The sequence below is a fragment of the Clarias gariepinus genome, chromosome 27 (genome assembly GCF_024256425.1).
Source record: "Clarias gariepinus isolate MV-2021 ecotype Netherlands chromosome 27, CGAR_prim_01v2, whole genome shotgun sequence".
In the NCBI taxonomy this organism is placed as follows: domain Eukaryota; kingdom Metazoa; phylum Chordata; class Actinopteri; order Siluriformes; family Clariidae; genus Clarias; species Clarias gariepinus.
In genome coordinates, this window is record NC_071126.1 from 2,569,892 (window position 1) to 2,641,980 (window position 72,089).

Here is a 72,089-nt window from a genome sequence, read left to right on the forward strand (position 1 = left end):
TCCACCTGCTTCTCACTATTTTTGTCTCACAGTTCCTGATATTGCAAAAAAAGAGGTACAACACACTCTGTCAACATTACAGGCTATTTCTGATATTAATAAGGTTGTTATCTTTAACTACCATGCGTGTATTTAGTGAACCAACTTGACTGCTGTCTAACACACAGCCAAACCCGCGGCACAAAAGCTGTTCCTCAAAAATAAAGTCAGCAGAAAACACATTTTGTTAATATTTGTATATATATATCTGACTTTTACAGCCTAGGGATCTGTTGGACTTCAGAGACGGTTCCAAGATAAACGTTAAAGCAATAAATACTGCTGTTGCACACTGATACCCCAGGATTGCCGAATTCAAAAATTAGATTACAGCTTTGTTTTTTTGTTTTTTTAATAACCAAACTGAGGTGCAATTTAGAAGCAAGGCGGCAATCATAGGCACAAATTCATGAGTGCAATATTTTCTCCCATATGTCCCACGCAAGTCCATGGCTGCTGTGGTAACATTAATGAGAGACAAATGAAAAATGGGGAAAAAACAAAAAATAACAGGGTGAATTATTCCAGAGGCAAAACGTAACTCTGCACCACACGGGACTGGATATGATTCCAAAAGAATGATAGCACAATTGCTGTTTCCTTTAATTGTGTTTCCTTTCCAGCATGTTAAAAACCCCTGCTTCTGCGATGATGCCATGAACAGTTCTCATACAACAGACTGTGTAAAAGCACTCGACGGCTGTAAAACTGTCGGTTTGATTTTTAAATGGCTTGACATTTGCCAAAGATAATCAAATTTAAGAAAAAACAATGCTGTTTAAGAGCAGGTTTAAACAGTGTTTGTGGTAAATACAGCCTTACATCATGATCATGCTCTCTGGCATGGTTGTGAAATCTGGTAGCTCTACAGCCCGTAGCAAACCTAACAAGAATGTAAAAGTGTTTGAAGTTACTTTGATATGACTAATAGATCCTAACAAGCTGCGTGACAGCAAAATTAAATGGTTGTGATAGTTATAATACTGCACATGTTATTGAAAACTCTCTGTTTTTTAGGAATTCTAGCTATTCTAATGTGTTCATATTCTGTGTATGTGTAATGTGCGATCTGTTTTGGGTCAAAGACACACATTTTCTCACTTAATGAATAAAAAAAAAAATCCATATAACTGTCATAATATCAGATCAAGATGTTGGCCTACTGTGACATCTGATTACCAGAAGCTCCGGTTTTTCCTCCTTAGAGGAATCTGGAGGCTTTTTAAGTTTATTTATTTATTTATTTATTTATTTATGTATTTTTCTATCCAATATATCTTTTACTTGACATGAAGTGTAAACTATGAGGATAAAGAGAACTACCAGCAGTCTGTAGGACCTCTATTGAAGGCGCATTGGAGATTCGTTGGAAGGTTTAGGAAAAAGAAAAAAGTGAAGCGATCTTTGTTCCGTGTGGAGGATGAGGTAAAACAGATTTTGAGGGGATAACATGAAAAGAGAGCACCTAGTAGCCAAAACATACTGATTCATCCCTTCTGATCTTTATCCTGCCTAGATGGTGGAAAAACAAGTGTGAAAACAAATGAAGGTTGAGAAACATCATGAGTCTGCCTGTGAAACTGTAAAGTGCTAAATCTGATCGGTGCTTGGCAGAGGATGATGATTTTGGGAGCCAACGCTGTGTGTAACAGAGCTCCCTTGCCTCTTTTCAGTAGGAAGGTGGGTTAAAAGTCTTTTTCTCTAGTACAACTTAGATTTTTTTGGTTGTATGTGTTTATATCCTCCAATCAAAGTTCCTTCATGGTAGAATCTTGATGTAACATTCAGCAGATACTGTTTATGGGTTTCCATATAACGAGATAGCAGACCAGGTACAGTATGAATTCAGGAATGTTTTTAATGATCTACTACAAGCCTGCAACAATAAAACCTAGCTCACATTTGGTTGTGTAACCCATGGGTTTTGTATACTCCTCTTGCAGAACAAAAATGTTGAGCATACTTCTACAGATCTTGCTTTGTTCTGGATGGAATGGTGGTGAAGGTCGTACCATTGCCACCTCACACCCTTAGGGTCCTGGGTTAAATCCTAAACTTTCTGTAAGGACTTTTGTTCATTCCGACATAATTACATGTGGAACAGAATGATGATGAACACATTTAAGTATTTAACACAAACCTGCAATTCTTAAGTCAATAAAGGATCTATTTAAAAGATGAAAGATTATTATTTGACAGATGATTACTCTTTCATTGTAGTTAATTAGTAGTATGAAGCTGTTTATGTGAAGACAGAATCTCTCTCTCTCTCTCTCTCTCTCTCTCTCTCTCTCTCACACACACACACACACACACAAACACACAGACGCACACACAAAGCTACATCCTTTTCCCGCTTGCTCTCAAGGAGCAGACGAGCATCTTCAGGCTATAGCTGGAATTTGTGCTCACATGATATTCACACACATCCACCCACACACAGAAACACACACACGCACACACACACAGAGCACCCCTGTGGGAAGGGCACTGGTAGTAGTAGTGGTGGCTGTGGCGGCGGTGGTGGTGATGGTGGGGGTGGAAGAGATTTTTTTAGAGTGAAGTAAACTGTAGTAGTACCTAATCTAAAAGAGATAGATCAGAAGGCTAGAATAAATGTTAACACGGATGCTCAACTAAAAGATTGTTTTACTGAGCAACTGATGATTCCCTGGCATTCATAATATCTTGTTAAAGTCACATGACTTAACTGACATAACTTTCATTATTGCATTATTGCAGTCGTTACTAACCTTGTTGTGCATTCTAATGTGAGTGCAGTTGCCACCTTTTCCATATTTTCACTGGAAAGATATTACAGGAAAATACAAAACCTTTACTGCAAACATTTTTGTTTTCTTATTTGCTTTACACAACCTGCTAGATAAGGCATGGTTGGGAGGCAGGAGCAGAACAGAATAAACCGTAAGCAGGCAGTAAAAGGAGGAATACCTATAGAGGGGGATCAGCACAACAAAAGTCCAACAAAAAGAATTAAGGCTGATTAAGATTGTCTGAATTGAAAATTAAGAATTTTTGCTGTACAACCACCCTTCCTACCATTTATCCATCCATCTATCTATCTATCTATCTATCTATCTATCTATCTATCTATCTATCTATCTATCTATCTACACACACGAGATGCAAACCACAACCCCGAGGTGCAGGGTGACGGTGCTAACCTCTAAACCACCACACCACCTGCACTCAACCAGTTTTACTCAATGATTTCTGTTTGCAATATCAGTGATATGAAACTGGAGGTTATTGATGTAGTGTGGTTTAAAACACCATAGCATGTGCTACAGATGATCAGATGACGACCATAACCTCAGGGTCAACTAGAGAGAGGCTAAAGGTCTACATCCCTACAGGCAACTATTTAAACTTTCAACTTCTTTGTTTAGAGTTATATCTGATCATCCATCAATAGCCCGAATAGCAGAATAACCGTACCCGTTGTACCTGTAAAGCAGCTTAATTCCAGGTTAATGTGCTCCCAACTAAATTCAGCTCACTTTCCACCAGTGCTCTGAGGAAATGTAAAAGAGTGTTCTGTTTGAAGACATAGCAGAAAATGGTAAATAAGCCGAAATAGGTGAAGCTTTGCAAAAGAAAAAGATAAACGTATCTCCCATAATGATAAAAAGTGTAAAATATTTAGATAATGGATTGTGGGAAATGGTACAACATCACAATTTACAGTTATATATGTTTTGATGGTGTTAAATCATGAGCATTTGTCATATTACAAGTGAGAAATAAATGATTTAGAAATGTAAACCCATGCAAGATTATGAAAATTAATACTTTAATGTTTAAATAAAAACAAATTTAAGCCACTTCAATAGCAGTGCCCTGCATAACCTGTAAAAACAATGCCGGAAATAATTTTCTATTAACCGATAAATTACCCTATTTTTAAAAATTCATGTCAGTTATGTGATTACATTATTGCTTTATTCAATTCAATTTTATTTGTATAGCGCTTTTATGAATCAAAATGGTCAGTTTGTCTCTGGTGAGCAAGCCGCGGCAAGGAAAAACTCCCTGAGATGGTAATAGGAAGAAACCTTGAGAGGAACCAGACTCAACAGGGAACCCATCCTCATTTGGGTGAAACAGAAAGCAGTAAATGATCTGCATTTATACAGTGTGTAGGGTGGGAGGCAGTTCAGCTATAATAGCTGATGTTAATTGATGTTAATATGGAGTCCAGGTAGTTATTGAAGACCCAGGTAGACTTGTAAGAAGTTCCAGTCATGAACTATCGAACTGTCAAGTCCCCAGAGAAACAGTTGCCAACACCAGTCGAGGCCAGAACCATTTTCTAGGTAGAGAGAATCATCCCCAGACACCAGACGCATCCCAGAGAGACACACGGGGCATCCATGTGACGAGATCTTCAGCCAGAAGCGGGGCACCAGGATGGGTCAGACAGGTCCGGGGGGCAGAGGGAGTCTGGATCACTGGCAGCTCAGGAACGACATGTGTAGCTCGACAGAGAGAGAGAAAGAGTGAAAGGGGGAGACAGGGGGAGAGAGGAAAAAGAAAGAGGGGGGGAAAGAGAAGAAGAGGAGAGATGGCAGAGGAAAGATTATGCATACTTTAATTCAGCTTTTTTCTCTTTAGAAGCAGTTTAAACCAGGTTGTTGTCCTAACCCCAAAGCTATTCGTTCTGATTTTATCTGACTCCAAAACGTTAGCATCAGATCCTTTAAGTCTTTTGGGTTGTAAGGTGGAGACTCCATGAATTGGATTTGTTTGTCCAACACATGATCCTTGAGTAGATTTAAGTATGTGAAAATTGGAGGCCGAGTCATTACATTAAACTCTTTAATGTGTTGTTTAAACCATTTTTGCAGTGTGACAGGAAAGATGCCCCTGATATTAGATGAACATCCACACGAATGGCAGGACCCAGGGTTTCCCAGCAGAACATGGCTCAGAGCATCACACTGCCTCTGCCAGCTTGCCATCACTTCCCCAGGTAAGTGACACACACATGCATCACACTCTACATGATGTTCAAAGAAAACCTGATTCAGACCTTCTTCCATTGCTCTGCGGTCCAGTTTTGCTGTTCATTGTAGGTGCTTTTGGTGGTGGGCACCCTGTCAGGTCTGCAGCCATGAACCTTTCTCTGTCTCACCAATTGTCCTTCCTTCAAACACTTTGCTAGGTACTAAGCACTACATACTAAAACACCTCCCATTTTGGAAAAACTCTCCATTTTCAATGGAGTCATGAACTGTGCCTTCTGAAAGACATCTTTATGCTGATTGAAACTATTTTGAGAAGAACAACTCTGTCATTCTAGGCAATATGTTGCTCTTAAAGTCACCAATGTATTAATAATGACTTCTTACATTCCTGTGTGTGCAATTATCCAATCAGTTAGTCATGTGGCAGTTCCACATGTCATAAAATGAAAGACCTATAATAAACTGATGAAATCTTAAGTTATTGCTCAGGTCAAAAATCAGACTGGGGAAAATGTCTGTGCTGTACAGTTTATACAGAATGCATGAAACCAAAAAGATTTATTTGGCTGAAAAAATGGACATGGAGGTCTAAAGAAAATAGCTGGACTGATTTGAGGTAACAGTTAGCAGAAAAGTAGATAAGTAATAGAAAAACATCTTAGAACATATTGAACCTGTTGAAGATTGGGAAATGTCTACGCAATACATTTTTACATCTTAACTTGACTTTTACTCTTAGTTTTAGGACTAACAGGATATACATGACTTGTCCACTGTACCTAGCTATACTGTTTCTGTTTTTTTGCCTCTTGGCCAAAGAAACATTATTATAAGAAAACTCATTATAAGAAAGACTGTGTTGCTCTTGTAGACTGTGTCTACTTTTTTCTCTCATCATCTTCAAAGAGGTTTCAAGTCAGATTTTGGATGATTTGAGTTATGCATATGTACAAATTCCTGATTCAATATGCTCCATTATGACGTTTATTACTGTATCAGGTCCTGTTCCTGAGACATGACCATTGCAAATTTGTTCATGTGGAGTGTATTAGACAAAAAATCCTACTTTTAGAATATTAAATAAAGATTTTTAAAAATACAAAGAAGAAAGAGGGAACCCTCAGCCTCATTTTGACGCCAGGATTTCCTTGCTCCCCCTTAAAATAACTTCACTAGCAGTGCAGGTTCATAGTAAAAAAAAAAAGAATGCAAGTATTATTGTCAAAACTGGAATAACGAGCTTAAAGTGCTTAAAAACAATGTTTAGAATTTAAACTTTATCAGTTCTGTTGGTGGATCAGGAAGATTTTTTAACCGATTTTTGCAGAAAATAAACATTTGATACAGCTATTGGCAATAGCGAAAAAAAATAACCTTAGTACCTGACTTGATATGATAGACCACATTTATTTATTTATTTTTTGTAAAACTTGCTGTATTGGATGTGTCTTACAAAAGTCTTCTTACCCCTTGAACTGTTCCACATTTTGTCACATTAGAACCACAAATATAAATGTATTTTATTTGGGTTTTATGTGATAGACCAACACAAAAGGGCACATAAATGTAAAGTATTAGGCAAATAATAAATGGTTTTAAATTTCTTTCAATAAACAACTACTTGTCATGACAAATCTAGTCTTTATGAAGGAGTGTCAAGAAGAAAGTTAAAAGAAAGCCCTAAAAAGTCCCGCAGTTGAAAGTGCTCTGGTCAGTTGGCCTACTGTAAATGGAAAATTATATACTCATCAGCCTTAATAGCCTTAATAAAATTTTCCTCGCACTTCACAAATATGAGACATGTTGCATTGGTCACATAAAATCCCAATAAAATACATGTGGTATAAATACTATAAATACAATGGGTATTAAAGACATAGTAGATCCAGAGAACACGGTACAGTGCCTCGCACTTAAAGGATGTCTTTAAACATAGGCCTTGAAACAAGTGCCACGATAGGTTTACTCAGGCAAGTCTGAGTGTTATTGAGTACCGGAGGATTTAATGTATCTGCAGTTGAGACTGCAGCAAAATCAATGTCGAGAAAAGAGTGGTTTGTCCTGGCACAACGACGCATAGTGTTTTTCGATATGTAGTGGCGGCGGCTTTTTTGTCCAAGTGATAAATCAATTGCAGGTATCGCTTACAACTCAGGAGTGTTAATCTGGCCTCGAGACTCTGCAGAAACAACATGAGTCCACGTGGGTAATTAGAGCCAGGCTGCTAGCAGAGTGCAGAAGCCTACCATGCTTAAACTCTCACAGTAACACTGGCCCCTCTGAGTAGAGAGAGAGAGAGACTCCATGGAGTCGAGTTACACCTGAAAGAGAGAATTTCATATCGAGCATGGCTGAGAGGTAACTAATCTGATTAGGCCCCATTATGCTTCTGCAATCCAAATGCATCATAAATGGGATTTGATCTCCTTGTTAGCGCCAATAAAACAAAATAATCTGTGGTTGGGTTTCACTTCATCGCTCTCCAGGGACTTGGGTGATCTGCATGGGTTACTGTTGAAAGACATCAGAGGCAAACTTTTTGTTAACACATCAATATCTTAGCCATTGTATCATCCTCATACACAGTAATGCCTAGAAGCCCAACAATCTCAACACACATGTATAATACTGTATATCCCTTATTTTACAGGCTTACTGGTAACAACCTATGCGTTAGCACTTGCTAGCCAGTAAAGGTGTCATTTGACCACATGCTGATGTGTGCACAGCTGCTTTATGTTCAAAAGGTCATACTATAGGCATGGGCTTAAGAGATTGGGCTCTGAGCATGCCAACTAAGCATAACTCCTCCCTTTTCCACCTTATTACAGAAAGTGCTTTAAGTAAGTTTACACTGTCACTAAATTATAAATTAATGATGCTCACCGACAACACATCTGTTTCAGGGGTCTCAGGACTCCTTAGACATGTTTTAAATGGTGCCTGAAGCCCTGCAGTCTTTGGCACTTTGTTGACATCATCAATGACATCAGAGGTGAACTTTTTCTTAACACATCAATATCTTAGCCATTGCATCATCCTCATATATACCTAGAAACCCAACAATATCAACCCACATGTATAATACTGTATATCCCTTATCTTACGGGCTAACGGGTAACAACCCATGCTTTAGTACTTGCTAGCCAGTAAAGGTGCCATTTGACCACATGCTATGGTACGCAAGCATTTAAAACAGTCATTGGCACCTTAACAAAATGATAAGTTAAATTGATATCAAACACACACTTTTGAACTTTTTGATTAACTGCTTTGAAGTGATTGGTCTGCAACAATAATCCCAATTGCTTGTGGGTAAGAGACTCCTCCTGACTCTCTTACATATAGATAAAGGGCATGTGTTAGCTCTGACTTGAAGACCCGACTGTCCACCTTTATCCCTACAAAGCTACAGGGCAAATAGGCCATTGGAGACATGGCCTGCCTGGTCATGTGATAGAGTCCACGCTCCCCACCGAGCATGCTCAACAATGCCATTTAGCTTTCATCTCATCTGCAGGCTTTATCTAGCACTGCATGTTCTCGTGATACTTTCACAATTACAGAACCATTATTTCTGGCCTTATTGTGTCAATAAATAAACATTTAAATGGTAATGTTTACAAAGGGAGTGTTGTGTTGACATATATTGGTAGAGTAATGTTTTGAGCAGTGACGCTAATAGGGAAAAAAGTCTGTTAGAACCCAATTAATCTGCCGATAAGCTGCAATGTGTGTGCACACATAATGAGTGACTTAATCATGTGCACTTGTTTGGATGGTTCCTTTTTATTGTATGATTTTACAGCACTTCTGCAGCTCTGCTTTCTCATTATAAGCACACAGTGACCGAAAATATTATGAACATAGGCAAATATTTCTTAATTAGATGTAATTATAAATAAATCAGATGATTATTTCGTTTTTTAGTAAATATTTCATAAATATGATTATACTCATTATACTAAGTGATTATGTTATTTCTCATATAAATCATATGAGTACTTTGTTTTTGTTCGTTTGCTTGGTTGGACCTCAGGGCGCGAAGAGTTCAGTGACAATTTGAGTAACAGATCAGACAGTGGGGGAAATGATGGAACACAGTTCTGCCACAATGAAGGATCACAAAAAGAGTTCAATATTAACTGCAGAATTTGTAGACGTAGTTTAATATCACACACAGACAGGAAAACTACATCACATCAAACATTTACAGTTTATTAGCTATATTTGCATTTAGTTATTTATCAACCTGTCTCATCTCATCAACCTGTCTCATCAGCAGCTCACAGATGTCAGCCAAATGGGGGGAAAAAAACTGAAAAGCTTGAAAAGGAACTTCCTGGATGATTAAAAAAAGGAGCTACACTGTGCATAGTTCCATTTTTGTTTACTGCAAGGATACAGTATATGTGTAAGTCATGTGTAAAATTAATACTTCTTCTTTAAATTCCATGTGTTTCTGAATACTTAATGCTTGATCTCCAGATCAATGTTTCACTCACTCACTCACTCACTCACTCATCTTCTATACCGCTTTATCCTGTATTGCACATATGCATGCACATATAAATTATATTTTTATCAGACAAAAAAAAAAACACATTTGCTACATACATTTTTATGCCTTTTTATGTAGCGTAACTTTTCTGAATTCAAATCTTATTCTTTCAATGATCTTAATTGTCATTCAGAGGAAACTTGGCCAATTTAAATTCTAAATGAAAATAGATAAACCTGAAAAGTGTATTATTCTAAAATGCAAAATTTTTAAGATATTGCAACATGGATTCGACATGGTTACGGACACAACTGATTTTTTTTTTTTTAGCATTAACACAAAAAAACACTTACGCAAAACATAGAGATAACCCTGATATTTTATTGGTATATGTGTTAACAATAATCATTGGGCAATTTTAATTGGATAAATTATAGTAATTTATGTTTTATGGACAGATAACATAGGGTGTGTGTCTAATTTGGAGCATTTAAACAAAACAGTAACAGTGAACATGCTCAGTGCTATATGCTCTGAGATGTAACTTTTGGGTTCATTGTATTTCTCTGAGCATTGGATGGTCTGACCTTGGCGTGGTACGTTAACTCCTGGAAAAATTAACAACTGTCTCGAATGATTTGCGCTTGTGGAACTCTAAATTGTTTGGAATTGGGTTTATAACCCCCAATAATTGCTTCTCTAAGACCATTGCGTATGTCTTTCTCTCTTGGCATTGTGAATGGTCCGGACCAGCAAAGTGCCTTTTGTAGAGGGCTGCACACCTGCTGACGATCAATTAAACAATGGCTGGTAATTACCAGCACCTGGCTGCATTTACCTCCAGGTTCTGGGTCGATTCCCACCCTGGGGTCCGTGTACGTACTGTAGAGTTTGCATGTTTTCCATGTGCTTGGTGGGTTTCTTCTGGGTACTCTGGTTTCCTCCAACTGATTTTCTCCAACTAACCCTCTTAAATCCAGTAGAAACAGTAAGAGCATACTCACTATTGACCATATTTCTTTTGTTTAAATAAATAAAAAGTTAAAAAAAAGCATTGTTGTTTGTCTGAGGTTGTATTATACTGAGACCTGCTGCGTTCAGAGGATTTTATGATATTTGTAAACAAAAACACATAGACTTAAAAGAGGGTACAATAACTTTTACACATGACTGTATCTTTGATTATTTTGAATTTTCACTTGTCGCACAGGTACATATCCATAAACCTGAGACTTTTACTCAAACTTTTGCACACTTGTGCATGTCTTTACATGATTCTGTCTTGCACTCAGCTCAGCTACTTGTCATGAGTTGCACTTTAGCTGTTTGTCATTTCCATGAAGGGCTGACAGATGCCTCAGTGCCTTGACTCCAGTTCGGTGCTTTGCATACCCATACATACACACCCTATCACCCGAACACACACACACGCACACACACACACACACACACACACACACACACACACACACACACACACACACACACACACACACACAGTCTCTTTTACATGCACAACATTTGCATAAACACTTTATCAGTAACATGTTTTTCAGGCAATACCATATATAAAGAAAGAAGGCAAAAAAGTTTTTAAAAATAGATAGATAGATAGATTTTAAAGGCTCTAGGTATTGCATTTACATTAGGTATTACAATACATGCATTAAAAATAATTGAAATGGTTTTGCTGGATCAGTCATAACTCTATAAACTCATAATTGATTAACAGAAGTTATTGAAGGTTTTCAGAATCTCTATAATCTATATAACTACTCTGATTTTTTTTTAGCATTTCTTATTTGTCTTAAATCCTATTTTGTGAGCAGTTTACAAGACACCTGGGACAAATCTAAATATATATTTCAATATATTTCTTATAATAAAGCACAGTATCTAAGGAAACAAAACTCTGGCCATATTATAAACACATTAGAAACAACAGACTAACAAGATCAACCCTTGGTGTGGTATTCCCTCTAGTGGTAAAGTAACTATATTATAACCTAAATCTACTTATATGGGATGTATCACCATCTAGTGGTGCAGTGCGTATACTACAACCTAAATCTACTGAAAGGACGTGTAACACCCTCTAGTGGTGCAGTAAATATATTACAACGTATTTTAATATCTACTGGGTGGACAAAAACCAGCATAAACATGCCAGTGATTTTTTTCCCCCTCTTCTTCTTCGTATTATTATCATTTACAAGTTAATTTGATTTGATTTGAGAATAATAATAATATTTTATCATATTTATATATACACATATATATCATAATTTGCCTTCGAAAATTCATAATAATAATAATAATAATAATTATTATTATTATTATTATTATTATTATTATTATTATTATTATATATCCTTAAGGCACTAACCTTTTGTATTTACATATGCACAGCTTGATTAAAAAAATCATTACATCATGATCAAAAGGCGTGAGTATGATATGCAGTGAAATTCTTACAGGACTGTTTGTGACCTAAAAAAGGAATTAAGAGAGGCAAATGCCAATAAAACAAAATGTAAAAATTTATAAATTTGTAGAAAAATATGTAAAAATAAAAAAAATAAAAATAAAGTATCAAATAGAAATACATAAAAATGTAAAAAGTATAAACTTTATAAATAAACTATAGAGTATAAAGTATATGGAATATGCAATGTATGCAAATGTGCAAACAGCAGCAGTATGGTGGCCATGGAGGGTGCAATAAAAGGATAAGCAGCAGTGGTAGTGTCCATAAAGTCTTTAAAGTGCAATAGTTAGTCCTCATTTACGTGTAAATAGAGCCAGAAATTAACCTGCGGGAAGGAGCTTCTTCTCAGTCTTTCTGTGTTGGCCTTGAATCGCTTTCCTGAATCGGTATAACTGTTAACTGTTGTAATATATGTGTGGCATTATCATCATGTGCCCACATATCCATTACAGGGTAGACATTTTTTGCCAAAGCTAACTTTTCATGTGCACATGGTGGAGTATCAGGTACAATAAGGTTACTGTGTACTGTGTATAATTTCTTTTTTTGCATATTTCACTTCGACACAGTGGACATAATATATGACAAAGATCCAATTCACTGACTGCACACCATGTCTCCTTACAAACAACAGAATACCAAATTACATTATTAAATCTCATTTATTGAAATATAAATCATCTGAATTGACATTGACATAACGAATAACAAAACAACAGGATAACATCTCGTACTGGGATTAACTACCTATTATTACACATACTGTACCATGGAGTATAATTCATACCGTTTTTTTTTCTATTTATCATCTTTTCCTGTACATATTCAGGCTGCAGTCTACAGAAACTGGAAACATTTTAAAGCCAAATAAAACTCATGAAATGTATTTGCTCATCATATAAACTCTTTAAACATACATACAATGACAGATAAAAGCAACAATAAAGAAGGGTCTAAAAAGTGCAACAGGTTTTTTTTCCTTCTTCTTCTTCTTCTTCTTCTTTGTGCCCATCGAGTAGATCACAGTGGATATACACTCAGAGGGAGGCAGTGGATCGCTGGTTTATAAACTATACATTGAAAACCCATTTAATCTGTGTAGTGATGTATAACATCAAACTAGCTACACAACCATGCTTCAGGACGACTGTACACGATACAGGCGGGGATGGATATCAGCTTGGATTTAGATGTTATAAGCAACGAGGCTGGACATTTAGTGGAGAATATGTGTTTGGGTTAAGAAAGCAAAATTCGGGAATAGCAGGTCATTACTGTCCAGCATCAGAGCTGAAACAGAACAGAAGGTAGATATTGTGTTTTGCATAGCAGTAATATTATAGGAATGCCACAAACCCTCTCAATGAAAAAAAAAATCAGCAAGTGATAACAAATATAGGATTATTAAACCTATTGTTATTTAAAGCATTTACATATGTCTTGCAAAAGGGATTTTTTGGTGGAATAATTGCTAGCATAAGGCAATTTCACCACCATGGCCTGGGTTTAATTCAACCATCCCAATTGCTGTGAGTTGCACAGGTGGACTCTCAGGGCCGGTCCTCGGGCTGCGTAAATTGCGAGCATTATGTCTGGACGACTCCTTTTTGAAGTGGTCGGAAGAGGAACAGCCACAACAAGCAAGGGTGTAAGCATGCATTTAACATTGGGGGGTTGGTGGGGTAGAGGAATGAGACCCCACCCATGTAGAGGGTGTCTGAGGACATGCCTCCTTGCAATTTTTTGGGGGGTAATTAGGCTGTTTAACATACATTTTAAGGGGATAAGATATACTGCAGCAAAACAACATGCAGTTGAATAGCACAAAATCATTCACTTTGTATAAAATTGTAATGTATCACTTTGTTATTCCAGTATTAGCTAAATGGATATTTATCGAAACTGCATTAACTGCATTAACTTAATTGCTTACAGCAGAAGTTACCAGGTCTCACCTGGGAACTCTATTCTCTGTTTAGCAATCACACTGAATCGAGAGGAGCCAACCTCTTTATTATGTTTTTATAACACTTAGCAATTGTAAATCTGTATTTTTGGGTTAATTGTAATATCATATTTGGGGGAAGGTGTACTGGCCAGTTTTGTAAATTATGCCTATGGCAACAATAATGCATGTCAAGCAAGAAGCAAAATTATTTTCCACCTTAAAACTGATGGCAAAAATAGGTTTATCCGTATTTGCGTTATTTTAATCTTTAAAACTACTGTATCTGTTCCTTTACTAAAAAGTGTTCCGCCTCGCTCTACAATATTACCAAGGTTACTGTGCTAAAGGTCTAAAGCTTTACAAAAGAAAGCTTAAGAATATGAAAGGACACCTTCGGGTACAACATCTAAACCATCCAAAATAATAATGTCACCAGGTTCAGATTATTCAAATAGTAAAATAGATGAATATGTTACATTATTTTATACACAGCATCAAAACATTCCAGCTTATTGTCAATATTTGACCTTGAAAGGCCAGTTAAGCTACCACAAGGTTTATTCTCTCAGTTAAGTGATTGATTGGTTCACCTTCACAGGGTAAAAACAGAGTCCCTGTGTATTATAACACTGTTAGAAGCGCAGGTCTTGAGATAATGCTTGTGCTTGACACATTGATCGGAAATGTTTAGTCTTTGGTCTCTTTGATGTAATGTGTCAGAATTGCAAATGTCCGTGTGTGTGTGTGTGTGTGTGTGTGTGTGTGTGTGTGTGTGTGTGTGTGTGTGTGTGTGTGTGAGACAAATCAGTTTTCTTCATTTAGGACCATAAAAAAAAAAAAATTTCCTCTCCCTCCCACAAAATATTCTCAAAATATTACACATTTATATTCAGCAACATGTAAAAAAATAAAATCAGATTCAAACTGCTGCACTTACTGCATCATGGAATATCATGTATATACTGTAATATCAGTTACAGTATCAGCTATCTTTTTAGTCCAAACTTTGTGCTTTTTAATGCCATAATTGTGGAATGTGAAAGGAAATAAACTGCGTTGGGTCAGTTTAGTCCGGGTGTAGTGGTCACTGAAAGCTCAGACTGACTAATTCCTAAATGAGCTTGTTATGGAGTATACAATAGTACGCTCAGGTCTTGATACATTCTTTTGTAATCTCTCTGTTCTGAATGGCCATCAAAACAAAGATTTGATACAAAACGTTAATATTCCGTATTACTTCATTACTTCTCAAAGTTTAAACACTACACATGCAGTCTTTTAGCAGACTGTCCTCAGACCAGGGAGCAAGAGTTCAGAAGACAGGTGGGGGACAGAAAAGGAAGAGGTGTTCTTGTACTGATGCTAACATTTCAGGCCTTTTTTCCTCCTTTTTCTTTTTTTTTTTTTAGATGAATTGCTAAACAAGGTCTCTCTCTCCCCCATCCTCTCATTTTCCCTTTTAATCATTTTGTAGCATTCTCACAGAAAGCTGTCTTCCACCAGATCCCCCGAGTCCAGGCACATCTCGTCCAGCAGCGTAATGTCCTCCAGAGTTTCTCCTTCCCGCTTGGGCAGTGTGGAGCTGCTTGAGCCTGTCTCAATAGCGCTCTCCTCAGATGTCTGAGAGCTAAAAAAAAATCATTGCATAAAAAAAACAGATATTCAATTATTTTACTTATTCACATATGTAATAATAATAATAATAATAATAATAATTAGCCTTAACACAATTAAATACTGTTGAATTCTTGAATTTGATTGGTCAGAAGGTGTTGATTAGTTTTGAATGCTAGTTATAAAAATCACAGCTTTTTATTATTCTCATATTACCTGTTCATTTCAACAGGTACTAGCTTGTTTCATGCAACATTAACTGTAAGCATAAGCCCATGAACATGTTTGAGTCTTCCGAAGAAGACATGTGTCACTTGCCCACTGAAGAAGCTACGTTTAAAATTGAAATAGCTGGTGCACATCACACAGTCCGTTATTTTAAATGTTTATTCAAATATCAGATCATTTAATTTTAAATTTAAATATCAGATCATTTAAAACTTAAATAACAGTATGATAACTTCCCATCTATAACTTTTTTATCATTCTATTTATTACAGCTGGAAATGGGATGCCTACCTGTGACGGTTCCTTTTGGTGTATTCTTCATCCGAAAGGGGGTCAAGGTCAGGCAGAGGGATGATGTAGCCGCTGTCTGAGCTCAGTCTCTGCTCTTCAAAGCCGCTCTCACGCTCCCTCATTTTGCACTGGTTCTTATAGGACACACCCAAATAGGTCTCATCACTTTGTACACACTGCACACGTGTCACCGCCGGGTGGTCGCTCTTCAGAAAGTTGTTATTTACACGCTCGTAGCTCTGAACAGACAGAAACACTTGCTATTAGACGAATTACCAATGTTGACCCATGCATATTTTTGTCCAGTCTAATATTTAGAAGCTGAAAGGGAGATACGTGTAATAATGTAATGCAAAACTCCAGTGATGTACTACTGTGAGTGTTGAGAAGCACAGCATGTCACAGCTAAGTGAAGCAAAGTCGATGCTTTGTTGATGGTCATAAAATCCCAATTATCTCACTTTTTAAGGATATCCTGATGAACTGTATTTTATAACAGTATATTTTGATGACAGTTACGTCCAAACTTTACATGCGTGTGCTAAAACTTCCAAATTAAACTGCTAGCTTGATTAGCTCAATTTAAAACTTTACTCAACCTGAAGCTGAAATTGCGTCAGTACTGAAGCTCAGGAGTGAGTTTTGTTTCAACTGTTTAACTGGCGAGGCTAAAGTAATGGTACCTTGTACTGCACACCGAAGCATGATAAAACTTCAGGTTAGTGCATAAGAAAGTTCCCAGGGATTTAACACTTTGAGTTCTTTTGACTTATATGAACACTGAGAGTGATAAAATAATATGTTTCAGTAGCAAACGGTCTGTTGTGTTTATTTGTGACAACATCCCCAATTTTACCCTGTTTAGTTACATAAAAGTTTAAACCTGACTGACTGGAGCTTAATATCACAGCCTGTCTGTGCTAAAAGAAACCTCAAGCTGTTCCATTTTGTTAACTCTTTTAAAAGGGAATATAATATGTCACCTTTAAACTGCACACATTTTTTTTTAAATGCTTTAAGAAAATAGGGAAAGAAATTCATTATTATTTAGTAGTTCTCTACATACTCCATTATACTGTATACCCTTAAACACTGCTTTAAACATGGCTCATTTAAAGTGCCTGTTCCATTTGCACACCCGCTCTGTGAGTCTATGAGGATTTGGAAAAAGCGTATAAAAAAAGCGCATTTCCCACCGCACTCCTTCCCAAGGTGTTATTACCCATGGCTATGTGACTCTGGGAAACTGGTGTTTTTGAAGTGCCATGTGTGGTGCATGTTTAGGAAAGTCATTATGGCTAACAGATGAATGCCTACTGTGGGTGGATCTGGTCCTGTTGGGTGTTAGTCAGTTAAAGCATTAGCATAATAAATGTTGTTATAAAGAGTCACACCTTGTCCATGTGCTCAGGCTGAGAAAATGCACAACACCACAAGAAGCACAAAGCGGGGTTAGGCAGAGCTAGGGTAGTGTGGCATGATCACTGATGCACAAGAGTATAAGGGGGACCAAATAAATGGGTTCAGAATTGGGGACAGAAGTTTTTTGATTACTCTGCATGGCTTAAATTTCCCCATGGGGATAAATAAAGTTTTTTTTTTTTTATTGAATTGAATTGAATTATAAGAACAAAAGCAAAAATGAAGTTTAGTAAAAATTCGCCAACTAGATCCTCGATCTTACCCTCTTGTATCCGCATGGCAGCAAGGTGGCAACACTCTCACTCAAATTGTGGAACGAGGGTCTCTTCTCCGGCTCATTGTTCCAGCACTTTACCATCAGCTCATAACTACATCAACACAAGCACACTGATCAGACAAGCAGGCTTGCAATACTCAGAAATAACAATGTGTTGTGACGTGCTGAACCTACATATCGCTGGAGGCGTGTTCAGGTTTGGCCATCCTGTAGCCACTCTTGATCTTGTTATAGAAGCTGGAGTCCACAACCATACCAGGATAAGGGGTTCCGCCTGCAAGAAATAAATAAATAAATAAAATTATATATGATTAGATATTTAAGGCAGACATTAAACATAAAAGATAACCTTAGAATAGAATAATTCATTCTTTTTGTTATTATTTTTTGCCTACAAACATGTATATAAAAGACATTAATAATTTTTAAAAAATCCAGGTAAAGGCTGGTGATATACCCAGAGAGAAGATTTCCCACAGTAAAATGCCGTAAGACCAGACATCGCTCAGAGTGGTGTACAAGTTATCAAAGATGCTCTCAGGGGCCATCCATTTTACTGGCAGGAAGGTCTATGTGTGTGTAGAAAGAGAGAGAGAGTGAGAGAAAACGTACATTAACAACAGCCCATGAAATGCATTAATACCTGACACAACACCAGCGTATCCTTAATGTGGGAAACATTCAACACAGAAAAGCAGAGGAGAAGAAGGAGCCACACTTACACTTCCTTTGGATACGTAGTTGTTGTCATGCATGATGTCCCTGGCTAGCCCGAAGTCACAGATCTTCACAATCTTCCCCTGAGACAACAGCACGTTTCGAGCTGCCAAATCTCTGTGAACACACTGTGTATAAAGAGAAAAACATTAAATCCAGTCGTGGAAATGTTCCATCTTTCCATCTGTAGATTCTTTAACAGATACAGTATTTCACCTGTCACGCCGTGTGTACCGTGCCTAAACCTGCCTCTTATATTGTTTCATGCTTTATCTACTCCTTATCTGTCATTGATGTTAAAAGTCTCTCCCTCTGAAAGCGTTTAAATAGCCACAAAACTAAATTCATACCTGATGTGTGGCCCTTTAATAGCATGCTTCAGTAATATGGAATAGCATAGTTTAATAACATGTCATAACGTACAGAAACACACTCTTATGTTCTATTCTGAGTCTTCGGTCTTTTCTCGAGCCACCCCAACCCCACAATTTAAACAGGTCAGTTGTGAGTTTTGCAAACGCTGGCTTGAGAAACAGTTGCACCCTTGAAGATTGGAGTATATACAGGGTGGCCCAAAAATCTGAACCCATAGTCATTTTTACTTATATGAACTGTGATTCTTTCCTTTTTATTACAGACCCAGCATAGCTTAGAAGCTAACAAAAGAGAATTTAACCAGACCTTTAAGGTTTATCAGAATCCTCTCAGAACAAACTAAAGAACTAAAAAACTAAACGAGGTAATAACCTCTGTATGGATCAGGTTCAGATACACTAAGGCTACTGTAGGTTCACACTACCAGTCTGAAATGACTCAAAAAAAATTTTTTACCCAAATGTGCTGTCTGAACACAGAAATCTGATTTCAAGTTCGTAATCTAACGAGTAGATTGAATTTTTCCACTAAAACATTTTTTTGAATGCCAGTCTTACAAGTATCTTTATTAAAAATCATTAGATTTTGTAAGATTAATACATTAACCATAGGTTATGGCTTTAGACTCACATTTTTGGATGCCAGGAAGTCCATCCCTCTGGCCACTTGATAGGTGAAGCTAATAAGATCCATTGTGGTCAAGCGCTCGGAGTCATCAGAAAGAAGCTTTTCCACCTCACTTTCTGTTGGGCACAAACACAGACACACTCAGTCACACATGCTGGCTTCCCACCTATTTCTTTTTAATATGTGTACATATTTGCACGTGTGGACAACACGCCTCGGTCGGTTGTACATGAGCTACGAGTAGGTTTTTTAAAGTGCATTGGTTCCTGTAATGCCTGGGTGAAGCATGCAGCAAACCCCTTGGACTACAATTATCTCAAGTAAATGCAGGGTGCACAGCCTGCAATGCATCACATCCCCAGGAACGAGGGTGGACGCCTTTACGATCGCCGCCAAAATACCAGTGTGTATGTGGATGTGCACGTGGGTGTGTTGGTTTAAAAAGTTATTGCCAAGTCAAACCAGATGCACTCAGGCCCAACTGAACAGGAACACAGCAAGAGGAAAAAACGAGTACAGACTCCAAAACAAATAATATGCTTAGAGAAAGAAAAACATCTCACTGCTATAAAGTTTTTTGATGTGTTAAATCCATGTGCATGAAAGAATAAGTTTCGCTCCTGTTTTTGGGGGGTTGCTTATAAGAACGGGTTTGCTGAGTGTGTGTTTTACCGTTGATGTGTTTGTGAGAGGGAGGGCGATCATAGTCGTCTGACTGAAGGTCAAAGTATTTGGAGGTGTTGCTCCTCTCCAACATGGGGACATACTGCATTGTGTCTGCCTGCTTCATGTCCATGTAGTCTCCTTTTTCCTCAAACGACAGGATCACGTAGCTGAGCGCGCACACATACACACACACACACACACACACACGGTAAGATGACTTTCTCATGACGGGTTAAAAACCTTGCACATGGTTTTCGTGTGCGCATCTTTGTGCTGACCTCCGGCTGCTCTCATCAGCTGGATTGATGCCAAAAATGTCCAATTCCTTCTTGCTCTTTTCAGTCTGTCGGGTCAGGAAGCTGTCTCTGTTCTTATGCAGGTAGTTCACCAGGTCTCCATAAAAGCAGTACTCGGTAATGATATAGATAGGACCTGAGAGAGAGAGAGAGAGAGAGAGAGAGAGAGAGAGAGCGGTTAAAATGTGTCTCATACAATCACTCTAAATTCAATCTTACAAAATGTCTTCATACACAAAGATGACAGATGGATGATGAATCAGTGTTGTGCATACAGGTTTTGTTTACCTATTTTGTGCATTTTCTGTACCTGATTTGGTGCATGCACCCAGCAGGTTGACAATGTTAAGGTGAGGGCCCAAGTGAGTCATAATCTTCAGCTCCGACATTAGTGCCTGTTTCTCACTGGAGCGAGCTGTTGCTGAAGAACCAATAAAAAAAAGCAATCAAGTAATCACCCAATCATGTACAAGATCTGCCAGATTATTTACAGCGTGTTTAGCAAATATAGCTAGAACATTTGATGAGGCATATTTCTTTGCCCTATTAACTTACGTTTCAGCATCTTAACTGCCACCTTCATCACCGGCCCAGAGCGACTGAGTCCATACGCAGTGCCTTCCACCACCTTCCCAAATGCCCCCGAGCCCAGAATACGGCCTGCGACAGACATTCACACGGGGAATCATATGATTGTTAGCATATGCAAAGTTTCACACCTTCCACCGATATGGTCAGTGCATTGGGTGATAGTTAGCCGAGGCTGTTTTGAAACTCAAAACATACACAAATGTAATCCCTCCCTACAGTATTTCCTTCAGAGCCACACCCTGAAAAACATGCAACTCCTGAATTCTCGTGCAACCAGGACCATGTAAATCATAGTGACTGTCGTGAATCCCTCGAGGCTGGTAATCCACAGGATTTGCGCTGTTCCCTATTTAGGGAGCGATTTTGAAGCCGTTATTTTAGTGACGGCTTCTGGAATGTGACGGGACCATACCAAACAATGCCGAATGACTCTTGAGACACAATCCATTGATTCCACCTTGTATTTGATGTGTACTGGCTGGTTTTAGATACCAAACCAGTCACTGGTATGTAAATTCCATCTGAAGCAGAATGTGTATGTGTGTTGTTCTACACTCATATCAGATTTGAGTTTGAGCAACATTCCTATGTTCATGGGTTGGGAATTTTTGGGAGAATGCAGCATTTCAAGGAACCAAAAAACAGCTTATTAGGTTTTCTTTCAAGTGTAAGCGAAAGCATCACTAAGTAACATTCGTTACCAAGTAACAAGTCTTTTAATCACAACACACTGCTTTCTATTCACATTTTCTGTGTTGGTAAAGTTCACATACATTATTCCCTTATTTAAAATCCCTGCTTCTTTTCCTTTTTAAATAAGTTTCTTTTAACCATCAGAAAACCTTCTACATTCAGATAAAATGCCTTTTAAGGCTGTCTGGTGTCTCCAAAGGTTCGGATTTACACATGTCTAGCCAAAATGACATCTGTGATTGCTCAACTACACCACTATGGCTAAAGGAAAACCAGCTTTCATTTCAGCCGCTGTGAACCCACCAAGCAACCGCTGAGCAGACACGCACACCACATCTTTACGATGCTGGTGTCACAAGGCAGCACCCGCAGCAGGCTAAAACAAGCCACCTGACCTGACCTGACCACAATCCAATAGATTACATCCCAACAAGTCGAACAGCCAGAGAGGACGAGGGCAGAACGTGGCTGTGTGTTTGTGACTCACCAAGGACAAGGCCTTCACGTGGGAACTCCCAGCGTGTGTCGTAGGGCAGCTGCATGGGATCCACGTAGATGTACTCGTGCCCGTCCGGACTGACTGACTCAATGACGCGCCACCTGATCTCATAACGTGGTTTCTGAAATGCATATGCAAACAAGATTGTTAAGTTCAATGTCATATAATATAAGATGAGTGAAAACGTCCACACGTGAGAAAAATGCAGAGTACTAAAATTAATTAAATGTGATCAGGCACTAGGATGAATGCACAATGATAGTGTTGTGATGGTGTGATTGAGAGAGTGAGTGAGATAAATGAGCGAATAAATGAGAAAATGAATGTATGACTGTGGAAGTGTGTACCTGCTTCCAGATAATGACCAGCACAATGAGTGAGATGATGACAATAACCAACAGCACCAGAACAGCCGCCGCCACAGTGAGCTCTGAGTGCGGACCTGAACACATCATCACCACTGTTGTAAGAGCAAGCTCGAATTTCATACTATAATGTAGTCTTTTAAACTATGGAATTAAAAGAAGTGATTTGGCTAACCTAAGAATGTCTTTGGATATAGAGGATGAGTCTGAACAAATAAAATCTAAATTTCTTTATTACTCCACCCATTGAAATTAAAGATCTTGAAGCGATATACTGAATTTGGTTAAACGATTTACAGGGTAACTCAGCTATTAAAAAAGGGCCCACAGACACACAGAATGGAGAAACCAAACGGGCATATGGCATATGGATTTCTCTTTTACAAGTGCCACGTGACGGGAGACCTATCAGGAATTCACTACACGTGGAGCCTGAGAGAATGATGCTAACAGATGTAAGGGTTATCTGCAATGAGGAACACACACACACACACTAGGTGGAGATATGACAATGACAATGGCATAAATAAATATGAACTGACTCATAAACAATGAGGAAAGTGATGATTTGGTGCGCTGACATTTTACATTTGAGATGAGTAAAGTACCAGGTCTACTGAAACACTAAACTTAGTTGTTTAGGCCAGTGGTTCTCAATTTTGTTTTACCAAACAACCCCTTTTTTCCATTTATCTATACCACTTATACTGTTTACAGTCACAGAGGGCCTGAAGCCTGTCCCAATCCCAAGTTGGGGTACCCACTGGATGTACCCACTGGATGATTGCCAACCCATCACAAAAGGACACATTCAAACACAACAGGCACTTTTGAAACATTCATCAGACTATAATAAATGTCTTTGAACTGTGGGAGGAAACCCACAAAGCATGGAGAGAACATGCAAACTCCAGGCAGAGACTCAATGCAAACTCCATGTGAGATTTAAAGCCTGGAGACATTGGGCTAACCGCTAAGCCATTGTGCCACCTACTGAGCTTGGAGTTCAGTTTACATTCAGTTGGAGTTTGACCCCTCAATTGGACCCCTAAATATGATAGCTTTGCTCATGTCACTTGAGATTTTTGTTCTTTCACCGACTTCTGGTGGTCCTTAAAGCCCACTTTGAGAACCAGTGGTCAAGGTTGGTTTATGTTTATAATGTGGCTAATTTTATGATCTGGAACTAATTGATTTTAATTGATTTTGTGCAATATTTTCTAAAGTAGGTTTTATGAGTCATAATTAATTCAGTTTCATTATGTCCTTGAAAAAAAAAATGCAATCAGGCAATGAGAGTGATAACACAATAAAGAATATTACCATTGGCCACCAGTTTGATCTCACGGGACACAGCGGCCATCTCGTTCCGTGCCAGGCAGCGCACGGCCAGCGTGTTCTCCAGATGTCCAAAAATCACCTGACTCTCCAACTGGCTGTCATGCTCTATGTGTGTATCAATGGTGATGCCAGTGGAGTTTGTCTGAAGAGGTGACCACTCGGATGAATCATTGGAACACCTAAGAAATAGAGGAAAAGGGGGTGAATGGGATGAGTATGCAGGTAAGCACAAGGAACAGATCATTACTAAACTGTTGCATTACAGCTAGAGGAGCAAGTCTCAGTCATACTTACTGTTTAATGTTTTTACAGATGTACCACTCCACCTCAGGGACAGGAGATCCTCCAGCAACACACACCACAGCCTGGCCGGTTTCTGATCCATGGTGCAGATCCAGCAGGTCCACAATTACAGCGGGAACTATGGAACACACACACACACACACACACACACATACAGGAAAGCAGTGCTGTTAGAGAGATGCAGATGTTGCAGATACTGTATATGCACCTACTGTACATCGGTCAGGATGTATACAGTATGTTAAGAAATCATATATAACAAAAACATCCAGAACTATTAAAACAACTCGAGAGAAAGGTAATCTAAAATTCTAACATATATAAAAACGCAGGCAAAACCGAAACAGATTGGAGAAAGAAAGAATGCATGAAGAGTCGATAGAAGAAAACACATGCAAATGCAGGAAAATAAAGTTGCGACTAAAACACCTTAGAGCTCAGAAGAAGTGAAGACAAAGACACTGGGGAAATGATGAGGCTTTCCTGGATTTTACCTTTGACCTGAAGGCTGAACGAGTGGCTGGCACTCCGGTTGCCTATCTCAGCTCGTACCGTGTAATTGCCACTGTCCTCAGTCTTAGCTCGAATCAGAGTCAGAGTGCTCTGGTACCTATATGCATACACACATATACACACACGGGTTACGCGTATGCTGGTACATTACAATTCTTAGTAAAACTGAATGATCACATTCTATACAAAAGCCCTTGGTAACATGAATGTGAATATGAATACATGAACTGGATGTTCCTAAACTAAGTCACATTAAGGGTTAAATCTCTTTTGCAATGAGTTATTGAGCCTCACTCAAAAGCATGTGTTACATTAAATTGTGTGGCCTAACCTTGTCTCGCTGATCATCCGAAGGGAGGTAGTGAACTCTGCAGCGGTATCACGCAGAACAATGCCATCCTTTAGCCATGTGATTTTGGGCGCAGGAAGAGCCTCAATGTCTACCTGGAACTCGCGAACATCATTGAGTTCGGCTGTCTCCACGGGCCGGAGCATTGGAGTTAAAGACACAAACCCCGTCTCTGAAGCGTTCGGGATAGAAGAGTAAAGGATAGATCAGCCAACAGGAACAGTATGTTCGGTTCATAATTATAAGAACAAAGCAAAAATAAATGCATTCCTCGCCTCAACTGATTTTTTTAATAAGTTGGCTATAAAGACAAAGAGAAAGCTACATTGTGTTTCACACACAAATGCTTCTCTCTTTACACATACCAATTACTTCATTAGATTACTTACTGAACAAGGCATTCAGCTTAAATTTTACCTTAAAGCATCAAAGTTAATTTGTTAAAATAGAAAAACTGCTTTCTTTTTAAATGTGCAAGTTCTTCCAGATGTTTCCAAATGGCACTCTACGTCACATGACTAGGGCTCATTATAATATTCATGATGGAACAGATTCTGCAAAGAAGAGACATGGAGTGGCACCGAACACTTTTTAGTCAAAGTAGAGTTCACATACAGTACAGTAGGATGGCAGTTTGTAAAAGGGCCATTATGTAATTTTTACGCACTCTGCATACATTTGCATAAATCAATCTTTACCAATACTTTTAGTTTTTGTGCAAATGCAGCAAGTCGTCCATGTTACATGAATAATACCGTAACTTTTATATCTTTTTTTATCATACATCAAGTCCCTTGTTTTGTGTATACGCAAAAATCTTTGAGAGTCAAAAAATTGCTATGACTGTGTGGTGACCTACGGTGTTAGGACAAGATATTCCATGTCTGCCATTTTGACAACCAGATCAAGCAGGTTTTGAAACATAAAGAACTTCAAACTAAATACTGATTGGTTTATCGCAACTTTATTTTTATAAAAGAACTAATTATTCTCACATCATCTATATCGCGTTACGCAGGATTCGCAGGGGGCCTGGAGCCTATTCTAGTAAACTTAGTGCACAGCAGGGTACCCCCTGGTCAGAGTGCAAATACATCGCAGTCACACACACACACACACACACACACACACACACATGCATGCTCATTCACACACTACAGGCAATTTGGGAACACCCATTAGTCTAATCTGCCTGTTTTTGGACTATGGGAGGAAACCCACCAAGCACTTGGACAACATACAAACTCCATGCACACAGACCCCTAGGTGGGAATTGAACCCGGACCCTGAAGGTGCAAGGTGACAGTGCTAACCACTAAGTCACCATGGAAATACGGATGTGCCATGGAAATACATAAGAAATACGGATGTGAGTTGTCCAAGTGTAAGCCTATGTCTTTGTACCTGTACTGCAATGATAAAAACGATGTTCTTCTAAAACATATTCCCTCAACTACTGTTTTCCAGACCCTTGTATTGCACTGAGTGTGACTGTGAAGCCTATAACAAAATATACATTATTTTAACACACCTTGTGCCTATAATTGAAGGCATTGCCATGAGAGCATGCACTTCAGATAAAGATGCCTTCGTACTTTGTATCAATTTGCAAAAATAGTTCTCTTTAATAAGACAAATGGAGGGAAACATTACCACCAAAATAAACCCTGTGTCAGCTGTTTTGCCCTTTATCAATTTTCTGTACAGTATACTGTATCCATGCATAAAACTGTGTATTCAAGTTTATAATTGGTACCGTAGACAGTAATGTTGAGCTCTTTGGTTTGGCTCTCGTTGCTCGTGATGTCAGTGATGGAACAGGCATAATGTCCGCTGTCTTTAGTTTTGGCATTAGGTAAGGTCAAGGTGTAGTAGATCTCTACTACATCTTTCTTGATCTCTTTTAGTGTCATCTCAGCACCGCCCACCTGACAGAGACAAACAGAAAGAGACAACTATGGTAAATTCACTGAAAAAAATGTGTTTAACTGCAATATTTGAGACAGCACATATGCAGAATATGCTTACTGTGTTGTCTCTTATTACTTTTCCAGGATACTTCCACTGTTGTTCCAGTAAATCACTACCTCTGGCGATACAGTTTACTGTGAGGGTTTCCCCAACCAGTAGAGCCTTCTTCTCTGCCTTCAACTCCACATGCAACCCTGAGCCCCCTGATCAAAGCACAAAAGAAGGATAAAAAGCAACATGAATGTTATATTTAAACCTTTTCAAGGTGATGCATCCTACTATGTAATATACTATTGTTATACCGGATATGTTTACCTGTCCAACCATGGACGATGTAATTCTCACTCCTATGCGTTTTTCCATTCACATAGCTCTCACACACATACGTCCCAGGTGTGAAGTTGCCTAGAAAACCCCTCTTGCTGTCATAGTGGGCAACCACATCCTTTTCAGTCTCAACATGGAGCAACCTCACACGAGCATTTGGATCAGACACGCGGCAAGGAATCTCCATCTCCTCTAGGCTCTTTAGCACATGGTGCTCATAGGGCAGCAGGGGCAAAAACAGCATGTTGGGATCTGGGAGGTGAAAGAGGGAAAGACAGAAAGAGAAATAGAAAGAGAGAGAAAGAGAGAGAGCAAATAAAAGGTTGCCTTTTTTTTTTTGCAAAACAGGCCGATGCAGCCAAATGGTGCCACATTCTAAACAAGCAAAGCAAAATTCAGTCAAATCTGTAGCAAGAAAACACAAACATAGTCAAATAGCAGTTTACATAACCAATGCAAGATGCAAGTTTACATAATCACAGTCTCCAGTCTCCTCTCTCTGTCTGTCTCTCCATACCTGGCACAAAGATGTAGATGCTGCTCATGTCTGTCAGATTCCCATTCTTGTAGAGACACGTGTATTCTCCTGTGTGTTGCACTGTAGCAGTGTCCACAGTCACAGTGGAGACGAACAGACCTCCCTTGTCATATACCTTCTCATTGTCAAGAAGGACAGGAGTTTCCCAGGCCACTTCTGCTTGGCCCCGGCATGTCAGTCTAAACATGGAGTTCAGGAACACCTCCATAGACTCTCTTCTGGGCCAGATGACAGGAGCCTGCATGGACTGTGCTATCTGGGGCTCATCATCTGGAGATGAAAACACATACAAACACATAAAATCACTAAGCACCTTATCCAGTTTGAATTGAGAGTAAAGTGTCTCCAGCACAAGAAATGGATTTAGAACGTTACCTTTAACAGTGAGTTTGAAGGAGAACTCTGCACTCTGTAAACCAATTGATGCTACAATCTTATATGTTCCACTGTCATCTTCTAGAAGGTGTTGCAGAATCAAAACACTCTCGTACCTTCGTGAAGGAGACAAGGACGTTAAGGGGATGGTGCTTAGCCTTGAAATACAGAATATTGTCTAGACGCTGTCAACTTTCAGTACTAATACATTTCACATAGAATTAATAACATTTAAAATCCTTAACCAGCAGTTAATATCCTGATAAAAGTCCTAAAGCAATGGATGAAGTGATGCGCCAAACATGCATTATGTGTTATGATACATTGTTTCAGTTGCTCACGTCTAGACTCAGCAACATTATGAGGCGAAAAAATCAAAGTCATGTGACATTTCTTGGCTAGGCAGTGTGTGTAGACTGATAACTCTAGAAATGATGACTGATTATCTACTACTACTGGGTAACAATTTATAATTTCCTCATTTCGAACCATAATGTCAGAGCTAGGACTCGCCTGGCTGACCATGTCTCATTTCCATGAACAGTTCAAAATCATATTTGAACAAATTATTGAATTAAAATAATACAAAAATATGTCAACTATAACTGTTTATGTAACATAGTTGACAATTATATATAGTCAGTTATATATAGTCAATTATACTCAATAACAGTCAGCTATTATAAATTTCAAATATTTCACAATAAAAAAAGAGGACACTTATTACAGTGTGTTTAAAACGTAGGCTAAAAAGAAGAATGAGATTAATGAGAGAGAGAGAGACTTTCTTTCTGTTACAGGACTGAGTTCTGTTATTAACCTCTGTGTGCATTAAAACATTTAAATATTTAAATTATTTAAATGAGAAAATCAATTTATAAATATTAGACTTTTGAAATATATTTTAAAATAAAGTTGTTGTTTACTCTTATGGATTTATTTTTTATATTTAAACAATAAACTCTCAACTAAAAAAATGGACATGGTAAAATGCTCAGTTTGTCAACATTATGACAATTTTGAAGCTAAGTGAAGCATGTCATGCACATGATGTTTGTGTGATATTATAACATGCTTTACTCTTAATAAATAAAATGTGATATTTTTGAAGAAAATATTTACTTATCGTTAACAGACATGAAATGTACCTCAAATTAAAGAATGACTCAAAAACACTGTGAACGAAAGTGTGAAAAGTGTGATGTTCTGCATTACTGTGTCTATCCTTACCTGTTGTTTGGTAGAGGAGTCATCGTGGTGGTTATATAATTAGCATTCAATACATGCCCATCTTTGAACCATGTGATCTTGGGAACAGCATCAGAAGTGATGTAAATTCTAATTTCCAATTCCTCTAGAACATAGACGGTTTCTTCCGGTCCAAGCCCAGGGTGATCCAGAATAACAAAAGAACCCGCTGTAACCCAGAGAGACGACAAAAGAATGAAAATGAGATAGTGAACGTGCTACACCAAGCTAACAATTATTTTTTGAATATTATAAAACTGGTCATCAATTACAACCTGATGTGTTTTCGGTATGTCCTACATGTTGTAGTCAAACTCTATTAGCACTGAATTGATGTCTAGTAGAAGAAAAAGTTCTTCATTTGGCTCTGGACACACTATGTAGCTAGAGCTACAAAAACAGTTTGCAGCAAAATGGTACAAAAGAGATGGACCATGAGAGGGTTAAAGGCCTTGGTGGTGCTGGAGATTAAAGCACCAATAAATCTTGGTCAAATTTACTGTTCATACTGATATTAAAAGGTGGTGTACTGTGACGTAGTGGTTTGTAGATTTTAAAAATTGACTTGAAGTTACAGCACATGGTTTGTGCCTTGGATTATCAATACATAATCTGTTACTTTACCCTCATAGTATGACAATTCATGTTATATGGGCACTGATAGTCTGTCTGCAGGTTTTGTGTTGTTTGTTTAGGAAGTAAATGTACAATCAGAGAAACCCTGGTTGTGGCAGGTTCTTTGATGTTAGCCTGGTCTGTCAGTCCCCTGTACACATCTGTTTAACTCATTTCCCCTAGTGCATGAATTATACAGAGGTGCAAGGATAATCGAGCAAGAGGCAGATTGTTACCATGGACAGTGACGATGACTTTGGAGGAGCGTGTTTTGCCGCTGGAGTGCTCTGTGACTGAGCATTCGTAGAAGCCAGTGTCATTTGTTGAGGCATGCGGTATGCTGAGGATGTACAAAACCTTATCAGGGTAGGTCTCCTTCTTCTGGATAGCACCTACAGCCTGGGGATGGGTTAAAGTGAAAGAGAAATACAAACTATTCACTCATACGGTTCTACTGAACAGTCCATATTAAGTTTGCATACACTCTGTCATATTGCTTAGTTATGTAAAAATAAATCCTGTGTAAAAGATCTGCTTTAGTCTTTCTTTCGATTTGGCACTGGCTGCGTTGTGTGAAGCTTGGGAGAGCGTGCATCTGTCAGCAGGAATAAATCTGTCCAGGAGCCTGAAAAAGAGCTGCTATCTCAGCTCTGGCACTTCTTAGGTAGGAGTTTCTCTAGTAATCCATCCCAACAGTCAATGAAAGCAATCACACACACAAAGCTCAGCTGTACATTTAGGCCACCAGTGCACAAAGAATCAGAATTTCCTATAATTACCATTCTGAACACAATATAGAGAGTTCGCTACAGTATGCCTGTTTGGGTGATGCCCCAAACCCCACACTCTGACAAACTCCCTCATAAACACTCGAGCAAATGGTCAGCACTACAAGGCCTTCTTTAATCTTTTACTGACATGCAGCCACATTCTCTCTCTCCCTCTCTCTTTCTCTCTCTCTTGCTCACACACTTACACACACACACACACACGCACACACACAAAAATGCCTGCTTTAAAACATATATCCTTACGAAAGTAAGTACTTTTCAATATGTATCTTCTCTTTAGCAGATTAATAAAGAAAAAACAAGGTGCTACAGGATTCATGAATGCAAGGGTGTGAAAGAAAGGTAAAATCCCTTCACCTCTCTACTGGGATGCAACCACTGCTGGAAATAGTCAGAACCAGGTGGAACCGTGCAGGTCAATTTAAAAGCTTCCCCCTCTTTGATCTCGTCCTGACTGGCTTTCAGCTCCACATCGAAGTCATTCATCCATTCTAAATCTGAAACAGCAGAATCCAACACAGACACACTCACAGTTAGTATACATAATCAAACTCACTCATAAACATTAACTGGAATGTGGACTTACTGTAAGCTTACCTGAACTGTCTGTCACGTTGTACACCCTGCTCCTGACCACCTCACCCTTCACAACTGTCTCACACACGTACTGACCAGGAGAAAAGACACCAATGAATCCAAACTTCGAATCATAGGGAAATGAGAGACTATGTCCAGTTGTCAGACTCCGTAGAATGACAACAGACTGGGGATCTGTAACACGGCAAGGAATGCCATAGCGGAAACCCCCGGTCGAATCATCGGGAACAAATGGAACTTGAGGGTCTGAGGTAAAACATTAGAGGAGGTCAATATTTTGTAAGAAAATACAAAAACTAAATAGCGTCTGAGAAATTTTCATCCATGTTGTCATACGTCTCATCAGAATCAACTAATTTGCCTGGGTTAATTTGTGTAAGGAAAAGAAAAAAACACTACTTTTTATATAATTTCATCAACAGATTAAGAAAACAATTGATAGATTTCTAATTTGTATTACAGATTACATGGGCTATATATAACAGATATGCTACTATTTTTTAAAGAAAAAAACATATATACATTTAAGAAATTTAGACATTGCCTGTTTTATGCATACACAGCAATCAGCAAAATGCCTCCATCTTACTGACTTCAGACGGTTGTTAATACTTGCCTGGGACAAAAATATAGATACTGGCCCCCTCGACATCATCACTGTACGAATCCGTTTCATCTATGTCCTCATAAACACACGTGTACTCTCCTGTGTTATGAGCCTCTGCGCCGTCAATCAGAAGTGTGATCGTGTAATACCCCGGCATCACGTGTGTGTTAAGTGGTAGTGGTTCGACCCACATGACACTTTTCTTCCCTGTACAGCTGATGTTAAACTTGGAGTGCAGCTCTAACACGAACTCGTCTCTATCCGAAACGATAGTCGGAAGAGAAGATTCACACGCCACACCTGGAGAACATATATGCTGGTTAAGCGTTGTTCTGTGTCGGATTTATGGTGTAGGCTAAACAATACTGGTGGTTGTTGCAAACAAGCAGAACTTGACTTACTTTGCAATATTCCAAAGAAGACAACCCCCAGAAGGAGCTGTGTCCTCTGTAGCCACATCGTTGCTTGGGTAGAGTTTAACTGAGAGCAAAAAGAAAGAGTGTGTGTGTGTGAGAGAGAGAGGGAGAGAGAGAGAGAGAGAGATTATAAAAACTTTTAAAAAGCCATTTCTTGGATGATATGAATATCACAACAGATTTTTATAAAATATCTACAGTAATGTTGGGTTGAGATTTTCAAACCACATAAATGGATTTTACTGGGCTTATATTCACTTTGTGGGATTCTGAAAAAAATTGACAAATTGAACCAGACTGTCCTGAATGTGACCAATAACTGCAAAAGATGTGCAATAGATTCACTCTTGTGCTTGACCCAAATCTGATGTTAATACCAGGTCTAAACAAAGCCCTAGATTTGGGTCTTGTTAAGGATTGCATAAAATTATCTACAAAAAATATATATATAAATTTTTAAAGGAATGTCCATGAAGAATCACAGCTCGACCCCAGCCACTCAATAGTGCTGATAAACTCTATGCACTCGCTAGGGGGCGACACAATACAGGGTTTAACAGAGGGGCAAATTAACTGCAGTCATTCCCAGGGACAAAAGAATGGCTTGAATTATCCAATTGAGTCAACCTCTGTTTTTGTCAGCTATTTAAATGTTTTATTTTTTATATTCTAAATATAAAATTTGCAAACATGGACTATAGACAGGCATGCATTGTACTAGATGAGGGGATTGGTGATTACAAATCCTAAATAAAAGCAGTGTTATGAAGTTTTAAACAGTTTTTCCAACCATAAATTTAAGACAGTAATCATTCTGCTTTTGTCCTTCTCAGGGTTTTTTTTTTCTTTCTTTCTCTCTTATCAGAAAAAAGCTTCACTTAAACCAGAGGGGTTGCAGTCGGACATTCCGTGCGTCTCTGGTTTATCTGTTCGGAGGCTCTCGACCCCCTGGATCTCATCAGCGCTTAAGGGACAGAAAAGCTGTGCGATATCTCTGTGAGATAGTCCTAGCTAACATCTCAATCTAACTTAATTATGACTTTTCACAAACAACTGTCTGCCCGTTGTTAAGTACAGCCTGCATGTAACCTCTGGAAAGGCGGTTTGCGTAATTTGGTTATGTCTACATCTAAAAACTGTACAGAATAATTAAAGCATTACACTGATGAGTTGAATTTCTGAACATAGTTTTTTTCCCATCTCCATCCATCCATAGAAATACTTTAAAGTAATTAAAGTATAAAAGTTGTAAAATACCAGGGGGGCAAACAGTGGTGAGCTGCTGGGGTGCCTATATTTTTACTACCCTTAGAGTGAGCACCGTTTGCTTGAACAGTCCTTGGATGGAAGTAATTGTCCTTGGCCAATCCAGCTGCAGTTAATCGAGCTCGCTGTTCTCATGGACGCTTAAGAGACAGATTTGGAGATCCTTATGCGTTTAATAATTCCGCGCACAATATAACGGTCCCGCTCGAACACGAAATAACGGGATAGAGAAGAGTGGTTTAATTTCCCGGGGAAGGAAATGATCAGGGCTCGGACGGACCCTCACACCCCACTCTCCCCCACCTCCACCCGCTCTCCTATCACCCACCGATTGAATTCCTCCTACGCGCAGATGCGCATCTGTTTTGCCCAAAAGCCGCGAATCTGAGCGCCTGACACTCCTGACACTCCGGGGGCAACAGCTGAGAGTGGAATGTTACAATTTACCATCCTCTACGCTTATCTTTGCTGTTTAACATAATCCCATATGCTCCATGAGAAAAGCGAGGAAACTTTTATCCACAGATAGAGAAGTCTGCAGGGCGCAGAAATCGCTTTTATCAAACAGATGGAAGCAGGGGTCGCATACGTGGCCGTGTAGTCCTCTTCAAAGCGGAGCATAAAACCATCTGGGAGAAAACAAATCAGAAATAAACGTCGCATCCAAAGTCGTCCAAAAAAAAAAGAAATTCTTCAAACATCCAAAGCCGAAATTAATCTGTGAATGTGTTTATCCGGAGTCTATATCCTTTCTCAATGGATGCAAGGAATACTTTTGCGCACATTACTCCAGATGCACGATAATCCATTTTCTTTTCTTAGGCGCATTCCTTGTAAATAGGGATCGAGCTGGTGAAGGGTGTGAAATGTGTTTGCCATTAGATGCAGGATGGCACCCCCAGCTGCGCGCTGGAGCCGAGCCGCTTTTCTCTCCCTCAAACCGGACTGGAGACCATATGGGGAACTCTGAAATGCCTGTAAATCCGCCTTGGGCTGTGTGTAGAAGTTTTGGTGAACATCAACCTAGAAGCGGGAACTTGTACGGTACAGTCCGTTCAAACGCAAAAAGATGAATGGATGAAGGTGGGAAAAAAATCTCTGCAAAATGTTTCCCGACAAAACTATTAAGTTAACAGATTAATTCCAATACGCGGGTTTTTGGTGAGAAAATGCAAAAACACTTATCTAATTTATTATAAGGAAATCTCGTCTAATTAATTGGAAAGTTTATCTGCTTCTAAATTAAGAAATAATAAATCATTTAGCCTATTTATTGGAATCAAAGCAGGTAATTTATGCCTTTACAAAAACGCACAATATGCTATTGTTTGTTAGAAAAGGGGGAAAAAACATAAGGAGCCAATTAGTGTAATCGAACCAGTCTACTCACACAATACCCTTTTAAAAATCCTTTTGTGTGTTCCCTCGAAGAAAGAAAGAAAAATAAAAAAAAAGCTGAATGGCAGCACTCCCGAAGAACTCTCCAATGAGCACTGGTAAGGGACCTGCTTACTTCTGGAGCGCTTGTCCTCAGTGCGTATGTATGTAAGTGTGTGTGTGTGTGTGTGTGTGTGTGTGTGAGTAAGTGCTCTCGCGCCCTGAGTGCTCTCTCTCTCTCTCTCTCTCTCTCATGCTCCCGCGCCGCCACTGCCCTCTCTAATTGATTCAGCCTTAGAGTCCATCCTTCCCGGAGTACTAATAATCTGGCTCAAAACTAAATAACTCTTAGAAAGAAAGAAACCCCTTCCCAGTCTTCTTCAGAATAAGAGTCCTAGAGGAGTCGAATTTCTCTGTACGCTGCACTTTAGAAGGGGACCACGAATAAAGAAAGGTTCAGAAAGGAAGAAAAATAATGTCTGTTCAGATTTTTTTTTTTTTGCAAATGCAAGAGGATCATTTCTGTAGCATGTAATAGGAGCTGTTTCTAGTCATGATGGAATGTAAGTGTTAGCAGCCTAGTGGGAAAATGTGTGACCAGTATCTACAGATAAATTAATCAACCAGCACTTTTCTTGCCCGCAGGTATATCAATTATATTAATATTAATAATTATTGTCGCGGTGTCTGGTTGTCAGCTTGGATTTGCATGTTATGTTGCAAGCTCGGGTTTGGGAAAGATGAAGCATGTGGTTTCATTTTGTATTTATTTTAAGTTGGAGGCACATTCTGAAGGCGCGTTAATGAAAAGCAGGTGAAATCGTGCCGCACTGGTGCCCAGGGGAGGCTGTAGTGCGTACAGAGGGCGCTCTAACATCAGAAACAAACTTTGTAGCCTTATCCTCTCCCTCTGTGTTTTTTTTTTTTTTTTACTAACATGTCAGAATTTTAACTTAGTTATCATTTAGTTACAATTTTAAACCTGTGTAATAAATTGACTTAGAAAGAAAAGAAAGAAGTGATTTATACTTTGTCTGTTTCCAAGCCTACAAATAAAAATTTTGAGGTACTTTCGATTCTTATGCGCCGAACCATCAGACTGTCCCCTGTGCCCAAGGCGAAGACTTCGTGTCTCCATTGGTTAAGCTCCAGTGGAGTTGCTTCGCCCTGCGGCGGCCCCTCACCGAGAGACTCACCGCGCACTCCTCTCCTCTCCTCTCCTCTCCGCTCGCGTTTGGGACAATCACTTCCACATGTCCCTGCAGCAGGGGCGCGCAAAGAGAACAGTGGTCCTTGTTTGCCAAAACAAAGGAGTCTAATCTCCGAGTCTTGAACTACAGTCTTTAAAGCGACTTAACATTACCTTGATCGGTGGCGCAGCTTGGAGCAATTTGCGCGCGCCGGAGAGCACTGTGCGCGCGAAGAGACAGGCACGCGTTCTCTCTGCGCTCTTCTGCATGATGTGCACGCGCGCCCCGAGCATGACGATACTATATGCAGTATTTGCGCGTCACTTATATGATTCGCGAGCACTGCAACCACCCAAATACCCTCAGAGTGTGTCTAAGTGTAGGTTTCACAGCTACGCTTTGGTTTCTATCCTCATCGTTAATTAGCACTACTGCTTAATTAGCAGCACTTAATTAGCCAGGAACGCTGCTCCTTATCCACTTTGGCTCAGTTTGCAGCACTCACCTGCTATAATGAACTTTTGCTTTTTCTCCAACACTTCACTTCACATGTCTTTCATGCTCAAGCTTGTGTAATGAGCGCAACTTCTGAAAGGAAAAATGAGAATATCCAGTTCACGATGTTCGGATTAGTTTTAAATAAATCTGATTTAATAATTCTGCATTTTATCGTTTTTATTTGGTTTATAAGAGTTCCTCAGAATTCTGTCGTTAAGTGGAGAGGAATTCCTGCTATGTGACTAATGCACCTTTTCCCTGCGCTTTTTAGATGACAGATTAAATCCCCCATACACACACACACACACACACACACACAGAGGAGTCTTCGGAACTGTGTGTGTGTTTGTGTGTGTTCTATGTCTTATTCACTGCGTAAAGGCTCCCAGGACATTAATTCAAATGTTTACGAGTCCTTCACACAACTGCAGCCCACCACATGGTGGCATATTCGTCCACACTACTACAAGAGAGAGAGAGAGAGAGAGAGAGAGAGGAGAGAAAGAGAGAGAGAGAGAGAGAGAGAGAGAAAGAGAGAGAGAAACTTAAGGGATTTCGCAAGTTATTAAAGTAGACTTGAGATAAGGATAACCAGCGCAGCCTGTACATCTGTAACAGTAAGCTTATTCACATGGTTAAAACAGTCATATTAAAATTGTCTTTTGAAATGTGTTAATTATCAGGTATTTTCTGTTCGACCCATAAACATAGGGTTCAAACCAGAACACAACATTTAGCTTAACAACAACAACAACAACAACAACAGTAATAATAATGATGATAATAATAATAATAATAATAATAATAATAACAATAATAGTAATAACAATAATAATAATAGTAGTAGTAGTAGTAGTAGTAATAATAATAACAATAATAATAATAATAATAATAATAAATTAATTTAATTTATTTACCACTTATCCTGTACAGGGTCATAGGAGGCCTAAAGCCTATCCCAGGCATGAGGTGAGATACACTGTGAAAGGGGTGTCAATTCATTGCAGGGCACACATATACACACACATATACACTCACACGAACATTCACACACTCCGGGTTTTGAAAACACCAATTATCCTAATTTGCTTGTCTTTGGACTGTGGGAAGAAACCAGCCTACCCAGAAAAAAACCCACGAGAAGAAAAAAAAAACTCAGATATAGATAATAGAATTAAAGATAATCAGCATATAGAACGAACACACATGCATGCACACTCACATAGGCACACACAAATTTCTCACTCTTTCTCTTTCTCTATCTCTCTCTCTTTTTCTTTACCATGGATTAAAAAAAGAGTTAACACCATGAAGCCTCATTTCTTTTGTAGTAACAAGTTAATTAATCTATAATGAAATATTGACAGTATTCCAGAAAAACCCTGCCTTATTTCTCATGGCATTTAAATAAGATTTAGACAAATTTATTGAATACTAAACACAGAATCAATGGTAAACTATAGGAGTAGATAAATGATGAGTCAGGGCTTGGCACTGTTGGTCCCCTATAACCCCCCCCCCTCTCTCTCTCTTTCTCTCTCTCTCTCTCGCTGTCCAGAGTGCTGAAACTGAAACAGATAGAGGGATCACTGGCTGCAGAGACAGTTTAAACATACTGGTCAGAACAAAGTGGTGAATAAAACTTGACAGTTAAAGTTTTTTATCTAAGTAAGAACAGACCTACACAATCTTAACAGGATTTAGCAGTGTATGAGGAAACACAGGGAAGGACAAAAGTCACTGATCCAGGAAACCTGTTTCCTTTTCTCGAAACAACCTCTTACTGTATATGACATTATATTCGTCTTATAGGAAGCTCAGGATATCAATGTTGAATCAACACCCATTTAATAAACATTCACTATAGGCCTTTTAGAAAGAGAATGTATTATCTAGGTTTCTAGGTATCTAGCACAGTTCTTGGATAAAGCCAGAACAAAAAGAAAAAAAAAAATAGATTAGATAGAATGTGAGTCAAAGCCTGAAGCAAGTGATAGCTGAGCTCATATCAGAGGCAAGGCGTATCCGTGAGTCATGCCTAGGTACTGGAACAAAAACACACAAGGCACAAGCTTTACTTTAAAATTATTTACTTTCTTAAAATAGTAACACTAACTTTTTATCCAAATGTTCATGTACAGTACTATGCAAAAGACTCCTTTAGCCCCACCCAATTTCTTCATATTTTGCTTCAAGAGAGCCAGACTTTCTTGTATTATTTTAATTTAGTCTTGAGTCTTTTCCTGAAGGACTTTCCTTGGCTCTCAGTTTTGGCAAGTTTTTGGCTCTCATTTTCAACCCAGTCCCTCTACCTGACCAGTTTCAGAGGAATGTTTTTTTGCTTATTAAGCTACACAGTGACATAAATTATTCTAACATTTAAAAAAAAAATCTAACTTAATACATGGTCTAGTATGAAAAAGTTGCAGATGATCATGCTCGTGATTAGTTTAGTAGTGATGCTGAGTGCTGAGTTTTTGGAACAGACAAAAGGGGAAAAGGGGTTGCTGCTGAGGTTGTTATACTGTATAAACAATTACATTTTTAATTGTATCTTTAGGCATTTTTCAGATTGTGACAGTGAAAAATTTGTTCCATTTGTTTAATGTAATACATCATAGATTTTTATTTTAATTTACATCATTTAATTTCAGTTGATATAAAGAAATTGGGGAAGGGAGGGCGGGGGGCAAGACTTTTACACAAAAAAAGACTTTTGCACAAGTAAAATGTATTTTGTGTTTTCATTTATTCTACACACAAGTAAATAATTTATATCATACAAGTACAGATATTTCAATAATTTATATGTATAAACATGATATTTAATTCACACCAAACTTTAACTGAATTTACACTATGTGGCCAAAGTTTATGCATTTTTGGAGATTTCTAAATGCTGACTGCACCCTGGACCTCACAATTGCTCTTGTAGCTCAATAGCTAAATTTATAGTCAGTAAGCCATAATTCTGTTACCAATTTAATGGTATATAATAAAACAATTATTGTTATTAAATTCACCTGGCAGTGGTGTTAGTCTTGTGGCTGATCGGAGTGTAAGTGTGACGGTCAGATGTCCACAACTTTTAACAACTTTAACCATAAAGCTATGTTTGAATGGACAGAAATTAATTCATCCAACATTAAACCATTGAACATATTCTGTGGGAAATTTTGTTGTGTGTTATCTCATTCCAGTTGCTCTGTCTCCATGCCGTTTAGGCTCATTAAAAAACATTACATTGTAATATATTTAAACCTTCTTAAATAAAGGTCAGACCCCGGGTGCTACACTTGAGTTGGGATCTTGTTCATCGAGCTCTTGGTTCCGTGCTCCTCTGTGTTTCTTTGCTTCTTCCTTTTTCCACTTCATGCGTCTGTTCTGAAACCAGATTTTAATGTGGCGCTCAGTGAGGTTCAGGCTAGTGGACAGCTCGTATCTGCGTGGTCTAGAAATGTAGCGGTTAAACAGGAACTCTTTCTCCAGCTCCAGCAGCTGTGATCTACTGTAGGCTGTGCGGCTTCGCTTCTGCTCATCCAGGTCTTCACACAGAAACCCCCCTTCAGGGAGACACAACAGCAAATCAAAGTTTCAGACAACTAATAAACTTTTGAATGAATTAGGCTTTTTGTTAAATAGTTTTTAATGCAGGTGTACATTGGTTTTTGATTGCACTGGTTTAAGGTTAAGGCATTGGATTACGGTTCAGAAGGTCCCAGGTTCCAATCCTGTTGGGCCCTTGATCCTCAACTGCTAAGGTGTATAATGAGATAAAAATGTAAGTCGCTCTGGATAAGGGCATCTGCCAAATGCCTAAATGTAAATATTGCTCAAATAAAGTAAGTTTGTAAATGTACTTAAATCTATTAAATAAATTGAACTAAACATTACATTTTTTTCATTGTTTACCATAATTTATTTTGCTTACATGTTTTACTTGAGTGGAAATTCTGCTCTTAAATTAAATATTTCATGAACAGTCTTAGGGTGAATAAACACAATCCTCAGTGATGAAAGTGCACACCTACGCTTTTTATTTTTTATTATTTACATTTTACTTTTCATGCTATCACGTATTGTTAGCATAATGTCACATGATGTATACTTGAATTCCTTGAGCTCACTTTCATGAGATTCTTTTCCACGTTGGTACTTATGCAGAGAATTTCCTTTCACATTCTCAAGGTGCACTACTGAATCCAGAAGTGGTGACTTGTGGAAGCCACACTGGAACCAACTTGAAACAACTAATGCTTTGTGTCAGTGTGCATGATCAACTATAAGAGTAAATTGTGGCCATAAAGGAAGGCAAATGGCAGCAGCAGGATTGTGTTTTTTAAACAAAGCCCTTTTGGTTTAAACAGGCCCAGTGTGTGCAAAGAAATCCACACCATGACATCACCAGCAGCATGAATTGTTGACACAAGGCTGGTTGGGTCCATGGATTCATGCTGATGCCAAATTCTGACCCTATAATTTGCATGCTACAGCAGAAATCGAGATTCATCAATGCAGGTGACATTATTCAAATTTTTAACTGCCCAGTTTCAGTCAGTTTCGGCCTTGGACCCTGATACTGGTTGACAGGAGTTTGAAACTGGTGGGGTATTCTAGTCTTCTAGAAATGTTTTTGATTCTGGGATCTGTTGCTTTCTAAAATGAAATAAATCTTTTCACAATGTAAAGAGTGGTTATTACTATACTGGTTGTTACCATAGGTTTCTTGTCATTTTGTGGGTGTTCGCGACGGTAGTTTGGAGATCAAGGGCTCTAATATAGACAAGATCACCTGGACTCTGAGAAAGAAACTTATTGGAGGCTTTTGAGCCTACATCGTGCACCATTAGAACAGGAAAAGCCATGACAGCGCATAAGAATTAAATGAACACACAGACTGAGCCCACACGCTATCCAAGTGTGAAATAGGGTTAGATTATGTCCAGTCTAGTTATTTTTCTCTGTCCTCCCCCACTAATAAGATGTTTTTTTTTAATCCACCCGCAGAACTCACTGTTTCACTTACACCCTTTGGTTTTTGTCCCATACTATGTAAACTCTCAGAAGATCATTTATTTCTGAAATACACAAACCAGCCCATCTGGCACCAACAACCATCACTAAGATTGATTTCCCACTGGTCTGAATGTTGCTGACTGAATAATTACATGAATAAACAGGTGTGAAAGTGTTTCTAACGAAGTGGCAAGTAAATACAAATGTGGGCCACTTAACTTGACATTGTTGATTTAGTACCTGTACCTGTTGTAAATGATTTAATTTGTCCAGTAGTTTATGCAGAAATTTATTCACTTTTATGATGTCAAATGTACACATATGCAATGACGCCCCCCAAGTTAAACTCTTATACACTTATAAAGATTTATACTCCATGTGTATTGTAGATGTATGATTCTAAATTCATCCTAAAGTTTGCAATAGTGTTACCTGTCATGGAATTCTGACAGATTTGAGATCTTGAAGCTCTCATCCAAGGAAAAGCCAAGTGTGCCGTTGTCTCATCAGTCCTCGGGTGGTAGGCATCAATCTGTGGGGCTTCCGGCTGGAGATAGCCGGGTGAGGGAGCATGCTGACAGGATGGCAGCTCGTAGGGTGCCAACTCCCTTTCCTGATTCCCAAGTGCCGTGTTATTATGCAACTCTAAATATGGCACCTGCTCCGTGCACCGCGAATACAGACACGCCGGCGGTTCTCTCTCCACTTCATTATTGTTCTGTGGCTCAAAGCTTCCGTTGTAATACACATCCAGCGAGTCCATGTCTCTGCTCAAAGAACAAATGTGATCACCAGGTGTGTGCCGTGGAGTGTGTACACACCTGAGGGCCACAGTCTGAAGTGCAGCCACGTGTTTACCTGCTGGTGGTCACGTACCTGTCATGGATGATGGACGAATTATTAATTATGCCAAGTTGGCTAAAGTGCATTTTATATTTGCACTTGAGGCAAGGCTGTTACTCCACCATGTATTTAAGAGCCCTGCACTTTTTTTTCAAGGATAGTACATAAATTTTGGTTTTAGATGAGAATTATTTATATTTTATTACACTAGAAGCAAGTGTGAAATAGGGCCTGATAAATGAATCTCAGAAGCCTGTCTATCTATCTATCTATCTATCTATCTATCTATCTATCTATCTATCTATCTATCTATCTATCTATCTATCTATCTATCTATCTATCTATCCATCAGATGCAGGCTATATTACAATCCTATAATGTTTGTTAAAGTTAATCAAAGCCTGGCATTTCATTTATTTTTCTTTCCAAGGTATTGTGTGTACTTGTGAATAGCACTACATTATGCCACTTGTGGTTCTTCTCAATTTAGAAGGACTTTTCAGTGTAGTCCACTCCTACACACTTTTAGCAGGCACACATAAATTCATAGTTGGTGCACAGTTTTGCCCCACAAAGAGTTTGCGTGCCCTGAATAGCTACCACTAGTCAAAAAGGAGAAAGGAGCTCATTCTGCACTCTACTATTCTGTGTACTGATGAGGTACCACTAACCATAATGGATGAAGACAATACTTCTGGGTCATTAAAAACTTTTTTTTTTTTTGTTTAATCAAAAAGCTTATTCCATGTGCATGGCCATGAAAAGCACAATTTTTTTTTTATTTAACAGGATGCAGAAACAGCATGAAAGCGCCTGTACAATGTCTTTGTGAGAAAGCCTGAGTGTTCTTCTCACAGCTAAAAAGCAGCTGCGGCCGGTGGAAAAACACCCCTAATTGCTCTTTGTTATACATAATTGGGCTGCGCACAAAGAACAGAAAGTGATTAATGTATACACTGCATTACTGTGATATTTGATGTCCAAAACAACAAGTGCTTAACCGGTGACTGAGCTGAAATGCCATGACATCTATAAAGTTATAGTCCACAAGTATGAAGTACAGGTAAAGCACAAGGGGTGAAATCTGAGAACAGCAACAGGAGATTGAAACTGAGCACACAGGCCTTGTTTGCTTCCAAATATCTAACATTATTATTATTATTATTATTATTAGTAGTAGTAGTAGTAGTAGTAGTAGTAGTACTATAAGTAATGCTGCTAATACTATTACTACTAAAAATTATCATCATCATTATCTTCTTCTTCTTTGTTCTCCTCACAATCCTCCTCCTCCTTCACATCATTTTCTTCTTCTTTTTTCTCCTTCTCCATCCTGTCATCATCATCATATTTTCTTTATCATCTTCATCTCTTTTTTTCATCATCATCATCATCATCTTCTTCTTCTTTGTTCTCCTCATAATCCTCCTCTACATCATCATTTTCTTCTTTTTTCTTCTTCTCCATCCTGTCATTGTCATCACCTTTTTTTCATCATCATCTTCATCTCCTTTTTTTTATCATCATCATCATCATCATCATCATCTTCTTTATCATTATCATCTTCTTCTTTGTTCTCCTCATAATCCTCCTCCACATCTTCATTTTCTTCTTCTTTTTTCTCCTTCTTCATCCTGTCATCTTCATCACCTTTTCTTCATCATCATATTCATCTCCTTTTTTATCATCATCATCATCATCATCATCATCATTATTATCTTCTTTATCATCGTCGTCTTATTCTTCGTTATGATCATCTTTTTATCATCATCATCATCATCATGTTCTAGCTGATTCTATAGTTCAGGGTCAGGCCTTGTCATGTCTCGGGTGGCTGTAAAATCCCTATTGTCGGATCATTTAATAGGCCCACGGTCTTTCACACTCACACCTGCGAGGGGCGAAGTCTAATTCGATTAATAGGAAATTCAATATATATTCATTAGGTGGCTTTCCCTCTATAATATATGATCGCCAGCGGGACGTGAAAGGAGGCTATTGATTGTGGTTGTGAAAGGACCTGCGTGGGACTGCAACTTCACCTGCTTCCCCTCTCAATTAGGAATGTATCCCAAACTCGGACGCAAAACGAGTTAAATTAACCGTTCCCTAATTTGCTATCTCGTCCCTCCCGCCTAATCCCCCACCTGTTTTTTTTTTTTCTTTCCAGCATGCTCCCTTCAATTTAGTGTGAGCTGAAAGGTTCCAATGGGGTCTAATGAAACAGTGACTAAATCGTTCTCTCTCTCCTTCTTTCCCAGTGGAAGGCTGGTGAAAAGGCCCGGAGCTTGGCGCACTGTCGGGGGTCCGTCGGCTAAAGGCGAGTTCCTGGCAGGACAATCTAACCTGTCAAAGCCTTTGGCCAGCTCTTCATAGCATGCACCCCGATGCACCCCCCCCCCCCTCCATGGTGTTGAAGGAATTGCTACATAAGCGACCCCGACGTGGGACAGAAACCGTAATTAAACTCCTTTTGGATTAACTTAACACGAGGGACAGCGTTCAGCTGAAAAGCGCACATAAAGCAGGGTGGGGTGGGGGGGTCGGGACGGGGGTTCGGAGATCAGGGGCTCTATTATAGACAAGATCACCTGGACTCTGGGAGAGAAACTTCTTGGAGGCTTTTGTGCGCATGAAACAGGAACTGTTTGAGCCTACATGGTGCGCCATTAGAACAGGAAAAGCCATGGCAGCGCATAAGATTTAAATGAACACACAGACTGAGCCCACACACTATCCAACAAGACTGGCGGAAAAAAAAACCTTAAAATACTAAACTTCTCTAAAAAAAAATCTCTAGTTATAATTAGATGAAAAGCCCGCATTTGCATGTCATTATAAATTATTTTATCTTAACTGATAAAGAAAAAAACGTTTTACAATGTATACTAAAAATAAAATACAATGTTTTACCTCACCTATTTGACAAACAGTTATTTGCACATTAAGCATAATATCTGGTCTATAAAAAAAAACAGATTCATTAGGTTATTAATTTTCCATATCAGTATGTTTAATGATCCAATAGGCTTTAAATGGTCTCAACATGCCCATCTGGTACTGTGGATTTCCAATTTTGCATTTACAATTTATTCCAAACTTGCATTTTCAATTGATTTTTTCCCCTGCAGAATTTTCTGTCAGTTATAATTACATTTCATTTGTTTTCATTTAAGTTCATCATAAGACTGCTTTTTGTTTCACTGACTTTACATTTGGAGATAAGAAGTTACATGCTAAAATTTGGTAATTGTTAACTTGTTCCCTTTATATAGTTGAACTTTAAAGGGTTCTGTCTAAAGCTTTAAAAAATGGTGTTTCCAAGTGTTGTTGAATTTCAGTGGAAAGGATAAGGACCCTTCATATAATTAAATCATAACTCAATAATATATCATAGTTGACGCCTTGAATTCACTATCATTTATTATCGAGGTATTATTTGATCATGCAAGCGTTCTCGCTCTCTGGTTCCTGTCTAAGTATGGTTTAAGACATTTAATACGTTAATTCTAAGACACCTTAGAGGCCAATAAGATGTGCATCTGCGCAATCAGAGAAACAAAGCGATATTAAGGATATGGAGTAGCATGAAAACGCACAGAGAAATTGGGCGCAATTACGCCAGTACCGCGCTTTTTTATTTAAATAAATACAAATATACATATATACATATCTTTTGCTTATTATAAACATAAAATTCGGGTGAACAATAAAGTCACAGTTTGAACGCTATCTATCACAAGCCTTTAAGCACCCGTTTATTTACACTGCGCAACAGTTCGAAGGCACATATGCGCCAAATACATTATCATTTCAAGCAGATTGGTTACGGACAGTGAACTTGTTTTAGGTAGGAAAGACACATGAGAAGAAAATAAATCCGCAAACGTCAATTTTGTTGTAATACAAGACAGCAAAATCCTCAAAAGTTAAAAACAACACTGTTTAAGCTTAGATGTACACAAAAACAAAAACAAAAACAAAAGTTAATTCAACCACATGGATATAAATGCCACCCTGGTAAGTTTGCTGTGTTCTTCGTTTTTTTTTTTTTTTGAGAAATAGTGCACAGGTGTATGTATATATATATATATATATATATATATATATATATATATATATAAAGCCCATAAACATCAACTTTTCCGAATCTAATTGTTTTCGGAGATGTCCAAGGATCCGTGCATACGGAAGACTAAGTGCTATTTAAAGTGAATGATCATTTAGTCCTTATGTGTCTCTTATTTTTTTTCTGTTAAATGGGCGAACCCTCCTTCTCCTCAGTGGCTGAGGCGGGTGACAGGGACTCCTCGTCCTCTGAGCGTGGGTACGGTGCGTGGTTTCCGGAGCACTTGCACCCTGCGTGCGCGCTCCGCTGCGCGCCTTTGCCCTCCTTCTTGTGCTTGACGCGCCGGTTTTGGAACCAGATCTTTACCTGCTTCTCCGACAGGTTGAGGTAGGTGGCGATTTCAATCCTGCGCAGGCGCGACAAGTACATATTAGAGGAGAACTCGCGCTCAAGTTCCAGAAGTTGCGTGCTGGTGAAGGCCGTGCGCATGCGCTTTCCGTTCTGAACCTGGCCGTTATCCGACGCACCTGCAGGGAACAGAAAGGTCGGACAACTTGTTAAAAAAAAGCAAAGATTATTTATTTTAGTAGTTTATGTATAACAATATTTTTTTGAACTAGCTATTTATTTATTTTCAATGGCTAGTATTTGATTATGTGCGCACACAGAATTAAAACAAGTGGGGTACCGATGTGAAAAAACAATACTTTTAATATAGCACCTTAAAGGTTCAGCTTTCCTTTAAATTGTTAAACTTGTTAAACTAACAATAATAATAATAATAATAATAATAATAATAAAAGCTGTAGTAAATAGCTATAAGGCTTGGATATTTAAAAGGGTTTTGGTGGATAGGTAGGTCAGGTAGAAGCAGGTGTGTTAAAGAGCACTTGCTCCGCCTTACCTATGGAGAGGCAGTGGTATCTCCGTGGATCAGTGACGCTGTAAGCGGAGGGCGTGCAGACGGGCGCGGTGTTGTGTTGCTGTGCGATGCGCTGGCAGTAAGGCACATCTCCACTCGGGAATTCTGGAGCCTTTAACAGAGGCAGGCCAGCCCGAGGCGAGTGCACATGCGAGGCGACGCAGAGCGGACACACGCAGAAGGCTCCATTTTTCCGAGACGGACATGCGGCCGCAGGAACGCCCATCACACCCGGTGCGTGCATGCCTAAGGGGATGAAGAAGTCCTGCGCTGTGTGCTCGCCCAGATGTACGGGTCTGGACGAGTCCTTGATGATGAGAGAATCGACATAGAAAGACCTAGACATGGTTTCTTCTTATGATGATGCCAACCCGGAATGGGTTACAGCCTGTGCGCAGAATATTTGCTGGCTTCTGAAGCCCTCGGGAGCTGAGAAGGAGCTTATGTTTGATGGTTCAACAAAAGGGAGCCTGGAGAGGGCCGGCCCTAACGTCACCCACGTGCGACTCCCAGCATAGGGGCTTTGGTCTCTCCTGTGACCCGAGACACGTGATGCTGAAGCGCACTACCAATCAGAGCTTTTTCATGCTTTTTCACGCGGCCACACAAACACCAGAGATGCCCTGATTAATGAGAATTAGTGGCAACACAATATCTATCTATCTATCTATCTATCTATGATTGAAATGCTTGACATCTAGGTAACTACGAGTTTACTTTGAGAAATCATAATCACAAATGAGTTAAGGCTGTAAATTATGTGAGATACACTTCATGGTTCTTAATCAAGCCTCAGGTCATTTTGGACAAACGCTCCTGTTTTGGGATTACCGGTTAATAAAACGCACTCGAGTGTGGGTGCGTGCAATTTGATAGCGATTAGGATTCAATTAGAAAGTGTTTATTGTCAAGGTATTAAAGCCGGGCAAACAGACAGCTATTTCAGAAATGCGCTAATCCCTCAACTTGTGACAATAATTAGTCGGATTGATCTTTAGGCGGGTCACGAGCGAGTTGAGTTTTCACTTTCATGTCTGCGTTCAAAGTATTTTAACTGCAGGCAACAAAACATAAGGTGAGCATATTGCACAAAACATATATTCTAGGTAAAAAAAAAAAATTTAATTGAAAAAAATGTGTTAACTGGCCTACGTACCGCCACAACATTCTTGTTTTAATCTAACAAAGTTTCAAAAATATAACTCTACGTAATCAGGGAATGACCTTAGACCCAACCTGTACAACAAGGTGCTGAAAAGTCCAGATGTTGAAGAGAGCAGTCTTTTATTTGCATCCACATCTGTGTATACATACCTGCTATAAATATTATAGCATTTACATACTTTTCTTTAAATGTAAGGGGTATTTTATAACATACCTACAGTGGATACATGTACATTATAAAAGGGGCACGTTATACGGTATTTATTTATATTATGTTTGCTGTCATTGATATAAAATAAAAAGAGATGGAACCAAACAAAATAACCACTAAAAAGTCGAGACCATCAAAATAATTACCGTTAATTACGCCATTAATCCTGCAGCCCAGATTACAGGCCTTGATCTAAATTGTTTGGTTAAAATGTAAATCATGGCCAACGTAGCCATAATTCACGATGCTTTTAAAGAGTCTGGGGTGGGGGGTGGGGGGTGAGTAAATACAGACTTACAGTAGGCTAATTGAGGGACGGGGGTAAACTGCCTAATAACGGCAGTTTCATGTCGGTATTTGCTGCTAATTTAACACACGGGGTCTGCTCTCATATGTATTTAATTGCTAGAATCAGGAGAGGCCTCGTTCTTTAACACAGCAGAATAAGACCTTAAATCTGGCCCAGGCACAGTGGAAAGAAACAAACACATCTGTCAAACGGGGTGTAATTGCTGTAATGGAGTGAACAGGGCGTAATGATTTGAAAAGAGAGAGAGAGAAAAAGAGAGAGAGAGAGAGAGTAGAAGAGTTGAGTAAGATAAAAGAATGGAAAAAGGAAGAATGAAAAAGAAAGAATGCAAAACAGGAGAAATAATGCGATTCTCACTGGCAGAGAGAATGAAAAGAATGAGAGGAGAGTGTCACTTTATGTTTGACTGCAGAAATAAATGTCTGTACTCTTCTATATAGCTACATTTATTTGTTGTTACTTTTTATATTTCTCTCTCTCTCTCTCTCTCTCTCTCTCTATTTATCTACTCCTGATATATTCTTGTGACTTATTTCTGAGCTTTGGCGATACGAATATTAATATTTAAAGGTGTCATGCCAATGAAGCATCTTTGATGGTGTTTGTGTGTGTGTGTGTGTGTGTGTGTGTGTGCGCGCATGTGAAAGAGAGAGAGAGAGAGAGAGAGTGCGAGAAAGAGAGACAGAGGGACTGTGTGTGTGTGTGGGGGGGGGCAGTGTGGGAGAGAGAGGGTGTGTGTGTGTGTGTGAGAGAGAGAGAGAGAGAGAGATGGGTAAATCGGTGCGCAGTGCGCGTCCACATCATCGTCCCGGCTTCACCGGTGTACATTTTCCTCGTTAAACCTTTCCGAAAAGAAGTGATTGTGTGCGCAGTAATCCTGCAGCCCAGAGCCGTTATGAGTCTGTAATGAGCTCTGTAATTGCCCGCGAGCAGTCGGGCCACGTGGAAGGGTTTAAGGGGATTTAAGCTGTCGGGTACCGCGCGCTCCCTGTTACCTCTCCGTTACTTTCATAACTCAGGAGGAAAACAAGTCCTTTTAAGGGGAAGCCGTTTGGGTTTTTTGATTCTGCTCTGGGTGGCAGGACTCATGCCGTCTCCTGGTCAGAGAGATTTAGAAAGAGCTAAGCGGCCTTGCATAGTGGGCAGGTCTGGAAAAGACACATGCGGCATCAATGCTTTTATGTTTTAATAGTCTACTATTGTCTGGTGTTTTTTATTTAATGAGTTTTTATTAAACTGTGAATCATTTTACACAGTTTATGTACAGATATGTACAGTAGGCGTACATACTGCAGACTGCTTGGTACTGAGGATTATTCTGCATACAGTAAACCGATCAGAAGAGTAGCACTAAGCACAATGAGACATAAAACAAGTGCACAATTTAATCACTTAACAAATCTTCAAGCAGCACAAAGACTGGGTCGACCAGGGCTTTTCTTGTGAAAAGTGAAAGTGCACAAATTTCAGTGTTCCTAGCTATTTGTATCTGGGACATTTCTCCATCGGACAGCCGAGCAAATTTTGGTACAAGTGTCTATTTCCTTCCTGCATGTCTGTATAGGTACAACATACTTAACTAGCCTATAGGCTAAATGCATGACAGCGTGGCAGTCAGCAACATTGCAGTATTCATAGCAGTTTCATGAACTTCCCATAGGACATGAAGAAGTCCATCATTGCTTTGTGCATGGAGCGTCGTTAACGTGTATCAACGCCTCCTTAAGAAAAAGTTGCATTGTGATTAATGGGGCCAGTATTTCCCCCTGTCCTGAGTAACCAGGCAACACGCAGTGAATACCGAAAACTGAAAGGAAACACTCAGGTTTTCAGTGTAGTGCTCAATAGGCAATGGGGGAAAATGAACAATGATCCCACGGACAGCGCAATGGCGCGCACTGACTTTTCATTGCCAATTATCTCCTGTGTGTGAATAGCAGCTGCAATGGCTACACTTCACTTCATAGTTTCAGATAGAGTATAGGGGGTAGATGGGGGTTTGGGGGTGCCCTGTGTGTGTCAAAATCTAATTTATGTCTTAATGAATGATTAAATTTTTATGCAAAAGAGTCCAAGCCACACACTGGCATTTTTGGAAGCCGAACGCAACTACTCATGAGGACACTAGGGCTCTTCTTTCTGGTTTACAAAGCTGTGGTCCAGCCCCAAATGAAGCTTTATTAGAGCCAGGTAAAAGAGAATTGATTGTAAGCATCAGATGTTGAAATGGCTTTTAGAAGGTGAGAGGAGCATTGCTTTCTGCAAGTTAGACTGAATAAAATTTGTAACACTAATATTTTAAAATATGCATAATCAAGTTTTCTGACTGATGAGCTATTTGATATATCTATTTAATGATAAAAAACTGTTCCTTCTTAAGTATTTGAGATAATCTATATAGTGTTTTTTATCACATTTAGTTTTAATTCAGTGCATTGCACAGCAGTTAGGGGCAGCAACAACTGCCTTAAATTAAGGAAAAGGTTTCACAATTTAAATCAAAGCATAAGTGGTAGCTGGGCACAATTTCAACTGAGAGGCTTAAAAAATGTGCCTGAGAGCTATCAGTAACTTAAGATTACTAAAATCCAACCAATATGGATAAGTCCAATAAAGGTTGAGCCTCATTACTGGCTTTAGAACTGTCACAAAAAATGGCATAGTGGCTAGCATTCTGGCCTCGGTTAAGGGTTCTCCCCATGATTAGTGGGTTCCTCCAAGTACTCCAGTTTCCTCCCACAGTTCAAAGACATGCAGAATAGGCTAACTGGCATTTGCCCTTTGTAGTGTAAGTGAGAGTGTATGCGAGTGTGTACACTGGTGATGTACCCTGTCTTGTCCCCTGCCTGCCCAGGGCTAGGCTCCAGGGCAAGTTTCTTAGAATTTTCTTAGAAAGCTCTTATCTTAGCCTAGAAAGTCCTAACTGGAAGTCTGGGACTAAAAGTGATTTAGAATTTTTTTTTTGAGCAACTCTGAGTAAGGAAGTATAAAAACCTTTATCTTAGTGCGAAGGCATGGTTGACCCCGCTGCTAGGGATGATGCAACAGTTTTTGGACTGTGATTGGTTGATAAAAATAACCTTTGACCTCTGAAAAGATCTTGAAATGTGCTCTTTGTGAAAATAGAATATAAGATAACGGAATAGACGGTAAAATCATATTATTTGTATATGAAGAAATTGTATATTTATGACTATAGGCTACTTCATGCAAAGTTTCTGATATAGGCTAGATATCTTAAAGTTTATTAAAACAGCCAAATATTAAAAATGTGTCTACTTTTAAGGTAACCAATTTCCACACAGTAGTTAAGTCCCTTTTTAGCCTGACATGCCCGTCTCCCTGGAATAGGGGAAACCTGAACTCACCAGACCACATGACCTTATTCAATTGCTCCAAAGTCTATTCTCCAGGCCAATTAAAGTCAAGCATTTTTTTCTAAATAGTCTCACCTGGTCACACTTGTGTATGGCTTAATTACTATTCAATGCACAAAACAGCCTTAATGACAAGAATATTTAATAAATTTCCATAATTCAGACATATTATTTAAGTTACATGGATGTGTTTGGGAGCAGACGAAGAGTCTGAGGCTTGTTTGGGGATCTGTGTATGTTTTGTAAGACAGGGCGACAAAATCTGTGCCTACACTACACATATAATTCAATCTGATGATGAAGCAATTGTCATCAGAGTCTGTGAAGCTGAACAATGCATGTTCCTCTCCATATTCTGGATAAACATCATTTAGTGGCCTGCCACATTGCCTCACCAACTTATTACAGTTCTCAGGTCTCTAACAGCAAACAAATTTTTCCAAATGACTTGTCTTATGGCGAAGACCAAATCAGCAAGGCAACATTACACCGATTGTATCGCGCTTGGCTGCTTAAGTAAAGTCTCTGAACTGTGTATGGTTTTAATCCCAGGGTCATGGAAGGTCTGTGTGGGGATCTGAGTCTGGATATGCACTGAGCTCATATTCAGTGTATGACATGCGTGAAACTCTTAATTAGTCTCCAAAACTGTAGACATGCTGCTCTAATCATGCTTGTTATAAAGATCTGTATTAGAGTTGGTGTGCACATAGTGTGATAACATTGGGACCCACTGGGAGCACTTTGGCATGAATAAAAGCCAGAAAGATATGTGGATGCCTTCGCCTTATTGATTCTTCTCATCACATGCATTCCCTCACAGACTCTGCTGTTTACTTGTGTTTCCTTTTCCCCCGGCCAATTCATTTCTTTCCCTCTGGGTGTTGAATGAGTTGCCCAAGATAAGTCTTTCTTTCAATTACATTGATGTTCATTATAGCACTGGGAGAGAGAAGTCAGTAGTCTAATGGTGATCTAAGACCCAGAGGCACATGCTGTATTCAAGGTTGCATTAACATTTTTATACATTCACAGATATTTTCTCAGCTACACAGCACTGTGTGGAGCTCTGTGAGGGGGTCCACTTGTTAAATGCAAGAGAAGGATTACTGCTGTCAAGACTTTGGAGTAAATTGGTATCCAGAACACATTTCGTCAATAATGTAAGATTTTTTTTCTCTTCTCTTTTTCTCTTCTTTACACAAGGCAAGTAATACCTGTTTCTACTACAGAACAGGCGTTCCTTGCCTTGTGTTTATTTTTGTATTGCTCAGTAAAGATGTAACTTGCTGTGTATTTCTTAGACTATATATTTACACACAAGTATAAATACATGTTCATAACACCTGTTTTTAAAAAGCATATGTGGAGACTGGTAGGCTGGTAAACAGGACTTCTTAACAGTATTTATCAGAATTATACTTTATATCCTAAATATATCATTAATTACAATATACAGTACTGTTCAAATAACATTTGTGTTTCTTGGGTTTCTTCTTGTTTCTCCAGTTTCCTCCACCTGTTCAAAAACATGCATCTACGTGATCTAATCTATCTAATTGATGAGAAGGGTGTCTGGAATGGACTTGGGTCCTATTTTGTACCCAGTATTATGATGATTGGCTCCATGTGCCCTGAGGCCAGGATGAAGCAGATACTGTGGAGGAATGAAATTAGGCATAATTGTGATTATTGCATAAACATACTAATTACAGTGTAAAACCATATGCTGCCAAACAGGTTTTGAAGCTCAACTGAGTTCTCATCTTGGCAGGAATTGACTGCCTTATTACTGGTTAATCCATAAATGTGTAAGTGGGTGGAGTAAATGGAGCAGAGCTGCTGGTCAACTATTGACCTCAGTTACTACAAACTAACTAGGTGACAAAGGTGGCTAACACACTCACAACAATTTATATGTCAACATTACTTTGAAATCAATTGACCTCCATCATTAATACTCCACATGTCATCCCATGGCAACTTATACATTTCTTGTACAACTACAACAATTCCAATAGCTCATTAGCTAAAGTGATGAATAGCAGACAGCTAGTGGTTGAAGCTGTCACTCAAATCAGTCTTGCCCCTAATTATGCATAATTTTGTGATATATTTTTAACTGATGAGTTACATTAAAATTCACACCCGTAAAATGGTCATGAATAAGAAATCTATCAATGGACACCAAAATCTCTTTTTTTTGTACCAGGCTGTAAACATTTCTATCTCTGTTATAATGTTGGACATTTTTACATGTTCTATTGGGGTTTCACTTTTAGAGCCTAGTGGTAATTTTATGAACTGCATGTGGTGCCACTTCTATGTTGGAGTCATTTTTCAGAACCAGAGGTTGCCCCCTGAGCAAAATGAGATAAATCAGTTATTTTTAGACTTTTACTGATTCTGACAATGAGTTGTGAGTGAACTAAATGTGTTTAATTGATTATTGGAGAATGCTGAAGCCCAGAAAAAGGGATGTTTAAACTTTGTTACTGCCATTGCAGTTACCCCAGAATTCATATGTTATTTAATGCGAACAGTATGATCTGTGAAACAGGACATTATGCAACTGGGTGTTGTGTGAACATCCTGTTATATACTTAAAGGTATATGAAATGCTATGGCATACCTGTTCTGTTTCGCTTCCAAATTGATGCTTCTCCTTTTTTTAAATCTCCTGATCCTGGTAACACTAGCACTGTTTTGCTGCATTTGGGAGCATGATGGACATCAAGGTTAATATTTTTGACAAGCAATTAAGTGTGGTGATGAAGGCTGTTGTGTTTGCTACATATATTACATTTTTTCCATCCCATCCTCTATCAGGATTTTTGAACTGTGTTATAACCTTATGGGACCACAGGTCAGGTGTATGTGCAGTCAAATTATGCAGGAATGGATGTTATACTAAATTGCATGCTTAAATAACCGCATGGACAACTGCAAGCTGATTCATCCGTTGGAATAAAAAAAATGTGGGAGGTGGACCATTTAGCAAGGTCACACAAAAATCACACAGAAATAACCCAAGCTGTTTTGACTTAATATTGTAACAAAGAAAATATGCGGTAAGTCTTTCATTTTGCAATGCTTATTAATTTATTTTAAGGAAAAAACTGTTTAAGTGTTGATGATATTTTCTTACTCACACTATGGCTAATAATCATTGTGCATTGTTTTTTTAGGCCATATGTTTACAAGGACATTAAAGCTCCTCTACATCTATGTGTGTTTGTTTAGAATTTCTTTCTGCCCAAGTGTTAAAAACTTGCTTAAATTCTAAAGCCTCACAAAGCCTGTAACAGTGGAAGTGTGTGTAGAGTGTGAGTATCAGTGTGGTTCATTCAGGACCACCTGGAATAGTTCAGCGTCTAAGAGACAGCACATTACTATTGTTTTCCAGTATTTGCCCCAGGACACCCACACTTTTTTATCATCAAAACAACCACAGTGTGCAATAATTGTCCTTATAGACACTACATATAGTGGACTAGCATCATTACAGCTAATCTAATCTAATCTAATTAGCCTCGATCAGAGCCTGAGCTGTTTTCCTCACCACTAGAAGAGCAGCTTTATGATTATAATGTCTAGCCAATTAATTTGCAAGAAGAGAAAACCACTTTGTGGTTTGAGGTGCTCTTCAAATAGCTGCATGAAAAAGGACTAATTAAATTATCAAAAACAAGTCTGTCTACTTCTTCAACGAGGACCCAAGAAGACCTGTTTATTGTCATGGTTTTCAGATTTTCAGGTGTTGTTTTTGTTGATAGTGTTGGATGTGTGGTTATTTGTGTCATAAATAGCCCCGAATAGCCTTAATGGTGCGTCCCTATAGAAAAAGAGAAGAGGACTGTTACAAAGACACTAGACTGCGCCTCTCTGAGAGAAGTTCAAGTGTGTCTATTGCTTTGTCTTGAGTTCGACCATAGGAGTATATGTGTGGTATGTGTGTATGTGCAGGGGGTTGGGGAGGGAAATTTGTATGCAGGCAGTAATGTGGCGTCCCCCACACTATTCAGAATTTGTATTTCCTCACCTGCCTGTTGCTGTGAATTATGGGAAGTTCAACTCGAGCATGTTAATTTGGGAGCACATGTACAGGCTTCATCGACGCCTGCCCAAGTTTCTTTAATTTTTATGAATTATTATTAAGCTGTGACATTTACTTTTTCAATGTGTTCAGTGTTTGTCGGTAACAATATGTGCCACAAATTAGATTATCTGACAAGAGTACAACGCTGTTTGCTAAAACAATGTAATGGACAGGCCATTGGAAATGATGACAACTAACTTTTTGTGCATATTCATACTTGCTGATACTGTAAAACACCTATCATAGTACCTGGGCAAAAAAGTCTCCATTTCATAATGTCAGATTATATATATATGGGTCATTCTAGAATTGCGGGTACATTTTGCGTCTCCGAGAAACCTTTTATTATTTTTCAAAAACAAAAAAATTATTGAAAGAGTTTTGAAAAATTACACAAATTATATCAAACTATCACTAAAAATAATGTTTATATGTGTATTTAGGAACATTTTGTCATGAAAATTTTAAATTAAAGACTTTCTCTATACCTATTTTTGACTGTCTATGCCTCCTGAATCATACATTCAGCCTCAATTATCATGAAATAATTACGTCTAATTTTAATCTTTTTTGTGTGTTTACTCTACTAATTTACTACTAATACTCTACTAATTTATGTAAACATAAGCGACTTTTTTGTAAGTCGCTCTGGATAAGAGCGTCTGCCAAATGCCTAAATGTAAATGTAAATGTAAACAGTTGCATAAAACATCTATTTTCTGTATTATTTGTAATTTTAGTAATTAAAAAATACATTTTGAGTTTGTCCCTACGTTCTGGTCAACTCTGTTAACTCTGTTATAAAAGGCACAACAATCTGCTGAAAAAGCACTGATAAAAAAAGCATGTGACTTGCTCTAAGTGATGTCACTTCCTCTGGCGGGAAAATCTGGAAGGCACTAAGGTATGTCATTATTCCTCTCTCCAATAAATATAATAATATATCCAATAGTAGATAAATTATTTGTCAAATCTGTTATGTAATATTTCAGTGAATCTCTCATTCACTTTAAAAAAAAAAACAATGATATGATGAAAATACATAAATTTCTGTTTTATACATGTCATGTGGTATCTGGTTTGAGGTTAGCATCTTGAGCTAAAGCACAAAATGGTGGAAAATGGCAACTCTGTTATTGTCAACTCTGTTAGTGGTTGACAGATTTTTCTGTTCATACTTTGATTTTCGGAATAATTTCTAAAAATCTTACAAGTTTAAGATCAGCAAATATTGAAAATATTAAATTTGAAGTGTGTTCTATGAAAATAAAAAAGTTTAACATAAGAAGAAAAGTCTTCTTTTTGTATTTGAAATGTACCCGTAATTCTAGAATGACCCATATATGCATGAGGAATCATTTTCAAACATAAACTGGCCATATTGCGTGTTATAATCAAAGCTAAAGTTTTAATTTTTTTATTGAATTAAATCTTAGTATTTTTGTAATTTGTTTCTATGAATTGTGGTACCATGGTATTGGTTGAAAACTTCCTTTAAGCGAACAGATTATGCCAATGGTTCCAGATAATTGCACAAAAGTAATAGACTTTTAATATAAAGTAATAGAAAGTAAAGTAATAGACTTTTTTTTAAAGTAATAGTTCAGTAGATCAGTTTCTATGTATACCTTTAATCCAATAAAAATCAGATCATTCCTTGAGTGTTTGAATAACTGGATAAGCGAAATCCTTTAACGCAATGAGATAAACCAAAGCTTTAGACTTTGCTATGATTTTGATTTTGTATTAACGCTAACTAGAGATAAGTTGGCTAAGCGGTTAGCTCTGTCACCGTGCACCCGTACACTTCTAGGCTAGAGCGACTGAATCTGGCCTCTATTCTTTTTGATTGGAGTTTGCAGGTTCTCCACATGCTTGGTGAGTTTCCCCCACAGTGAAGTTGGTTTCCTCTGCAACATATCTCCTCTTTACAGCAATAACCGCTGTTATGAAGCAGTTCATCTCCATAATCAATTAATTGAAGAATCTTTAAAGTGCACTTATGTTAAAACATTACACTTGTGTCTTTGTTTTTCACCACAGACCAAAATGTCAGTTCAGATCGATCTGAACTTTGTCATGAACAAGCCTTTTCCACCTGGAAAAGTATCCTGGAAAGCTGAGCCTGATGTTTGTTTGTTTGTTTTATTGATTCTAAACAGCATCAAATTGTATCCATTTTTTAATCTGTATTAAATTGTAGATAAAAGACTGCATGAACTAAATAAAAAATGATGACAGGCCCAAGGACAGTAACCCTAAATTGTTGGCATATTGTTTGGAGCTAATTGATAGTTTAGTGTTGAGTATGTATAACAGGACAATGGATGGTACCTATTTCTTCTGTACACATATCTCTTTATGGGTTTTAATGCCAAATTAAATAAAGTTAATGTAACAAGCTAACCAAAGCTAAAAATAAGTAAAAAAAAAAAAAAAAAAAACATCACTGGAGAGCTTCTTGAAAAATTGAAAATACCCAATGGTAAGTCAGTTAGAGTCTTACCTAAATTATGGGTTTATTGCAATAAGTGATTCACATGCTCCAAACCTGCTCTGTATAATGAAGTTAGATGTGGCCTTAAAAGTGGGTTTGAGAGAAATTCCGCCACCTCTGCCAACATTCTACATTTAAATCAAAGCAGAAGATCCTAAGATCCTGAAAATCCCGCTTCATTATCAACAACCTGTCTTTGTAAAGTCGGGTTGTCTGCAGTAACTACAACAAAAATGAATTGACAGAGCAGACTGGACATAAGGAAAACACTTTGGGTATGATTGTTTCCCATCACTCTTTGATTCTGCGTCATAGTTACTATTATGCTTTGTTACGTACATGCAGTGGTCGGTCCATGGAAAACTTCGGTCTTAATCGGTCTTAAATAAAACTTCGTGGTGCAAAAAAGGTTGGAGACCACCTCCTTAAAGTAACAACCTGGTGCCCATGTGACTTTTTTTGAATGCAATCCCAGTACCTGAAGGAAGGGGAAAAGTACAACTTTTTCCTGTTTGTATTTGTATTCATTTAGGAGATACTGTATTAGTGCACAGTGGCACTGGGGCAAGTTGTTTTGTGATAGAGAAAGAGAGAGAGAGAGAGATGATTAGATAGATAGATTTTCTATTGATCTTAAAGGACATTCCAAATATATCATTAAACGTATTTCACTTTTAAAGTTATAAAATTATAAGTCTATACATGTATTATATACCCTTACTCATTCACTCTTTCTCTATACCGTTCACCTTCCAGAGGTTCACAGGAGGCATGGAGCCTATCCCATGGGACTCAGGGTAAGAGGCGAGATACATCACAAGCCATTCAAGAGCACAAACACATACACACGTGCACACACACATCTGCACATCTTTGGACAGTAGGAGGAAACTGGAGTACCCAGAGGAAACCCACCAAGCATCTAGAGAACATGACAACTCATGCACACAGAGCCGAAGGCTCTATGCACTATATAAAAAAAATCAAACTGAATTGAACGTCTTCAAAAACAAGTCCAGTAAGTCAGTAAGCTCTCTTCACCTTTGACGTCTGGCTTTATTTGAGCAGTTCAAAGAGTAAAATTAAGGTTTGGGTAGAATAGAATGAGGATAGAATTCTAAAATAAAAAATCTGTATATATAACCCTGATTTAATTATGTAGAAATCTTTTATGAGATCACGATCATACAGACAAACAGTATCTCGTCATTCAAACTTTTCTCCATTCAGCATCAGGAAGCCCTGGTCAAACCCTAGTTGTCTCTTTATGGCCCAAAGCGCATGCAGTGGCAGAGGTCAATCTCATTCACTTTTCAGGACACTGCCCCTGAGCCTGGTGCTCTGACCACCACCAGAAATTTTATACACTCTCCTCTCCTCCCTGCTCCTCCAGGCTTCCTTAAATCTCTTCATCCATGCATTTACAAAGTCATTAATGAGACATTCAAGGCCCTTTGAGTCAGCCAGCTATATTGTGTTTTTTAAAAGAGAAGAAGACAGAGTAGAAGAAAGAGAAAAGAGAGGGAAAGAATGGAAGACAAGTGCAAAGAGGGAGAGCAAATAGAAGAGTGGTCCAAAAATGCACCCCCAGCTGAAAGCAGTTAGATCATGTTCTTTTCATGGTCCGATTAGAATCAAATCGATCCCTCCCTCCTCCCTTGCTCTGTGGGCCGGCCCAGGCCTTTTAGGACCGGAGACCAAAGAAAGAGTTCTCCAAACGGCCCAGCCGGCTGCTCCACCTGAATGATAATCACCCTCGGCCTCTGGCCTGACAAGACACGAGTGTCTAAATGTGTTCAGGACGTACTCACTAGCAATGTTGTATCCCTCAGTTTAAAAACATGTAAAATAAAACTGCTGCAGAAATATTTGCAATAACTGAACATTAAGCAAAATTTACAGTGTTGTTTCACAATATGGGGAAATATGGGGCTTATACGATTTGCTTTCATGTTTCATATTGAAGCTTAAAACTGAAACACAACAGCAATAGTAATAATAATGATTCATGATAACATGAATAATAGCTAATAATAATAATTATTATTATTATTATTATTATTATTATTGTTTTGGTATATCATGGTATTGTTTCTTTTTTATTCCCACTTATTACAAATAACAACAGCAACTAACTAAAGAAATGTAAATACATTCCTGATCATTTAAATATATAAATTGCTTATTTTTTAATATAATACACCTTAGTGGTTATTCATGTTAAAAGATATGCATCAAAAATGGATATTTCATTATTCAGCACATTATTATTATTATTATTATTATTATTATTATTATTATTGTGTTGTTATTCTATTTAAAAGGTAAAAAGTTATTTTATGTCAGTACTTATTCTCCTGCGCAGTTTGGTTAAGTGGGCATTTAAAAATGCAATGGGGAGATTTTGTGCGTAAGTGCTTTTGTGTAAGCGATATCTCGCATGCAGTCTGTATTGGATCTTAGCTATTTAATGCGCCTGCAGTGTGTCTAGGGTCTATTTAATGAATAAAACAGAGCAGCGTAGGGGGATATTTAGTGTCATAGTACCAAGTGCTATTAAAGGTCCTTGGAGAATGGATGATACCAGCAGTCCCCTGGCAGCTGCACCCACTTGAGAGAGCAGGAGCGAGGGATAGAGGCACAGGGAAAGAGGAGGAGGACGGGGGTTCGCTTACTCCGAGTGCTATATGGGATGCTGATGGTTTCAGCGGCGGGCAGGGCTGCATTAAGAGGGTGGCTCTGATGGACTGTCTGTAACCTTTACTCTACAGCTGGGCCAACACCTGCCTCCCCTCTGAGCACCAGCACCGCAACTCATTCAAATTTTAATACAAGCTCAACTCTTTATGCCCCTAAAATGACCTCAGCACAGATTAATGAGTCTAATCCAGCCAGTTATGATCTCATCATTGGACTCAATGTAGTAGATTTCTCATTGTAGCAGGACTTCCCCATTTCTATTCCTTCTTACGTAGGTTGTGCTGCTCGCCTTCACTCTCAGGGCTAACTTTTAACTGAAAGGCAGCTGCTCAGTAAGTTTGGGGGTGGGGTCGCCCTGTTGCCTGTCATGCTGCTCTCTCTCTCTCTCTCGCTCTCTCTCTCTCTCTCTCTCGCGCTCTCTTACCTTATCCTCATCTCTATTCATCCTGCAGCTGCATCTCTCTCTCTCTCTCTCTCTCTCTCTCTCCCAGTTCCTGAAGATGGATGTCAGAGCCGCCCATAACAGTCCAACAATAGCCCCCAGCACAAGGTGAGCTCCCGCAGCTGTGGAAGGGACTTTTTCGGGGCCGCTAACTGGCTAGCATGAACGGCCCAGTATGGCAACAGTATGCTTTTGTTCTGGCTCTCAGCCTGAAAAGGGCCGAGGGGGGCTTCAGCGCAGCGTCCTAACACCAACTCATTTTTCTCCCTCTCAGTGTGCCCTCTTTACCCTTCTCCCCCTCCATCTTCTCTCTGCAGCTGTGTATGTGTGTGTGCTGAAGTGGGCGGGAGGAAGTGTGAGGGCATGGGGATGATGGAATACGGGCGTGAGGCGGGCGGTTGGGGCCTGTTTTGGGCGCGTTTTCCCCGCCGCCTGATTAGAGGGTCGTTTATGGGCCTTGTGACGCTTTTGTCTGGCATGTTCAGGGGCGGCCGCGCTCCGTAATTGGACGATTGGCCACGCTCTGCGGCGGCACCGGTGATTTATAACGCCCACTGAATGGACCTGACTTCATAACGGCACAGGAACAGTGCTGAATGCACGGCAGCAAAAAACGCCCGTGAAAGGATGAAACATCCACCGAGGCCTTTGTGTCGGTGTGAAATCAGCCATCGGGGACAAAGAGAGTCCCCCTCTTTCTTTCTCCATTTCTATTTTTCTCCACTTCTCTGTCTTTATTAATCTCTTTCGCCCCTCTGCCTCCCTGTTTATCTACATCACTGCTTTTTAGACCACTCTCTTTTTTCTCTTCTCCGGCCCTCGTCGCTCTCACTGTCAAACCATCTCTCTCTGTCTCAGTCGGCCTCGTCCTCTTTTCTCTCTTCCTTTCTCTCTGTTTGCTTTTGTACTGTCTTTGTTAATGGCTTTGTATTAGGAGTTGTCCTCCAATATTCATTTCAGGCCAGGGCTTTTAAGTCTGTCTCGTTTTATCTTAATCTCACAGTCTTTACAACGTTGTTCTCTCAGCACAAGGGGACGGTTTGATGAGGCTAAACATGGTAAAGTTTAGCTGCAATCTCTGGATTCCCCATAGAAGTTCATTACAACGTTGTTTCAGCATGCGTTTAGGAAGCCTGAGACAGTGTGACAGAGGTGGAATGAGAAGACAGATAAGCTCCATTTCAATGGTATAGAGTATCCAAAAAGATTAGTATCGCAGAAAATCAACACAGTTGAACACATCCTTTTTTCTTCTTTTTTTTTTATGATTTTGGAGGTTCTGGATTTAACTTCAGAAGGAAAGCTTTTAGCAAAAATCATTTTGGATATTTATAGGGCAACAGATATACTAAATACTTAATCTAATTCTACTGTATGTGCCTCCATTTACATTTTATACATCATTTTATATTTAAAGCATTCTTTTTGCACACTTTATGGACATTGCTCACACCCAATACATTTATGGACCATTATGGACGTTATACATTTGATCATTCGTGCACATTTACCCACCCTGATCATTTCTGTTTAATTTCATTTTGCACACTTTTGCACATTTATGATCATTGCATCTCACATTCATGCATATTCGCACCTTTCCCAGACATTTCTATTGAAATTCCATATCAATTTCTACACCAGTTTCCATATTTTCCATATTTGAACTGACATATTGCCTGTATTTTTGTATAGCTAAGATTTTTTAATATATATATATATTTTAGATTTTTTCATATATTTCATTCTTATTCTATTCCACAATTTATTTCTATTGATACTCTTGATTTTAAGGTCATGAGCGCTGGTACTGTATAAGCATTTGACCGCATATCGTACTATGTATGACTGTGTATGTGACAAATAAAGTTTGAATTTAAATGTAAAATATAGCTCTTTCAAATTGACTATGCCAGGTTGTGAATAATTTAATATTTTAAATGATTTAAATGCACTATAATAATAATACTAATGATAATACTACTACTACTACTAATAATAATAAATCTGTACAGTTATCAAGAATTCCAGACATTTATAGGGAGTTTTGTGTGTGTGTGAGAGAGGAGTAGGGGGTAGCAGTAAAGTTCATGGTGTGTATAGGGCAGCTTTTAATGACCTACTAATTAAGTTTTACACTCCCACCATTGGCTATATCATGTAGTAGGGGTTAAAGGTGGAACAGATACCGACCAGTGACAATTGTCAATTCCCAAAAAAAAAGGAGGGGGGGGGGGTCAACAAATTTCTTACTTTAGCATATACAAGTGACACACATAACTCAAAGTTGAATTATATGCTGATGATGGGCTAAATAATTCTTCTGTACTTTTTAATTCAGGATAGACAGACAGACAGACAGACAGACAGATTAGAGCCTATTAATTATAACAGTATTTAAAAAAAAAAATGGCAAAAAGAAAAATAGCCAATAGAACAATAAAATGTGTTTTTTGGCCTGATCCAAAGGGGAAAAAAAGAGTTAATTTGCATGAAAAAAAAAAAAAAAACTTGAACACTTCGTCTCCTAATAAAACTCTAGGCTTGATATCTAAGGAAATAAAGGATAAAGAGAAGCTTGGTTAAAGAATAATGCATATAACAAGCCTGATTGGGACCTGGTTCTACCCCTAATGAATAAGTGTGGCCAATTATTTCTGACTTTCCAAAGTTCCCTTGGGACTCGGGTGGGAGTAAGCGAGCATTAAAAGTTCCAACAGTTCCCCCTCCTGTTAGTCCCCCTGCCCCCTGATGCTAGCCTGTAAGGGGGGGTTAATATAGTCGCTTTTCGCCTTGTGTTAAATAGGAACAGTTTCTCTTGTGTTAATTCCCCATTTTGTCGGTGTCTGTGCGCAAGGCCTCTTGCCGTTCAGTTCCTTATTCCATGCTTAAATGCTTCACGATCCCTCCCCTCCTCTCGTTCTTTCCTCCTACCCTCCCTCGTTTTTGCCTCGTTCCCTTTTATTCTCAATTCCTCGTCTGGTTCTCGTGAAGCCAGCCAGATTATGTTGCTAAGGAGATTTTTCTTGCCCTGCTCTCTCTTTTTTTCTTTTTCAGTGTTTTTCATTGATTTGCCGTTAATGCATTTTGAATGCCCCTCAGTGTGTGTTGTGTGTGTGTGTGTGGAGGGGAGGGGGGGCTGTTCAGGGGTTCACACTCAGTAGAGGAATTCTCTTCTGAAGGGCTAGATAGGGAGGGTGTCTAAAGAAAAGTGTAAGACCTAAAGAGAGCCACTCAAGTGAAAAATGAGGTGATTTTTACCGATCTTGGGACCTCGCTCACACACAAATACATATACACACACGCAGTAAAAACCGTGACCACCCACTCCTCTCTTTTCCCCTCCCTGCTATTACGGTCTAAAAAGCCACCACAGGAACATGAGGGTGCATTCGTGGTCATGGATGTCAGTCCTCTGGAAATGTGGGTCTGACTTGACAGAAGGGTGTTATGGTCAAACCACAGTTAAATCCATTGTCATAAACTTTATAAAGGCAGAAATAACAGGAAACTGGAAGCTCATGACTTTTTTAGATTGTGAATAGACGAGAAAGAAAGGAGATCTATGTGCAGAAACTTATATAAGTTAAATAAGGATCTACACACAGGAACGACAGTCAGATAAAGACAGCTCAACATATGGGTAATTCTAATCGCTATTTTACAAAGTTTACTTCTCTAATTACCTTTAAAGAACCAGTGAATCTTTAACTTAACCTTTGTGGGATCAGGACCTTTGTGAGTATCTGAAAGTGGCCTCTGCAGCTATTATCAGGATCTTCCTGCTCTTTCTATTTGCACACATGCCACTTCTTAGGTCTGCCTCTTCTTCCTTATCTGGTTATTCAAGACGAGGACATTAGATGCTTCTCTTAAATGCAAGAAGGAGGTTGGTTTGAATACATTGGAAGGCTATAGAGCAAGGAGGGTTTGGCAATATGATTGGAAGAATCTCCCAAATTCCTTGAAACTTCATCATGAGTTTGTGGGTAGCATGAAGAGACAGACTCGCCTTGAGTCACTTTACTGACCGATTGTCTCTGGAAATACTGTAGTAACTGAAAAGTTGACTTTCGATGTTTCTATTCTTGCAGTAAATTCGATTAGTAGGATTAAGTCAAATTCTTATAAAGACTTTGGACACTGACAGACCAGTATAATGTTAATGTTAATAGAATTTTGTAACTACGTATATACATAAGGGGATTGACAATGGTTTTAGAAACCCCGTCTTATAATTTTGTGTGTAATTTTTGTTTTTGTGTAAAAAATAATAAAAATCATTTAATCACAGTGGGTCTTAGTATAAGGCAAATACAACCTCAGATAAACAGCAACATAAAATATTTTAATTTAACAATTAAAGCCAAAAGAGAAAAAAATTGTTACAAATTTGATTTTAAAATAATCACTTGTTGTTTTTAAAGCCCCAATGAGGTTAAAATGCTATTTTTTTATAATGAGGTAATGAAAGGGTTAGGATTCTTTCTGCTATTTAGGCCAACTAAATTAAGATTTTAGCACTTTTCACTCTTTACTTCACAGAACCACAGGTACCACATACCAGATTTGTTTGTTTGTTTGTTTGTTTATTTATTTTTGGTTTTTTAGTTCCACAATTGTAGAAAATTGAACCAAGCCCAAAAGCCAGTGGTTCCTTTACATATGCCTCCACTGCCTGTATGTTTGGGACTGACAACAGTTGAGGAGGCTGGTGAGAAGCTGGTGAGAAGCTGGTGAAAGGTTGGTGAGAGGTTGGTGAGAAGCTGGTGAGAAGCTGGTGAGAGGTTGGTGAGAAGCTGGTGAGAGGTTGGTGAGAAGCTGGTGAGAAGCTGGTGAGAAGCTGGTGAGAAGCTGGAGCTGTTCCACCAGTAAAGGCCTTGCATATGTTACTCGACTTGAATGAATATTCAGAGTTCATTCAGTCTTGCCAGGGCAGAGCTTTGAAATTAAGACAAGAGTTTTTAAAAGGTTGTCAAATCCAATAGGTAAATTATAAAACTGGTTTAGCTGGTCATCATCCCTGGAGAGCTGAAAGGCAGTTTTATGTCCTGGTTCATTCCTGGTTGTACAGAGCCTTACTTAGGGCTTTATCTGGGGTTGAGTTTTTCTCATGTTATAAGAGCCACTTAAATTGTTAAAATGTTTGTCAGAATGCTGCTTATCACAATGGATAGGCCTGGCTCAGTTCTTTTTAGTTCTAGTTCTGTAGTTTATACAGAAAATAAGCCAGAGAACCCACCCTGCTTCAAAGTTTCCTATATTTATGCAAGCAGCAAGCAGGTTCATAAAAAAACAAAATAATCTCATATTTAAATAAATAAATAAATAAATAAATAAATACATAACTTTAATTATATTATCCTTATACATAATAAAATCCTTTTTGTTATAGAATTTTGTGTATAAACTCCAGGACAACTTTAGTCATACAATTTGCTAGAAAATAACATGTTTTTACTCTCACAATGATGTGTTCTTCTTTTTACTATTTTTTTCTTTTTTTTAAAAAAAACTAAAAGCTATGTGAAATCCAACATTTTCCTAATAATATTTATTCTACAGTTACTCTCTCTCTCTGTGTGTGTGTGTGTGTGTGTGTGTGTGTGTGTGTGTGTGTGTGTGTGTTGTTTGCAGGTGTGTGCCTGAGGGCCCGGTCAATGTTCATCTCTCTAAACATTTCCAGACAAACTCATCCACACTCGACCTTTAACCTTTGGCCCCGAAAACCACAAAACAGTCACAAATGACCATTGACTTACACGTGCTAATCATTCAGTGGTTTTGGCTGCAGGGAACAGAATAAAATACTTCTGATTTAGTTTGCTGCCTTCATTTTATTTATTTGTTGTTTAACACCTTGTAAAATAATTAATACTTTCATGACCACGATGACATTTTTTATCAGTTATGACCTCTCATCACACAAAGATTTAGGATTTAGTACTAGATGTTTTCGAGTGTCAGAAATCCAGACAAGTCCGATCGAGCCCCTTGGGATGCACCAGCCAAACAAGTCTGATCCACAGAGGCCCCACCCTACAACAAACACTGCCTGGTGACAGACATCAAAGAAGAGTGGGCAAATATTACTAATAAGCTTTGTGTACCATTGAGAAAGTTATTAGCTTCACTTAATTGAGTTTACAGGTCATTGTTACATGGGGGTGATCCTTTTCCAAATCAGTGATTCTGTTGTTTTTTTTCCCCTATTTTTTTCCTGACATTTCTATAGTACTATTATTATTAGTTATTATTATAGTACTAATGTTATAGCTGATCGGTGTATGCCAGTGCCCAATCTCATGGGGGAAATGTTTGGAGATGATGTAATCTTATTGCTATAAAATCAACTACAGTAGAGCAACTCAACTTATTTGCACCAGTGCAATTAAACTAAAAAGGGAGCATTGTCTGTTTTGGTCATGAATTAAAGTAAAACATTTAACCATGAATCACTGGTTAAATTTTTTTTTTACAATTATTCGTATATTTGTATATTTCTTTCTTTCTTTTTTTTTTTTTGCCTAGCAAATTACAAGTGATATGTTGATAATGCTAATTCAGCAGATTAAAGCTAAACATCCTGTGAGCAGCCAAACATTTATAATTACAGATTTCTTACAATTGCATATACAGTATGTCTTATGCAACTAAACATTTGTGTGAGTTTGCACTAGATTGGGATCAGTTTTCTTTTCCATCCATTCAATTTTCATTCTGTTTATCCTGAGTATGGTGAACTCATGGTATAATGACAACTCATTACAGGACACAAACACACACTCACACATGCATACACTTAATACACCAAATTACATACTGTGTGCAATTTGGAATTCATGTCTTTGGATTGTGAGTGGAAACACGAGAAAACCAATGAAGCACGAGGAGAACATGCAAACACGCACACACGAATACACACGTGTGAAAGAAAATTAATATAGATTAGAAACCACAATTAAAAAAAACCATAAGAGACTAAAGTAACAAAACTTCTATTTTCAACCTATTTAAAATGATCATTTTAGTTCAATAACTGATTTACTTGCAATTACAGCAAACTAAATATGACATGCATTAATGATAACTAAAGAAATAAAAACTTTGTTTTGTTCATTATTCACTAAGTTGATAGTTGATTTTTGCTGTGTATGGATAACATAGAGAAACACAGAGATCCACCTATGCCTTTCACATAATATATCTACCTAATTAAGATAACTCTCTGTCTCTCTCTCTCTCTCTCTCTCTCTCTCTCTCTCTCTCACACATACACACACACATATACACACACACATAAACAATCATAGCATTTTACACTCTCTCAGTCTAGTTATATGAACCAGTTGTCTTCTAAGAAAGAAAGAGCAAAAGCAAAGAGAGATGTTGTCATTCATCACATCATCCTTCATTTGATCCCTTTCACTGGGTATCGTTTTAATTCTGGAAGAGAGGAGCGGGGGAAAAAAAACAGCAAAACTGAGCTAATGTCTTTTTTTGTCCTCTGCAGGATGGTTCATCCTTTCTTTTTCGTAGCTGGTACAAATCAGGCTGTAGCATACCCTTTCTCCTAGCACAGAAGGCCCGGACGGGCTGAGAGAAAGATCTCAATTGGGCGACGATGTGAACACAGCTAATCCTCTATTGGCGTCAAGGTGACCAGAAAAAATCGGCTTAATGTGACTTTGTTAAACTGGACACAGTTCGGGCATTCACAATCGGCACCCCCCAGCCGCATGTCTTCTCTGTCTGCTCCAGCTCAGTTCTCTGTCCGGCCATGTTTACCACCCACATACACCCGGAGCAGTGCATTAAGACACATACATTCATAACGCTGGTTTATTAAAGACCCAGGAGCTCTGGCTATTGTGTGATACTGAAGCCATTTGTATAAGCCTTCTCAAAGAAAGGAAGAGTGACATGGCAGCAGTCGACAAAATGTGCAAAATCTCTAATCTCCTCCCATCTTGAAGTTTAATCTCCTATTTCATGCACATTAGGTCTGTGTAAACTGTCGCCCCTGTCCTTGTCACAGTGCGCCACGGCTGCCAAAGTTATCCTTATATAACCAATTCAGAATGGAGTTTATCCAGAATCGAAAACAAAAAGAAATTATGTATCATTGCTCAATTTAAAACACTTTTATCAATGCCTTTTGCTGAAAAATCTGTCCATACTTTTGTCACTTCCAGCCTAAATTCTTATAATGCTAAATAAAATGTAAATATTTACTTTATTGACAAGCATTAATTGATCCAAAACTGTTCACATCTTTACATGTAATGTGTCTCTAAATTTGGTATTGAATCATCATGTTTAACTACAAGGCTGTCCATGGCTCACTTTAGTTTTCTAACCTTATTGCTTATTCCTACACATCCTCCAGGAGCACGCAGTAAGAGATCCATAGGGGAAGGATTTGTGCTGCCCCATACTCATTTTAATTAAAATGTTTTAGAAACGATAAAATCTGTCAATCAGAAATGTGTCTAAAATATATATTTCCCCATGAAAAGGCTGATGAAAAGAAAGTATCAATTTCTTTGATGTTGCATGCTTTTATGTTATTTTGTTTTATATGTTTTTAAACCTGCACCCCGTCCAGGGTGTACCCTGCCCTAAGCTTTCTGAGATAGGCCTCCAGGTTCCTGCGACCCTAAATACAGGATAAAGCGGTACAGACGATGAGTGACTAAGAGGGGAATTTAAACCTGTAGCACTTTAACTCTAAAAAGTGCAGTATAAATGAAATTATTATTTTTATTATTATTATTATAATTATTATTATTATTAGGAAATCCTAATAATTATTTTTAACTGATGTAAGGACTGGTTTTCTAAATAGGATTATATTCATCTTAACCTAAGATTAAAAAATTCAGTTGTCTGCACTCAACTAGTTCAGAGCTGCCAACTCACGGCATGGCACTCACATGGCACTTACGTACAACGCAACCATATCTTCACACGCTTTCATGCCACACATTCAATTTCTCACACTTTCATATTTAAGACTATTGTCTCATGGACGTTTCTTTGTAATATCTTGATTTTGCTCTTTTCCATCTGTTTCTGCATGGCGCAAGTTTTCCCGCTGTCCTCATACACACTCTTTGTTTCACAGCTCCTGCATGACTGCTGCATTTTACATAATATTCTATGTGTTTTCTTGTATTCTTTCTTAATCAGATGTGTTAGCCCTCGAGTGTTCTTATGAATATAAACAGTGATATATTGTTTTGTGTATGATTAAACTTAATGCCAAAATCATAATTGGCACTATTACTTATATATAATAATAACAATGATAATGGTAATAATAATACTCACATTAATAGTAGGGGAGGGTAGATGGTTGTGGGACTGACTACAAAGGGCCCCAATGACAAGAGGGTCCATTTAAGTCAGAAAAGAAAAGTGAGAGATATGGATCAAGACAGGAAGATTCCTCATTGAAACCGCTTATGTACAGTATGCCCTGCATGGAGC

The 72,089-nt window shown here is 38.5% G+C and overlaps 3 protein-coding genes across 7 annotated transcripts; all 3 read right to left on the reverse strand.

The window, feature by feature from the left end:
* Positions 1-12,659: 12,659 nt before the first annotated feature.
* pdgfra (platelet-derived growth factor receptor, alpha polypeptide) lies at positions 12,660-36,641 on the reverse strand. Of its 5 annotated transcripts, none has more exons than XM_053488618.1 (29): positions 36,623-36,641; positions 32,602-32,680; positions 32,210-32,500; positions 31,594-31,839; positions 31,354-31,493; positions 30,442-30,604; positions 29,573-29,759; positions 28,343-28,458; positions 27,947-28,237; positions 27,418-27,681; positions 27,160-27,305; positions 26,888-27,059; positions 25,114-25,303; positions 24,764-24,879; positions 24,261-24,387; positions 23,949-24,145; positions 22,608-22,702; positions 22,249-22,381; positions 21,033-21,137; positions 20,788-20,898; positions 20,460-20,613; positions 20,188-20,348; positions 19,519-19,631; positions 18,519-18,641; positions 18,254-18,365; positions 17,971-18,070; positions 17,782-17,887; positions 16,098-16,336; positions 12,660-15,591 (listed from the first exon to the last, which is right to left on the reverse strand). In XM_053488618.1, the coding sequence occupies exons 2-29, from the start codon at positions 32,657-32,659 to the stop codon at positions 15,444-15,446; spliced, it is 4,404 nt and encodes a 1,467-aa protein (XP_053344593.1). In that variant the 5' UTR covers positions 32,660-32,680; positions 36,623-36,641; the 3' UTR covers positions 12,660-15,443. The 5 variants fall into 5 exon arrangements, with proteins under 5 accessions (XP_053344593.1, XP_053344590.1, XP_053344591.1 ...); XM_053488615.1 differs by lacking the exon at positions 36,623-36,641 and adding an exon at positions 35,273-35,458; XM_053488616.1 differs by lacking the exon at positions 36,623-36,641 and adding an exon at positions 35,356-35,421.
* Positions 36,642-39,952: 3,311 nt separating this feature from the next.
* On the reverse strand, positions 39,953-42,726 carry LOC128515278 (pancreas/duodenum homeobox protein 1-like). Its single transcript, XM_053489396.1, has 2 exons — positions 42,396-42,726; positions 39,953-40,510 (listed from the first exon to the last, which is right to left on the reverse strand). The coding sequence occupies exons 1-2, from the start codon at positions 42,724-42,726 to the stop codon at positions 40,224-40,226; spliced, it is 618 nt and encodes a 205-aa protein (XP_053345371.1). The 3' UTR covers positions 39,953-40,223.
* Positions 42,727-46,965: 4,239 nt separating this feature from the next.
* On the reverse strand, positions 46,966-48,143 carry gsx2 (GS homeobox 2). The gene is made up of 2 exons (XM_053489424.1): positions 47,780-48,143; positions 46,966-47,402 (listed from the first exon to the last, which is right to left on the reverse strand). The coding sequence occupies exons 1-2, from the start codon at positions 48,141-48,143 to the stop codon at positions 47,062-47,064; spliced, it is 705 nt and encodes a 234-aa protein (XP_053345399.1). The 3' UTR covers positions 46,966-47,061.
* Between the last annotated feature and the right edge of the window lie 23,946 nt (positions 48,144-72,089).

Bases quoted from the DNA above. Each gene is read 5' to 3' on its own strand.
- pdgfra (XM_053488618.1), bottom strand. From the start codon at position 32,659: ATGTGGCTACAGAGGACACAGCTCCTTCTGGGGGTTGTCTTCTTTGGA. The intron at 22,382-22,607 runs GTACACACTTCC...TATGCATTTCAG, and splicing joins TGGTCATTATCTGGAAGCAG to AAACCACGTTATGAGATCAG. The intron at 15,592-16,097 runs GTAGGCATCCCA...ATTTTTTTTTAG, and splicing joins ACCAAAAGGAACCGTCACAG to CTCTCAGACATCTGAGGAGA.
- LOC128515278 (XM_053489396.1), bottom strand. From the start codon at position 42,726: ATGGACTCGCTGGATGTGTATTACAACGGAAGCTTTGAGCCACAGAAC. The intron at 40,511-42,395 runs GTAACACTATTG...GTCTCCCTGAAG, and splicing joins CTGTCAGAATTCCATGACAG to GGGGGTTTCTGTGTGAAGAC.
- gsx2 (XM_053489424.1), bottom strand. From the start codon at position 48,143: ATGTCTAGGTCTTTCTATGTCGATTCTCTCATCATCAAGGACTCGTCC. The intron at 47,403-47,779 runs GTAAGGCGGAGC...TGTTCCCTGCAG, and splicing joins ATACCACTGCCTCTCCATAG to GTGCGTCGGATAACGGCCAG.